Source organism: Pseudophryne corroboree, chromosome 8 (assembly GCF_028390025.1).
Source record: "Pseudophryne corroboree isolate aPseCor3 chromosome 8, aPseCor3.hap2, whole genome shotgun sequence".
Lineage (NCBI taxonomy): Eukaryota > Metazoa > Chordata > Amphibia > Anura > Myobatrachidae > Pseudophryne > Pseudophryne corroboree.
The window spans coordinates 6,564,735-6,636,823 of NC_086451.1; the positions used below are offsets into that span (position 1 = coordinate 6,564,735).

At 48.0% G+C, this 72,089-nt stretch overlaps 2 protein-coding genes across 2 annotated transcripts in view; one reads left to right on the forward strand and one right to left on the reverse strand.

The window, feature by feature from the left end:
• Positions 1–5,819: 5,819 nt before the first annotated feature.
• On the forward strand, positions 5,820–37,690 carry SLC2A6 (solute carrier family 2 member 6). Its single transcript, XM_063935847.1, has 10 exons — positions 5,820–5,963; positions 8,762–8,924; positions 10,265–10,471; positions 22,466–22,565; positions 23,156–23,367; positions 23,995–24,147; positions 26,643–26,751; positions 26,835–27,005; positions 29,385–29,530; positions 36,204–37,690. Exons 1-10 carry the CDS (start codon positions 5,875–5,877, stop codon positions 36,357–36,359), a joined length of 1,506 nt encoding a protein of 501 aa, XP_063791917.1. The 5' UTR covers positions 5,820–5,874; the 3' UTR covers positions 36,360–37,690.
• Positions 37,691–55,073: 17,383 nt separating this feature from the next.
• The window catches only part of CACFD1 (calcium channel flower domain containing 1), a 52,321-nt gene continuing 35,305 nt past the window's right edge, over positions 55,074–72,089 (reverse strand). The window contains exons 5-6 of the mRNA XM_063935801.1: positions 56,163–56,270; positions 55,074–55,258 (exon numbers count right to left, since the gene is read on the reverse strand). Of these exons, the coding sequence (XP_063791871.1) occupies positions 55,180–55,258; positions 56,163–56,270 (187 nt within the window). The 3' untranslated portion in view covers positions 55,074–55,179. The remainder of the gene's footprint in view (positions 55,259–56,162; positions 56,271–72,089) is intronic.

The window sequence follows — 72,089 nt, forward strand, 5'->3', positions numbered from 1 at the left end:
ATTATGCACTCGGGGGGCCCAGGGCACCAAGGAAAGGGGGGTCCTCCTCCTTCCGCCAGCAATCACCGCCTTGCCTCCCCCCCAACCCTCCTGACCACCGGCAACATGAGCCATTGGGGGGAGGGCCCCTACGTTGCAGTGGGGAGAGAACACTCCAAGCTGCCGGGGAGAAAGGGTTCCACACTGCCGGGGGAGGACGAGGAGTGCAGTATGTACCTTACCAGCGGCTCCCTCCCCCTTCGTCTCAAGCAGCAAGGGGACTGAACTAGGCAATCTCCAGTCTCTGCTGCTGCCGGTGGAGGCTGGAGAGTGAAGACAGGAGCAGCAGAGTGGTGCAGAGCAGCTCTGGGGGCCCCCTTAAGACAGGGAGGCCCGGGAAACTGACCCCCTGCCCCCCCCCCCCCTTAATCCGGCTCTGTACGGGTGTGGCCATACAGATGAGTACGGGCACCAGATAGCATACACACTGGCGCCGGATAGTATACACACTGTATCACATTGTAGCATCCTCTCTTTCACCTTTCTGAGAAATGGAATTGCGCTCTTGGTAACCGGCCACACGCTCCCACTTCCCCTTCTTAGTATCTAGTTCCCTCGCCATCAGCTGTGTGATTGTACGAGATACCTGGAAGAAGTTATACCAGTAACACGTACATAAATGGCCTAAGTCAGACCTGATCGCAGCAGCAAATTTTTTAGCAGTTGGGCAAAACCATGTGCACTGCAGGTGGGGCAGATATAACATGTGCAGAGAGAGTCCAGGGACAAGTGACAGGGCATTTCATACTCAGTATATACATATATACTAGGTGATTCATCGGGCGCTCCTCACACTGTTGTAAGGGGCTACGCCCCCTTTACCCTTGCACACCCTTGTGGCGTGCAATATTTGTATTATGTGGAGTATTACCTGCAATCATAATTGTGTGAGTGGTTAAATATTCCACGTACAAAGGGCGTGCAATGGTTAAGGGGTCGTAGCCCCTAGTAACGGTGTGAACGTCGCACACAGGGCCTGATGAATCACCTAGTAGGTGCTGTGATTGGGGGAGTGGCGGGTGCGGGGGAGACGCGGATGGGGAAGGGGACCAGGGGTGCCACAAGTGGGGGAGGGGCGGTTGCAGGGGGTGCCGCGGGTGGGGGAGGGGCTGGTGCAGTGGTGTCGCGGGTGAAGGAGAGGTGGGTGCTGCAGGGTGGGGTCTGGAGCCACCGCTGGTAGGGGAGGAGCGGTTGCGGGGGTGCCGCATATGGGGGAGGGGTGGGGGTGTTGGGGGTCCGAAGCTACCGTGGGTGGGGGAGGGGCAGGTGCAGTGGTACCGCGGATGGGGGAGGAGGTCCGGAGCCACAGTGGGTGGTGGAGGAGGGGGGGTGTGCGGGTGCCGTGGATGGGGCCCGCAGGTACTGCGAGTGGGGGAGGTACAGGTGTGGGGTCGCTGCGGGTGGGGGAGGTGGTCCGGAGCTACCGCGTGTGGTGGAGGGGGAGTGTGGGGGTGCTGCGGATGGGGCCCGGAGGTACTGTGAGTCAGGGAGGGGCGGGTAATTCTTATCCTCCTGTCAGCAGCTAAGCTGCTGTCCTCCCTTTGGCAGTGGCTCTCCCGGAGACTCGCACAGCAGGCAGTCACTATTGTTGGCGCTGGTGTCCCAACACGCCGCATTACAGGGAAGAAGATGTACGCAATAAACTACAGCTCCCAGCAGCCCTAAGGGTCGGAATGCTTCGGCGCTAAGGGCTGCTGGGAGCTGTGGTTTATTTAGTGCATCTGCTTCCCTGTAATGCGGTGCGTTGGGACACCGGCAGGGCCGGTGCAAGGTTTCTCGGCACCCTAGGCAAAACTTCTGCCTATTGCCCCTTCCCCCTACCTTCAGGTGAAAGACATGCTGCTGCTCTCCCCCACCCCCAGTCTGTTGCATGGCTGCTCTCTTCTCCCCATCTCCCCATCTCCCGAGTCTCTGCGTGTGCCTGCTGCTCTCACCCCCCCCCCCCACTCTGTTAAATGTCTGCTGTTCTATCTCCTCCACATCTGTGTGCGTGCTGCTACTCATCCCCCCCCCCCCAGACTGTGTGCATGCCTGCTGCCCCCCCTCCCCAGACTGCTGCTCTGCTGCTCTCCCCCTCTTTCCTTATCAAATGCAGAGAGTGCACTGTGCAGCCACCTTACCTGCGGGATGCGATGCAGAGTTGGGACTGAGTAGTCTGTGAAAGAGCCTGCAATGAAGAGCAGGCTCTTCATTGCAATGTGCCAGTTGCGACTACTGTAAGATACGAGTGCCGGAGGGATTGCGGCGACTGTGAGGTAGGACCATGCTACCTTTTTCAGGCAGCTGTAGCAGGCCGCCCCCTCAGGATTCGGCGCCCCTAGGCAGCTGCCTAAAGCTGCCTAGTGGAAGCTCCGGCCCTGGACACCGGCGGTAACAATAGTGACTGGCTGGCAGAACTGAGTGACTCGCTGAATCAGTGTAAAAGGTGACAGTGCTGTGCAGTGTCAGTGACACTGCACACCCACTGCACTGCACAGCACTGTCACCTTTTACATTGATTCAGCGTCCAGACATTACCCTCCGTGATATCACCCTCTCTATCCGTTACATTAGCCATCTCGGGGCTTCCAGGCCGGCAGGCCAGGTGCTGTGTTGCGGAGTCAGGGCCTCTGGGGATCTGGGCGCGGCTGTGGCGGGGAGGCACTTCTGTGACATCACGCGCAGAGCAGGCTCCAGGGCTCAGAGAGTATGCGGCGCAGGGAGGGCTATGAAAGCCCTCCGCTGCACCGCTTTCATACACATCTATGCTGGTGGCCGCAGCAGCTTGTGTTCCACCTGCGCCGCGGCTAGGGAGTGGGGATTGTTGATGCCGAGGAAGGGGGGGGGGGGGCAGACGGACTGACAGCAGGATATAGGACGCTGCAGTAAAAGTGTTTTGTATTCCCCTATCTACAGCGCAGAGACTTGCTGCAGATGCAGTGGCATACCCTCCAGCTGCACCTTTTTGGCAGGTACAGGACCTTCTTTGTACCGATTTTTGGCTCTCCAAACTTCTATTGAAAGTATAGGAAAAGGGGCGTGGCCACACCACTTTACTTGTGGCCACGCCCACTTTTCAAGTTTGTAGCGATGTTTATGTGTAAAGTGTTGGAGGGTGTGGTGCGGCAGATGCAGTGGGACTATTTTGGAGTGTGGAGCTGCAGCTCCATCCAGGGCTGCTATCAGAAATTGTGGGGCCCGGAACTGTCAAAATAAGCAGTTTAATTAAAATAAATATATATTTAAAAACATCAAAAATAAAATTTTTCTGCAGACATGAAGCCCCCCCATCAAGTCTCAACCTGTGTATTACCGGTAGAAATATTTATTTTTCATTTTTTTTAGTTGAACTTTTTAAGATAAAGATAAAGGGGCTAAATACCCCGAAACGTTGAAGCTACTTGCTGCTTTTGGAGTTATGTGTCCCCGTGTGCTGGATACCATTGGGAGATGTGTAGATATATATATATATATACATATATATATATATATATATATATATATATACATGCATACATGTGCCGCTGTTAGGAGCGCCGGGATGCTGATGCTGCTGCCTGCCCACCTCCATCCCCGCTGTTCTGCTGCTCTCCTCCAGCTCTGTATTGAAAATGTCCCTCCCACAATGGCCGCTGCCTCAGAGGAGACAGTTATACAAGCTACTAGAGGGCTCCTCTAGTATCTTGTATAACTGTCTCCTCTGTGGCAGCGGACATTTTGGGAGGGACATTTTAAATACAGAGCTGCTGGAGGGTCGAACGACAGCGGCAGAACAGCAAGGACGACCACGGAACGGTGGGGCCTGCGGAGGGTGGGCAGGCGGCTGCATGACCATCCCAGACCCTCCTCTCTCTGTCAGAGAGGCCGAGCCCGGGACAGCTGTGCCCCCAGCACCCCCCTGATGGTGGCCCTGGCTCCATCAGCCCCATTGTTAATCCTGCTCTGGGAACACACAGCAGCCAAAGGGCAGAGCCTCCCATTGGATGTAACCTGTGAGGGAGGGCGCTTCTCGCCCAATCAGCTGTGGACTGGGTGTGATAGACCTGCTGCTAACCCAATGAGAGCTCCTAGCCACGCCCAGCATTATACACACAGGCACAGAGTCACAGATCTAGGCTATTATATAGGATATATATATATATATATATATATATCCATGCAGAGGATCCGGCACTCCAACCATAAATATTGTAGATGCTCTGGTGCCTTCTTTGAGGGGTCTGCGCCCCAGCACATGCAGCAAATAAACAGGAAGCGGCACTCAGAGACGTGGTAAGTAGTGCAAAAATAAAGCAACCAAGCTTTAATATATCATCACATCATCAACGTTTCGGGGTTGTCCCCCTTCATCAGGATGAAGGGGGACAACCCCGAAACGTTGATGATGTGATGATATATTAAAGCTTGGTTGCTTTATTTTTGCACTACTTACCACGTCTCTGAGTGCCGCTTCCTGTTTATTTGCTGTATATATATATATATATATATATATATACATACTCGCAGCAGCTTTGCAAATGCAATCCATAACATCTCCTTGCTGCATTTGCGATTGCGCCACTGCGTCCGGAGTTGCATTCTGTAATCAAATGGTCAATGCAATAGGCAAAACCAGCGCTGATGGCTGTCAGTCATACAATATGTGGACAAACGGAAGCAAATCTGGTCGCTCACAACACAATTAAACCTAAGGATGACATATAAACACAATTTACTTCATTTAATATTTCTTTATAAATTTCTCAATAAGAAACTTTTGGCCTCGGGGCGCCATGATTTTATTTTTTATACTCTAGGGCGCCGTGATTCAAAAAAGTTTGAGAACCGCTGGCGTAACCACAAGTGCGACCAAATCTGCATGTAGGTTATGATGATGTATTAGTGCAAACGTGCAGCAGAGAAAGCGCAATTATGGCCACAAACATTTACTTTCATCCAATTGTACATCGGCGCCTGTGTGTGTGTAAGCGCACGGGGAATATCCGCCGGCCTGTGCTGGTAACCTGTTGTCTGCGTCGCTGTAGGTGCCTCGCAGATACTCCTGTGTCTGTCACACTGTACACACGGGTAAGGGAACCTGGCGATCTCTAGATGTAGTGAGAGTAGAAGACATGCTTGGATTTGTAGTTCCTCAGCGGCTATGTGTGTATAAGAATGATGTGGTGAGGGGCCGGGTGGGAGTTTCCTGATGGGGCTGTGACACGGGATCCGGTCTGAAGATCGACAGTGTCTAGGTCGACAATGTTTAGGTCGACCACTATAGGTCGACAGTCACTAGGTCGACATGGATGGAAGGTCGACAGGGTTTCTAGGTCGACATGTGCTAGGTCGACAGGTCTAAAGGTCGACCTGAGTTTTTCACATTTTTTATTTTTTTTTGGATTTTTTCATACTTAACGATCCACGTGGACTACGATTGGAACGGTAATCTGTGCCGAGCGAAGCGGTAGCGGAGCGAAGGCACCATGCGAGAGGACGCGGTGCACTAATTTGGGATCCCGGTCACTCTACGAAGAAAACGACACCAAAAAAAAAAATTCCTCATGTCGACCTTTAGACCTGTCGACCTAGCACATGTCGACCTAGAAACCCTGTCGACCTTCCATCCATGTCGACCTAGTGACTGTCGACCTATAGTGGTCGACCTAAACATTGTCGACCTAGACACTGTCGATAAAACGAACCACACCCCTGTGACACGGCTGGGCTGTATGTAAGTGTGTAAGAGATTTCCCTCATTGCACAATACCGCACTCTGACCCCTCCCCGGCTCTGGGAAACCACCTCTGACTCTCTCAGCCTGCAGGCTACACTCTGTCCTCCCTGCAGCATGAAGTAGCTCCACACATCCTTACCATGGAGAAGCCTCTGCTGAGCGATGCTGAGAAACCACAGTACCAGTCTGTGGGGAAGACCCTGCGCGAGGCGGACAAGAGATACGTCCGGTGAGTGGGGAACTACCCCAATATATATATATATATATACTGTATATACTGACTTCTCACTGTGTGCTTCCAAAACTAGGGGAGATGTACTGAGCCTGGGAGAAAGAGAAAGTAACAGACAATCAGCTCCTAACTGCCATGTTACAGGCTGTGTTTGAAAATGACAGTTAGGAGCTGATTGGCTGGTACTTTATCTCTCTCCCAGGCTCAGTACATAGACCCCTTAATGAATTCATGTTGGAGATTTAATACTTTCACATGGTGCAGATGACTGTAATATCATCATGGGGACAGAAGCGTGCATACAAGTGTAGTGGGCGCCCCTCTGTGTGTGACCACTGTATTATTACTGCTTGTAGTTGCCGTTAGTAACCTCTGACACGAGGAAATGTTCTGCCGGTGTAAGATGCTGATACTTTTCCATAGTGTGGGAACAATGGGTTTATGGGTCGATTCAGACCTGACCGCTATTGTGCGAATTTTCAAGTCAGCAGATTATCTACGTACGGATTATAATGCGCAGGCGCGAGGCCAGACTGCGAAAGAATCCAGCAAATTTTTTGATTGCTTTGTGAACGCAAGCGGATTGACAGGAAGAGGGCGTTTGTGGGTGGTAACTGGCCATTTTCTGGGAGTGTCAGGAAAAACGCAGGCGTTCACAAGCGTTGTCAGGGAGGGTGTGTGACGTCAGCTCCGCCCCGATCAGCCTGATTGTGTCGCACTGGAGGAGTGAGTCCTGGGCTGCGCACTCTGCACAGACTGGAAAAACCATTCCATGGTGAGTGAGTTGGGAACGGATTTGCAGCTGACCGGTGTTTGCAGAGCTTTTCGCACGGTGTACGCAGACTTACACGGGGCGGGTTTTCACTCTGTCTGGCGACTATCTGATGGCAAACCTCCGCAAATTCACAGAGGAGCGGTCAGGGCTGAATTAGGCCCTTAGTCAGAGTTTTGGTTGTGAGATGTAAAAATGACATGACTGGAGATATCTTAGGTAATTGCGCCCAATGCTACATGCTAAGAGAAGTCTTTCAGGCAGTGCTTGGCCTTGTAGTGCACCAAATGCTGGCAAACCACAAGGTAGCCTTCTTACAGTATATACTAGAATTTTGTTAAACAGATTTTTTTTACAGGGGTAGGTATTATAGGGCAGCATCATTAAGAGTGTATGGGTATAAATTGGGGTTCTTGTATTCCTGTTCTCGCCTGCAGGGGTCACTGTTTGAGCTGCTGTCTATGGTAAGATCCTGGTTATCAGCCAAATACTTTACACAGGCAGCACTTGTAACAGTGACACATGGGGGGTAATTCAGACCTGATCGTACGCTAGATTTTTTCGCTGCGCTGTGATCAGATCAGAACTGCGCATGCATATGCACCGCAATGCGCAGGTGCATCGTACGGGTACAAAGCGGTTCGTTGCTGAGCGATGGATTTAACGAAGAATCCATTCGCAATCGCAAGGAGAGTGACAAGAAGAAGGCGTTTGTGGGTGGTAACTGACCGTTTTCTGGGAGTGTTTGGAAAAACGCAGACGTGTCCAAACGTTTGCAGGGCGGGTGTCTGACGTCAATTCCGGTCCCGGACAGGCTGAAGTGATCCTGAGACTGCACAAGATCTTTTCGTACAGCTCGGCTGCACACGCGTTCGCACACTTGCACAGCTAAAATACACTTCCCTATAGGCGGCGACTATTTGATCGCAGCGCTGCAAAAAAAAAATAGTGATCGATCGGGTCTGAATTGGGTCATAGAGGCCAGTCACAGTTACTGTGGGCTGTGGAATGACACAATGAATGCAGTATAATCTGAGTAGAAGTTCTTATTTCTAATGAAAGTTCAGTTGTTTCCCAGATTACACAGTCGTCTTAAAGGAGGAAAAACAAAATCACACATACAATAGCTGATGCCACCTCCGTCAATCACTACAGAAGGAAGCGGTTGCTTCATTTTCCAGCAGCAGACACCAGAGCACAGTAACCACTTCTCCATATCACCGGACATGACAACATCTCAGAATGTCACTAATAAGGGTAGACTAGGGGGATGTGGGTCACCAGGGTGAGAAGATCTCTGTGCCCAAATCTATAGAATTGTTGGGGTTATGCGATACATAAGCCAGTTTTACGTGCGGGTCATTCCATCTTCTGCTCTGGCCCCCATAGGCTCATAGACCCCCCCACCCCAATGTTCCTGAAACGTATTCATGAACGCAGTTACTTAGTTGCCTACTGTATATGAAGGGGAAATCACTGCTGTCATTTCTGGGCCTCCATTAGTGCAGGTGAATGTATGTATTAGTTATAGGAACAGTAAACCAATGTACTATTACTAGATGTTGAAGAGAGGGCCGCTCATCAGCCTTTGCATGATGTAAGTGCACCAACACAATAATATACAGTATGTAGGTGCACCAACACAATAATATACAGCATATATGTGCACCAACACAATAATATACAGTATGTAGGTGTACCAACACAATAATATACAGTATGTAGGTGCACCAACACAATAATATACAGCATATATGTGCACCAACACAATAATATACAGTATGTAGGTGTACCAACACAATAATATACAGTATGTAGGTGCACCAACACAATAATATACAGCATATATGTGCACCAACACAATAATATACAGTATGTAGGTGTACCAACACAATAATATACAGTATTTAGGTGCACCAACACAATAATATACAGCATGTAGGTGCACCAACACAATAATAAACAGTAGGTATCGAGTCCTACTAATGCACCATCATGACCAGGTCCTGCTTCTCATTTACAGAACACTAGACAACAAGAAGATGTTCCTGGCCGCATTCTCCGCAGTCCTGGGGAACTTCACGTTTGGCTATGCCCTGGTGTACCCCTCCCCGGTGATCCCAGTCCTGGAAAGAGATTCTGATCCCAGTATGCACATTACATACGCAGAGCAGTCCTGGTTTGGGGTATAAATCTTCCCTTTCTCTTTATACTTTTCCCATTTGCTCCTCTTTACTACAAATCAGAGTCAGGCCCTCCGTGAGAGCTGCCGTCACTGACGGGAGCAAAGCAGACACACCTGAAGCTGTCCCTGATTTGCTGTGACCGCACCCTGTAGTCTTCTTCTATAGGTGTTCATTGTTCTCCTAAAATGTGACCAGTACTGTAGGAGATTGATGCATTTGTCAGTTATGCAGCTTGTTCTCTATTGTGGTTCAAGTCAAACAAAAGAAAACTGCAGAGAAAAAAAAAACTTTAAATAACAAAAACCTTTTCAATGAGAAAAAAAACTTATATGGGGAAAAAAACGTAGTGGAAAGGGAGTCTTCCCGGTCCGGCTGTTTTCAGCTTTACTGCTGTTTGATGATGTCAGATGCCGGGAAACGCTCCGCTCTGCCACATATGATGTCCGTCTGTCGCTGTGCCGCTGCCCACTGGTAACCAACGCGTTTCATAGCTCTGCGGCTACTTTGTCAACGCTAGTAATGTTTTCTCAAGTGACATTATTTATAGGTAAAACTTAATTTTTCCATAAAAACAGGAAGTGACCTGTCAAAAATTAAGAAGTGGCCTTATAAAAAAAAATTCCTATATTTTTAACAGGTCATTTCCTGACTTTTTACTTCCTGTTTTTATGGAACAATAAAGTTTTACCTATAAATAAGGTCACTTGACAGAACATTACTATCCTTGACAAAGTAGCCGCAGAGCTGTGAAACGCGTTGGTGAGGAGTGGAGCGGTTCCAGCGTCTGACATCATCAAACGGCAGTAAGGCTGCAAAGAGACGGACCGTGAAGACTCCCTCGCCCCAATCCACGCCAAGATATCAGGAGGTTTAGGGTAAGGCTAGGGTTAGTCACTGCAAGTCTGCACCTGCGCTATCTGTGGCCGCTACAACCACAACACGATCAAGTCGCAGTAAGCCCCATTTTTCAAAAAAGTCTATAAACGTTGTGTGTTATGTTACTGGATGCTGGATGTTATTTCTTTTATGTATTTATTTTCCCTTCCCACTCCTTTTTTTGTTATTTAATATTGTTTTCCTCTCTCTGCAGTTTTATTTTGTTTATTTGCCTTGAGCCACAATGACACCCGCTCATCACAGTAGTTACAGAGGCGCTCATTCTATTGGTGAAACGCCGCTTAGTATACTGCACACAGCGCAGAATGCTTGTTTTCTCCTTTTTCTTATATCCAGAAACATATATAAAGTCTGCCGCCCGTTTGGTTTTACGGTCTATGAAAGAAACGTGAGTGAACGTATAACGGAATGCGCTGCATTTCTTCTCTGCTTTCCTTTGCCAGTCCGTCTTTGCTCTGGGCACCTGCGCAGGAGGTTTAAGCTCGATGTTCCTGAACGACCGGCTTGGACGCAAACTGAGCATCATGTTCTCCGCGCTACCTGCGGCCGTGGGCTTCCTCCTCATGGGAAGCGCTCAACATATCTCCATGTTACTCCTGGGCAGGATCCTAACAGGCTTGGCAGGCGGCATAACGTCATCATCCATACCGGTAAGTGGATTGCGGGTGGTACCTCTGACGGCCAGCGGAGGATTAGACATATGTCCTTTCTCTATAGAACATGGGTTATTGTATCGTTCTGCCCAGCAGAAGTCTATGAGGCCAATCTGGGGACTGAACCAATGTTTATAAAAAATACTGTCTATCGATTGGAATGGAACCAGTGACACAGCTGAGGCATGAGGCACATGTTGTATTAGAGGCTAATTCCCGGAGTACCTCATGGCTCAGTGATGTGACTGTCTCCTGCAGAATTTATAGAGCGTACTGATAGGATTATTGCTTTGGCCTGTACTAGGGATGGTCACAGATGGTTTTATGACATCGATGTTATCCATCAATTGATGGATGGTACCATTGATGGAAAAACATAGATGTCATAAAACCATCTGTAGGGATCCATCGATGGTTTCACTCACCGATGGTCATTCCTGCTTTACTATGGAATGAGCTGCATGCCAATCAGCAACTGGGGGCGAGGCTTCGCAGGTGTCAGGGGCAGAGCTATTCTCTGTGTCCCAACACATTGTAGGAAAAAAACATACAAACATCTGGTTCTCTGCCATCGATGGCAAAAGTATGCAACATTGGCCATAGACCATCGATGATTTAGAATCATGGCCATCCCTAGGCTTATTTCATTGTGTGTAGCGGTCAGGTCAGCTTTGTGTGAGCCTGGAATTTTGGGCAGGAAACATATAACTGCGGCCACTCCATCCATCCATCCACGTCAACCGCCAGTGCAGCCATTCCCGCTACGTGCAATATGTTATACACCACAGACAGGGCACTTCCAATTATTATGTCTCAGTCCACACACAGTGCACATTGGGCCTAATTCAAGGTTGATTGCAAAACAACATTTTCGTCTAATGGGCAAAACCATGTGCACTGCAGGTGGGGCAGATGTAACATGTGCAGAGAGAGTTAGATTTGGGTGGGGTGTGTTCAAACTGATATCTAAATTGCAGTATAAAAATAAAGCAGCCAGTATTTACCCTGCACAGAAACAATATAACCCACCAAAATCTAACTCTCTCTGCACATGTTACATCTGCCCCCCCCCGCAGTGCACATGGTTTTGCCCATTAGAGGAAAATTTTGTTTTGCAATCAACCTTGAATTAAGCCTTTGTGCCTGGGTAAGTAACACTTTATTCTCTTTATACTCCTAATGACATGACATGAGACTTTCCTACAGTCACTCTCGGGTTGAGTTTCTTGCTGGAATAATGCCTGCAGCTGCTGCAGAACCTCTCACCGCACGTCCCTGCCTCACTGTCATTTATTGCCCTGCATCCAGTATGTATAGCGGGACTCTCCTTTAATGTATAATAGAAGACCACAACTGCTATTCTCGCTTATTTTGTAATTGCAATGACCTGTATGAGTAACTAGTGGCAGCTACGTCTATAGCTGAAGCAATTTCCCATAGCCTGGTTTATTGCTGTTAGAATATAACTGGAGAAAGCAGGATATCAGGGTATAACTGGTGTATATATATATATATATATATATATATATATATAATACTGCTCAGCCAATGGCCTAAACTAAATACTGCAATTATCTACAGTGCATGTACCAATGAAATACTTCTATATAACTGCACAAGTGCCTCCGAGCGCCAGCATAGAGAGGTACAACACTGGCTGAGGAAGACACCAATATATTATACAGGTGATAAAAAAAAGTTGAGACTACAAAGTAAAACTCTGGAGACAATGGGGGTCATTCCAAGTTGATCGCTCGCTAGCAGTTTTTAGCAGCTGTGCAAACGCTATGCTGCCGTCCACTGGGAGTGTATTTTAGCCTAGCAGAAATGCGAACGGTTGTATCGCAGAGCGCCTGCAAAACATTTTTGTGCAGTTTCAGAGTAGCTCAAAACCTACTCAGCGCTTGCGGTCACGTCAGACTATTCAGTTCCGGATTTGACGTCACACACCCGCCCAACGTTTGCCCAGCCACGCCTGCGTTTTCCTGGCACGCCTGCGTCTTTCCGAACACTCCCTGAAAACGGTCAGTTGCCACCCAGAAACGCCCACTTCATGTCAATCACTCTGCGGCAACCAATGCGACTGAAATGCATCGCTAGACCCTGTGCAAAACTGCATTGTTCGTTGTGCCCGTACGTCGGGCGTGCGCATTGCACCGCATACGCAAGCGCAGAACTGCTGTTTTTTAGCCTGATCGCTGCTCTGCGAACAAATGCAGCTAGCGATCAAATCGGAATGACCACCAATAACAAACTCGGCAGTGAGACCTCTATATACTGCAGCCAATGTGTCAGTATATTACTACGCCCAGACACATCCAGCACCTCCACCTACTGTAATACAAGTGACAGCTGCTGAGTAAGACGGGAACAGCTTTGTATCAGTATAATCCAATGTTGGGATTTTATAGGAGAGAAGCACTATGTAAATGAGGAATACATATCACATACAGTATATATCATGCAGCAGTTCTGAGTGGGGGCAGATACAGCCAGAGGGGACATCTCCGCTTTGTCATACCCCTATGTAAATGTTACGGTGCGTTTCGCTGAATGGAACCATGACACTACCCCCTACAAGGGCTCCTCTGTCCCCAGCACACGGCCAGGACATTACTCACATACCGCAGCTATTTCTGTAGGGATCGGAGCTGCAGGTCGTTATCCACAAATTAAACACTGCATGTCTAAGTTGTAGGATCGATAATTAACCGCCCCATGAATATGCCACAAATGTGAAATAATGGGGGTGATTCCGAGTTGTTCACTCGTAGATTTTATCGCTACGGAGCAATTAGTCGCAAACTGCGCATGCGCAATGTTCGCACTGCGCCAAGTAAATTAGCACAAAAGTTTGGTATTTTACTCACGGCCTAACGAAGATTTTTCATCGTTCTGGTGATCGGAGTGTGATTGACAGGAAGTGGGTGTTTCTGGGCGGAAACTGGCCATTTTATGGGAGTGTGCAGAAAAACGCAGGCGTGCCAGGATAAAACGTGGGAGTGTCTGAAGAAACGGGGGAGTGGCTGGCTGAACGCAGGACGTGTTTGTGACGTCAAACCAGGAACAAAACTGACTGAACTGATCGCAGTGTAGGAGTAAGTCTCGAGCTACTCAGAAACTGCTAAGAAATTTCTATTCGCAATTCTGCTAATCTTTCGTTTGCAATTCTGCTAAGCGAAGATACACTCCCAGAGGGCGGCGGCCTAGCGTGTGCAATGCTGCTAAAAGCAGCTAGCGAGCGAACAACTCGGAATGAGGGCCCATGAGCGAGTTCTAAATGAAGAAATCCAGCATTGGATACATACAGTGACCATCCCTGTATAACGCAGCTGCAATGTTCCGGATACATACAGTGACCATCCCTGTATAACGCAGCTGCAATGTTCCGGATACATACAGTGACCATCCCTGTATAACGCAGCTGCAATGTTCCGGATACATACAGTGACCATCCCTGTATAACGCAGCTGCAATATTCCGGATACATACAGTGACCATCCCTGTATAACGCAGCTGCAATGTTCCGGATACATACAGTGACCATCCCTGTATAACGCAGCTGCAATGTTCCGGATACACACAGTGACCATCCCCGTATAACGCAGCTGCAATGTTCCGGATACATACAGTGACCATCCCTGTATAACGCAGCTGCAATATTCCGGATACATACAGTGACCATCCCTGTATAACGCAGCTGCAATGTTCCGGATACATACAGTGACCATCCCTGTATAACGCAGCTGCAATGTTCCGGATACATACAGTGACCATCTATGTATAACGCAGCTGCAATGTTCCGGATACATACAGTGACCATCCCTGTATAACGCAGCTGCAATGTTCCGGATACATACAGTGACCATCCCTGTATAACGCAGCTGCAATGTTCCGGATACATACAGTGACCATCTATGTATAACGCAGCTGCAATATTCCGGATACATACAGTGACCATCCCCGTATAATGCAGCTGCAATATTCCGGATACATACAGTGACCATCCCTGTATAACGCAGCTGCAATGTTCCGGATACATACAGTGACCATCTATGTATAACGCAGCTGCAATGTTCCGGATACATACAGTGACCATCCCTGTATAACGCAGCTGCAATATTCCGGATACATACAGTGACCATCCCTGTATAACGCAGCTGCAATATTCCGGATACATACAGTGACCATCCCTGTATAACGCAGCTGCAATGTTCTGGATACATACAGTGACCATCCCTGTATAACGCAGCTGCAATATTCCGGATACATACAGTGACCATCCCTGTATAACGCAGCTGCAATATTCCGGATACATACAGTGACCATCTATGTATAACGCAGCTGCAATGTTCCGGATACATACAGTGACCATCTATGTATAACGCAGCTGCAATGTTCCGGATACATACAGTGACCATCCCTGTATAACGCAGCTGCAATATTCCGGATACATACAGTGACCATCCCTGTATAACGCAGCTGCAATATTCCGGATACATACAGTGACCATCCCTGTATAACGCAGCTGCAATGTTCCGGATACATACAGTGACCATCCCTGTATAACGCAGCTGCAATATTCCGGATACATACAGTGACCATCCCTGTATAACGCAGCTGCAATGTTCCGGATACATACAGTGACCATCCCTGTATAACGCAGCTGCAATGTTCCGGATACATACAGTGACCATCCCTGTATAACGCAGCTGCAATGTTCCGGATACATACAGTGACCATCCCTGTATAACGCAGCTGCAATGTTCCGGATACATACAGTGACCATCCCTGTATAGCGCAGCTGCAATATTCCAGATACATACAGTGACCATCCCCGTATAATGCAGCTGCAATATTCCGGATACATACAGTGACCATCCCTGTATAACGCAGCTGCAATGTTCCGGATACATACAGTGACCATCCCTGTATAACGCAGCTGCAATATTCCGGATACATACAGTGACCATCCCTGTATAACGCAGCTGCAATGTTCCGGATACATACAGTGACCATCCCTGTATAGCGCAGCTGCAATATTCCGGATACATACAGTGACCATCCCTGTATAACGCAGCTGCAATATTCCGGATACATACAGTGACCATCCCTGTATAACGCAGCTGCAATATTCCGGATACATACAGTGACCATCCCTGTATAGCGCAGCTGCAATGTTCCGGATACATACAGTGACCATCCCCGTATAACGCAGCTGCAATGTTCCGGATACATACAGTGACCATCCCTGTATAACGCAGCTGCAATATTCCGGATACATACAGTGACCATCCCTGTATAACGCAGCTGCAATATTCCGGATACATACAGTGACCATCCCTGTATAACGCAGCTGCAATGTTCCGGATACATACAGTGACCATCCCTATATAACGCAGCTGCAATGTTCCGGATACATACAGTGACCATCCCCGTATAACGCAGCTGCAATGTTCCGGATACATACAGTGACCATCCCTGTATAACGCAGCTGCAATGTTCCGGATACATACAGTGACCATCCCTGTATAACGCAGCTGCAATATTCCGGATACATACAGTGACCATCCCTGTATAACGCAGCTGCAATGTTCCGGATACATACAGTGACCATCCCTATATAACGCAGCTGCAATGTTCCGGATACATACAGTGACCATCCCCGTATAACGCAGCTGCAATGTTCCGGATACATACAGTGACCATCCCTGTATAACGCAGCTGCAATGTTCCGGATACATACAGTGACCATCCCTGTATAACGCAGCTGCAATGTTCCGGATACATACAGTGACCATCCCTGTATAACGCAGCTGCAATATTCCGGATACATACAGTGACCATCCCTGTATAACGCAGCTGCAATGTTCCGGATACATACAGTGACCATCCCTGTATAACGCAGCTGCAATATTCCGGATACATACAGTGACCATCCCTGTATAACGCAGCTGCAATGTTCCGGATACATACAGTGACCATCCCTGTATAGCGCAGCTGCAATGTTCCGGATACATACAGTGACCATCCCTGTATAACGCAGCTGCAATATTCCGGATACATACAGTGACCATCCCTGTATAACGCAGCTGCAATGTTCCGGATACATACAGTGACCATCCCCGTATAACGCAGCTGCAATGTTCCGGATACATACAGTGACCATCCCTGTATAACGCAGCTGCAATGTTCCGGATACATACAGTGACCATCTATGTATAACGCAGCTGCAATATTCCGGATACATACAGTGACCATCCCTGTATAACGCAGCTGCAATGTTCCGGATACATACAGTGACCATCCCTGTATAACGCAGCTGCAATGTTCCGGATACATACAGTGACCATCCCTGTATAACGCAGCTGCAATATTCCGGATACATACTGTGACCATCCCTGTATAACGCAGCTGCAATATTCCGGATACATACAGTGACCATCCCTGTATAACGCAGCTGCAATGTTCCGGATACATACAGTGACCATCCCTGTATAGCGCAGCTGCAATATTCCGGATACATACAGTGACCATCCCTGTATAACGCAGCTGCAATATTCCGGATACATACAGTGACCATCCCTGTATAACGCAGCTGCAATATTCCGGATACATACAGTGACCATCCCTGTATAGCGCAGCTGCAATGTTCCGGATACATACAGTGACCATCCCCGTATAACGCAGCTGCAATGTTCCGGATACATACAGTGACCATCCCTGTATAACGCAGCTGCAATATTCCGGATACATACAGTGACCATCCCTGTATAACGCAGCTGCAATATTCCGGATACATACAGTGACCATCCCTGTATAACGCAGCTGCAATGTTCCGGATACATACAGTGACCATCCCTATATAACGCAGCTGCAATGTTCCGGATACATACAGTGACCATCCCCGTATAACGCAGCTGCAATGTTCCGGATACATACAGTGACCATCCCTGTATAACGCAGCTGCAATGTTCCGGATACATACAGTGACCATCCCTGTATAACGCAGCTGCAATATTCCGGATACATACAGTGACCATCCCTGTATAACGCAGCTGCAATGTTCCGGATACATACAGTGACCATCCCTATATAACGCAGCTGCAATGTTCCGGATACATACAGTGACCATCCCCGTATAACGCAGCTGCAATGTTCCGGATACATACAGTGACCATCCCTGTATAACGCAGCTGCAATGTTCCGGATACATACAGTGACCATCCCTGTATAACGCAGCTGCAATGTTCCGGATACATACAGTGACCATCCCTGTATAACGCAGCTGCAATATTCCGGATACATACAGTGACCATCCCTGTATAACGCAGCTGCAATGTTCCGGATACATACAGTGACCATCCCTGTATAACGCAGCTGCAATATTCCGGATACATACAGTGACCATCCCTGTATAACGCAGCTGCAATGTTCCGGATACATACAGTGACCATCCCTGTATAGCGCAGCTGCAATGTTCCGGATACATACAGTGACCATCCCTGTATAACGCAGCTGCAATATTCCGGATACATACAGTGACCATCCCTGTATAACGCAGCTGCAATATTCCGGATACACACAGTGACCATCCCCGTATAACGCAGCTGCAATGTTCCGGATACATACAGTGACCATCCCTGTATAACGCAGCTGCAATGTTCCGGATACATACAGTGACCATCTATGTATAACGCAGCTGCAATATTCCGGATACATACAGTGACCATCCCTGTATAACGCAGCTGCAATGTTCCGGATACATACAGTGACCATCCCTGTATAACGCAGCTGCAATGTTCCGGATACATACAGTGACCATCCCTGTATAACGCAGCTGCAATATTCCGGATACATACTGTGACCATCCCTGTATAACGCAGCTGCAATATTCCGGATACATACAGTGACCATCCCTGTATAACGCAGCTGCAATGTTCCGGATACATACAGTGACCATCCCTGTATAGCGCAGCTGCAATGTTCCGGATACATACAGTGACCATCCCTGTATACCGCAGCTGCAATGTTCCGGATACATACAGTGACCATCCCCGTATAACGCAGCTGCAATATTCCGGATACATACAGTGACCATCCCTGTATAACGCAGCTGCAATGTTCCGGATACATACAGTGACCATCTATGTATAACGCAGCTGCAATATTCCGGATACATACAGTGACCATCCCTGTATAACGCAGCTGCAATGTTCCGGATACATACAGTGACCATCCCTGTATAACGCAGCTGCAATGTTCCGGATACATACAGTGACCATCCCTGTATAACGCAGCTGCAATATTCCGGATACATACAGTGACCATCCCTGTATAACGCAGCTGCAATGTTCCGGATACATACAGTGACCATCCCTGTATAGCGCAGCTGCAATGTTCCGGATACATACAGTGACCATCCCTGTATACCGCAGCTGCAATGTTCCGGATACATACAGTGACCATCCCTGTATAACGCAGCCGCAATGTTCCGGATACATACAGTGACTATCCCTGTATAACGCAGCTGCAATGTTCCGGATACATACAGTGACCATCCCTGTATAACGCAGCTGCAATATTCCGGATACATACAGTGACCATCCCTGTATAACGCAGCTGCAATGTTCCGGATACATACAGTGAGCATCCCCGTATAACGCAGCTGCAATATTCCGGATACATACAGTGACCATCCCTGTATAACGCAGCTGCAATATTCCGGATACACACAGTGACCATCCCCGTATAACGCAGCTGCAATGTTCCGGATACATACAGTGACCATCCCTGTATAACGCAGCTGCAATATTCCGGATACATACAGTGACCATCCCTGTATAACGCAGCTGCAATGTTCCGGATACATACAGTGACCATCCCTGTATAACGCAGCTGCAATATTCCGGATACATACAGTGACCATCGCCGTATAACACAGCTGCAATATTCCGGATACATACAGTGACCATCCCTGTATAACGCAGCTGCAATGTTCCGGATACATACAGTGACCATCCCTATATAACGCAGCTGCAATGTTCCGGATACATACAGTGACCATCCCCGTATAACGCAGCTGCAATATTCTGGATACATACAGTGACCATCCCTGTATAACGCAGCTGCAATGTTCCGGATACATACAGTGACCATCCCTGTATAACGCAGCTGCAATATTCCGGATACATACAGTGACCATCCCTGTATGACGCAGCTGCAATGTTCCGGATACATACAGTGACCATCCCTGTATAGCGCAGCTGCAATGTTCCGGATACATACAGTGACCATCCCTGTATACCGCAGCTGCAATGTTCCGGATACATACAGTGACCATCCCTGTATAACGCAGCTGCAATATTCCGGATACACACAGTGACCATCCCCGTATAATGCAGCTGCAATATTCCGGATACATACAGTGACCATCCCCGTATAACGCAGCTGCAATATTCCGGATACACACAGTGACCATCCCTGTATAACGCAGCTGCAATATTCTGGATACATACAGTGACCATCCCTGTATAACGCAGCTGCAATGTTCCGGATACATACAGTGACCATCCCTGTATAACGCAGCCGCAATGTTCCGGATACATACAGTGACTATCCCTGTATAACGCAGCTGCAATGTTCCGGATACATACAGTGACCATCCCTGTATGACGCAGCTGCAATGTTCCGGATACATACAGTGACCATCCCTGTATAACGCAGCTGCAATGTTCCGGATACATACAGTGACCATCCCTGTATAACGCAGCTGCAATGTTCCGGATACATACAGTGACCATCCCTGTATAACGCAGCTGCAATATTCCGGATACATACAGTGACCATCCCTGTATAACGCAGCTGCAATGTTCCGGATACATACAGTGACCATCCCTGTATAACGCAGCTGCAATATTCCGGATACATACAGTGACCATCCCTGTATAACGCAGCTGCAATGTTCCGGATACATACAGTGACCATCCCTGTATAACGCAGCTGCAATGTTCCGGATACATACAGTGACCATCTCTGTATAACGCAGCTGCAATGTTCCGGATACATACAGTGACCATCCCTGTATAACGCAGCTGCAATGTTCCGGATACATACAGTGACCATCCCTGTATAACGCAGCTGCAATGTTCCGGATACATACAGTGAGCATCCCTGTATAACGCAGCCGCAATGTTCCGGATACATACAGTGACCATCCCTGTATAACGCAGCCGCAATGTTCCGGATACATACAGTGACCATCCCTGTATAACGCAGCTGCAATGTTCCGGATACATACAGTGACCATCCCTGTATAACGCAGCTGCAATGTTCCGGATACATACAGTGACCATCCCTGTATAACGCAGCTGCAATGTTCCGGATACATACAGTGACCATCCCTGTATAACACAGCTGCAATATTCCGGATACATACAGTGACCATCCCTGTATAACGCAGCTGCAATATTCCGGATACATACAGTGACCATCCCTGTATAACGCAGCTGCAATATTCCGGATACATACAGTGACCATCCCTGTATAACGCAGCTGCAATGTTCCGGATACATACAGTGACCATCCCTGTATAACGCAGCTGCAATGTTCCGGATAGATACAGTGACCATCCCTGTATAACGCAGCTGCAATGTTCCGGATACATACAGTGACCATCCCTGTATAACGCAGCTGCAATGTTCCGGATACATACAGTGACCATCCCTGTATAACGCAGCTGCAATGTTCCGGATACATACAGTGACCATCCCTGTATGACGCAGCTGCAATATTCCGGATACATACAGTGACCATCCCTGTATGACGCAGCTGCAATGTTCCGGATACATACAGTGACCATCCCTGTATAACGCAGCTGCAATGTTCCGGATACATACAGTGACCATCCCTGTATAACGCAGCCGCAATGTTCCGGATACATACAGTGACCATCCCTGTATAACGCAGCCGCAATGTTCCGGATACATACAGTGACCATCCCTGTATAACGCAGCTGCAATGTTCCGGATACACACAGTGACCATCCCTGTATAACGCAGCTGCAATATTCCGGATACATACAGTGACCATCCCTGTATAACGCAGCTGCAATGTTCCGGATACATACAGTGACCATCCCTGTATAACGCAGCTGCAATGTTCCGGATACATACAGTGACCATCCCTGTATAACGCAGCTGCAATGTTCCGGATACACACAGTGACCATCCCTGTATAACGCAGCCGCAATGTTCCGGATACATACAGTGACCATCCCTGTATAACGCAGCTGCAATGTTCCACCAGTGGGCAGTCAGGGTCTCTTCTGTCCCTGCTGCCAGCAGAGATGTCCTCTAATGCAGGGCTATCCATGAAACCTGGACTGTCAGTGCCTCCTGAGTCTGAGAGGCCCTGGAATGAATTGTGCACACTGTGGAATAGGCCCGTGGAAAGTTACGCTTCATTCTATATGAAATCTGTAATCGCTGCTCCTGATTTAATAATTTCAGGAATAAACACGCTGGATAACGAGTCATTTATACACAGCAGAGGTTACTTTCTCCTATATTCATATGTTAATGAATAGCTCCAACACATCCTGTGGTGCAGTACAGAAATAGCTGGGGGATGTGACTGAGGACGCCCCCGTGTGTTTGGGGACAGAGGAGCCCTTGTATGCTATAGTGGCATGGTTACATGCAGCGTACCAGATCATTTATTGGCAGCGTGACGCAGGAAATCCATTTTCCTCCTGTATTCGTTACAATGTAGAGTGAAAGGATTTGTACCAAAACCCCACAGAGACGAATGAGGTTATTCCACCCCCCAGTAAGAACATAAAATACAATAAATGTGTATCATTAAAAACCCGAATTACAGTTCACACAAACAATAAATAAATTGTCTCACACAAAACATTGTGTATTGTCAGTTCTATCATGTGTGTTAGACTCTGGCATGTGTAAAGTGTCTCGTTATATTGTGTTCTAGGTGTATATTTCAGAGATTTCCCACTCAGGAGTAAGAGGTGCGCTGGGCGCTTGCCCCCAGTTATTGGCTGTCTGCGGCGCGCTGGTCCTGTACGCACTCGGTGAGTATAATCCTGATCAAACGTTCTCTGCGTTCCTAGCTGAACTTAAAGGGGACCTCCACCTTTATTTGTGTTACCCTAACATACAATGACAGATGTGTAAATTCAGTCGTATACAATTCGCCACAACACGCCATGAGACACCTTTTTTTTTTACCCAAAATTGCATCTTTGCCGCACTATGATGCGGCTAGGACGCACCAGGAGACTGTGCTGATTAATTAGATATGTGACACTTGTATATCTGTGTGTGACTGAGTGTGTATATGAAGCACAACAGAACTTGGCGTGGAAATAAGTCGCGGCCGCTGCACCGTAGCACTGCGTACACAGATTCAGAGACTCGGTTGCATCACATTGGGACTAGGATGCATTTTGGGGTAGAAAGACGCAAAAGGGACGCCTGGCGCTAGCAGAGTCGCACAGTGTCTGGCGCATTGAATAATCCATGCTCTGCTCTCTGTTCCTAATGGAGCATTGCTGCTATTAGCGTCTACAAAGCCATGGACTAGATCCCCATGTGACACACACGTCATTGGTTCCAATGGCCTTTCACGTGTAGATAAATATCTTCATTGTTGTCTCCGCAGGCCTCGTGCTGCCATGGCGCTGGCTGGCGATAGCTGGGGAGGTGCCCGTCGTTGTAATGCTTCTTCTCCTGTGCTTCATGCCCGACTCCCCGCGCTTCCTAATATCAAAAGGCAAAGACGAAAAGGCCCTGGAGGCCCTGCTCTGGCTCCGAGGGGCCAACACTGCCTACAAAGGAGAGTTCCAAAGGATTAAGGATAGCATCCTGAAGACGGTATTACCACGCGTTTCGCCATGTCATGTACCTGCAATATGGTCATTTCCAGTGCTCAGGCTCCCAGAGAGGGTCTGTCCCTGAAAGATCACATAGTTATTAGGATCATTGTGCCCTGTAGGACCTATAACATCTGTTCCTCAACCACCGCTCTACCAGAAACCTCTGCGACTGCCGCGCTACATTCTGTGTAATAGTGAGCGGTTTCTCACTGATGAACGGTTGGGAGTATTTTCTGCATAGAACTGAGACAGGGACTCAGTATATAGATGGGGGCCTCTCCGGGTATTGGTTGGTGGTTATAGGACTCTTCAAGACTGGACAATTGTCAATGCCCAGCCATTAGGGAATTGTTGGTAATGTCAGCCGTCCAATCAGATTCCTCAGTCTAGTGACGTTAGGATATGCCGCTCTAAATGTCAGAGGTGCCTGGTAAAAGGTGGGAGCGAAATACCATAAAATAAAGTTGTGAGTTTTTGCTTTCCATATATGGTTTTTGTTCAATAACTTTTTGGGCACTGACAGGACTCGGCCCGGGCGGGTAACGCGTGGTGTCACCTGGCCTAAGGTGCTCATTGCACGGTGAGGAGGAGCTGATATTACTGACACCATCTCTCTCTATTCCAGAACAGTTCTCTGACCTGCAGCGAGCTCTCGGATCCGCATTACTACAAACCCATCCTCATCGCCACACTGATGAGGTTCCTGCAGCAGCTGTCCGGCATCAACCCCATACTCACCTACCTGGAGCCCATCTTTAACAGGACCAATGCCATTCTGGTGAGCACTGGTGCTGGATTTCCTGTACATGAACGTTACTGTGCGTCACTACGCTGTGCATCACTACACCGTGCGGCTGTTACTGTGCGTCACTGCGCTGTGCGGCTGTTACTGTGTGTCACTGCGCTGTGAGGCTGTTACTGTGCGTCACTACACCGTGCGGCTGTTACTGTGCATCACTACACCGTGCGGCTGTTACTGTGCGTCACTGCGCTGTGAGGCTGTTACTGTGCGTCACTGCACTGTGAGGCTGTTACTGTGCGTCACTACGCTGTGCGTCTGTTACTGTGCGTCACTGCACTGTGCGGCTGTTACTGTGCGCCATTGCACTGTGCGGATGTTACTGTGCGTCACTGCACTGTGCGGATGTTACTGTGCGCCATTGCACTGTGCGGCTGTTACTGTGCGCCATTGCACTGTGTGGCTGTTACTGTGCGTCACTACACTGTGCGGCTGTTACTGTGTGTCACTGCACTGTGCAGCGGCTGTTACTGTGCGTCACTGCGCTGTGCGGCTGTTACTGTGCGTCACTGCAATGTGCGGCTGTTACTGTGCGTCATTGCACTGTGCGGCTGTTACTGTGCGTCACTACACTGTGCGGCTGTTACTGTGCGTCACTGCACTGTGCTGCTGTTACTGTGCGCCATTGCACTGTGCGGATGTTACTGTGCGTCACTGCACTGTGCGGCTGTTACTGTGCGCCATTGCACTGTGTGGCTGTTACTGTGCGTCACTACACTGTGCGGCTGTTACTGTGCGTCACTGCACTGTGCGGCTGTTACTGTGCGGCACTACACTGTGAGGCTGTTACTGTGCGGCTGTTACTGTGCGTCACTGCACTGTGCGGCTGTTACTGTGCGTCACTACACTGTGAGGCTGTTACTGTGCGTCACTGCACTGTGCGGCTGTTACTGTGCGTCACTACACTGTGCGTCACTACACTGTGCGGCTGTTACTGTGCGTCACTGCACTGTGCGGCTGTTACTGTGCGTCACTACACTGTGCGGCTGTTACTGTGCGTCACTACACTGTGCGGCTGTTACTGTGCGTCACTGCACTGTGCGGCTGTTACTGTGCGTCACTACACTGTGAGGCTGTTACTGTGCGTCACTGCACTGTGCGGCTGTTACTGTGCGTCACTACACTGTGCGTCACTACACTGTGCGGCTGTTACTGTGCGTCACTGCACTGTGCGGCTGTTACTGTGCGTCACTACACTGTGCGGCTGTTACTGTGCGTCACTACACTGTGCGGCTGTTACTGTGCGTCACTGCACTGTGCGGCTGTTACTGTGCGTCACTACACTGTGCGGCTGTTACTGTGCGTCACTACACTGTGAGGCTGTTACTGTGCGTCACTACACTGTGCGGCGGCTGTAGCGCTGGGTGTAAGAGGTATTCTGTTCCCATGCATCACATGTGCAGGACAGAGTCTCCCTATGTAGTGTGTGGTGTCTGGGTTAGGCCGGTGTAGTGGCAGTACAGTCAGTGAGGGTGTATTTCTGTATATACGTCTGTACCGGCAGCAGCGGCCTCCCCCCTGGCGGGGGATCCTAGTTGATGATTATAGTCACCATGGAACTTGGTTGCCCTGGGGCTAATGTCACAAAAACTGGGGGGAAGGAAAGCACGAGGTTACCCGGAAAATGCCGACACAAGAACTATACGGAGTTTGGTGGCAGAACAGCAGCCTAGGGCCCCGTGCCATAACAGGCCAGCCACAGCCCACTCAGCACGGGGCCCCCTAGTGGGACTGAGGCAGAAAAAAAAAGTGCCCCCTCCAGTCTTAGAAAAAGCCAAGGCACACATTAACGGGTGTGGGTATTGCATAATAAAGCATTTTCACATGGTGGACTACAGGTCTCAGCAAGCACTGGCCACTTTAAGTGGTTGGGCATGCCACTGTTCATAGCATGGCAAGTGTCAATATCCACCGCTAGGACTTGTAGTGCACTATGGGAAAGTGCTGAAAAACATGCAACACCTGAGGTACCATGCAGCTGTAATACACCACCGGCACCTAGGTTCCCCGAGGCTGCTAATATTCTTATATTTCCAATGTATAAAGTTATGCTGCCAGTTCTACCCATGCTTTTCACCCAACACGTCATGTTTTCTGGATTTCTCTCTGAGCCATCAAAATAAATGAACTCACATGCTCATGACTAAAAGAATCCAGAAAACATGACCTGCTTGGGGTACCCTCAGGACTGGCGAGGACTGTAGATTGGGTAATATATTGCAGCCAGGCAGCCCTGGGAATTATAATGTAATTAGTGATAACGAAGGCACAATGCCAAGGTATATCTAGAGAGAGCTGCAGCGCCACGGTGTAGGGGGCAGATATCCCGCTATGGAACCAGTGGGATGATTGTGTGAGTCTGTATCTGTCCCGCAGCGCTGGGAGAACCTGTTCCCTTTGTGTCGGGAGGGGGGGGGGGGGGTTCTACAGGTGGACGATCTCTGAATTGTCACATGTCCTCTCCCGCACATCAGAAAGGGGGATACGACGCTGCGCTCGTCGGGCTGGTCAGGCTGATCTCGGTGCTGGTGGCCGCCACGGTGATGGATAAAGCTGGGAGGAAGATCCTGCTCTTCACGTCCAGTAAGTGTCTGACCTCGGCAAGCGTACGTACAGACCAGCGCGCAGATCCTCGCTGACCGCCGCTGTCCCCTCTCCGTCCGCAGGTTCTCTCATGCTGGTCTCCTCGCTCTCCATGGGCTTGTACATTCATTTTACCATAGACCAAAAGCAGAATTCCACCAACCTGACGACGACGGACCCCTCCGAGCATGTGACGGACCCTACAAACTATCTCGGGGTGATCCCCATCATATGCATCATGCTGTATGTGTTAGGTAGGTGGGAACGGCCCCTTTCTCCTGGCTTCTGATGTGTGATCACGCTTCCCTGCGTTACCCCAACCGCCCGCAGTCTCCAGCCACAGGATTGGTTCTCTGCTGCCGGCTGGAAAGCGTTAGTGTCTGCACAACCACAGTGCATAGTACCAGCATGTGTGCTATAGGGGACTATACATTACTGTGTGTGCTATAGGGGACTATACATTACTGTGTGTGCTATAGGGGACTATACATTACTGTGTGCTATAGGGGACTATACATTACTGTGTGTGTTATAGGGGACTATACATTACTGTGTGTGTTATAGGGGACTATACATTACTGTGTGTGTTATAGGGGACTATACATTACTGGGTGTGCTATAGGGGACTATACATTACTGGGTGTGCTATAGGGGACTATACATTACTGTGTGTGTGCTGTAGGGGACTATACATTACTGTGTGTGCTATAGGGGACTATACATTACTGTGTGTGCTACAGGGGACTATACATTACTGTGTGTGCTACAGGGGACTATACATTACTGTGTGTGCTACAGGGGACTATACATTACTGTGTGTGCTATAGGGGACTATACATTACTGTGTGTGCTATAGGGGACTATACATTACTGTGTGTGCTACAGGGGACTATACATTACTGTGTGTGCTATAGGGGACTATACATTACTGTGTGTACTATAGGGGACTATACATTACTGTGTGTGCTATAGGGGACTATACATTACTGTGTGTGCTATAGGGGACTATACATTACTGTGTGTGCTATAGGGGACTATACATTACTGTGTGTACTATAGGGGACTATACATTACTGTGTGTGCTATAGGGGACTATACATTACTGTGTGTGCTATAGGGGACTATACATTACTGTGTGTGCTATAGGGGACTATACATTACTGTGTGTACTATAGGGGACTATACATTACTGTGTGTGCTATAGGGGACTATACATTACTGTGTGTGTGCTGTAGGGGACTATACATTACTGTGTGTGCTATAGGGGACTATACATTACTGTGTGTGTGCTATAGGGGACTATACATTACTGTGTGTGCTATAGGGGAATACACATTACTGTGTGTGCTATAGGGGACTATACATTACCGTGTGTGCTGTAGGGGACTATACATTACTGGGTGTGCTATAGGGGACTATACATTACTGGGTGTGCTAAAGGGGACTATACATTACTGGGTGTGCTACAGGGGACTATACATTACTGTGTGTGCTATAGAGGACTATACATTACTGTGTGTGCTATAGGGGACTATACATTACTGTGTGTGGTATAGGGGACTATACATTACTATGTGTGCTATAGGGGACTATACATTACTATGTATGCAATATCTTACATTAATATGAATTCTGTACATAACTATATATACAATATACATTACATTAATCTATACATTACTACGTATACTACCTAGTATATACTATACATTACATTAATCTATACATTACTACATAGTATATACTATACATTACATTAATATGAATTCTAAACATTGCTATGTATGAGATATGGATAGATAGATTAGATAGATAGATTATATCCCCCCACACGTTCCACAACTCCATACACATTGGGGGTCATTCCGAGTTGTTCGTTAACTGCATTCGTTTGCAGCGCCGCGTTTAGGTGAAAAAGCGGCACTTCTGCGCATGCGTATGGGGCGCAGTGCGCACGTGCGACGTACTTTCACAAAATCTGATGCGGTTTCACACAAGGTCTAGCAACGCTTTTCAGTCGCACTGCTGGCTGCTGAGTGATTGACAGGAAGTGGGTGTTTCTGGGTGGTAACTGACCATTTTCGGGGAGTGTGTGTAAAAACACAGGCATGCCGGATAAAAACGCAGGAGTGGCTGGGGAAACGTAGGCGTGGCTGGCCGAACGCAGGGCGTGTTTGTGACGTCAAAACAGGAACGAAACAGTCTGAAGGGATCGCAAGTGCTGAGTAGGTCTGGACCTACTCTGAAACTGCACTATTTTTTTTTGTAGCCGCACTGCCTTCCTTTCGTTAGCAATTCTGCTAAGCTAAAATACACTCCCAGAGGGTGGCGGCATAGCATTTGCACGGCTGCTAAACGCAGCTAGCGAGCGATCAACTCAGAATGACCCCCATTCTCTATACTCTATAACAGGCCTGGCCAACCTGTGGCTCTCCAGCTGTTGTGAAACTACACGTTCCAGCATGCCCTGCCACAGTTTTATCATTCCCTAATAACAAAACTATGACACGGCATGCTGGGATTTGTAGTTTCACAACAGTTTGGAGAGCAACAGGTTGGCCAGGCCTGCGCTATAAGGCTGTGAGTAGAGACCCCCTGACATTTGTTTTCCACTTGCACCGTCTCCTGTTCAGGCTACGCTTTTGGCTGGGGGCCAATCACCTGGCTCCTGATGTCGGAGATCCTGCCGCTGAAAGCCCGAGGAGTGGCTTCTGGCCTGTGTGTGGTGGTCAGCTGGATCACTGGATTCATTCTCACGGAGGCTTTTCTCCCTGCGGTGGTGAGTACGTGGGAAGGGACATGGGGTGCTGGGACAAGGGGTCTCCTCCACCCAGGAACCTCTACAAAGGAATGAAATGCAACCTCATCTTATAGTACTATTATGCTGGGCATGCACAACCACAGACCCCCACCCACAGCGTCTCAGCAACGTCCCTTCTTCTGCTCATGAGCAACTGAGGAGGAGATGGGGTTCCGGGTATAAATGCACGTCACTGATAAGAGTGGTCGCAGCTGGGGTCCCGGGTATATATACACGTCACTGGTAAGAGTGGTGGGAGCTGGGGTTCCAGGTATAAATACATGTCACTGATAAGAGTGGTCGCAGCTGGGGTCCCGGGTATATATACACGTCACTGGTAAGAGTGGTGGGAGCTGGGGTTCCAGGTATAAATACACGTCACTGATAAGAGTGGTCGCAGCTGGGGTCCCGGGTATATATACACGTCACTGATAAGAGTGGTGGGAGCTGGGGTTCCGGGTATAAATACACGTCACTGATAAGAGTGGAGGGAGCTGGGGTTCCAAATATAAATATACGTCACTGATAAGAGTGGTGGGAGCTGGGGTTCCAGATATAAATACACGTAACTGGTAAGAGTGGTGGGAGCTGGGGTTCCAGATATAAATACACGTCACTGATAAGAGTGGAGGGAGCTGGGGTCCCGGGTATATATACACATCACTGGTAAGAGTGGTGGGAGCTGGGGTCCCAGGTATAAATACACATCTCTGGTAAGAGTGGTGGGAGCTGGGGTTCCAGGTATAAATACACGTCACTGGTAAGAGTGGTGGGAGCTGGGGTTCCAAATATAAATATACGTCACTGATAAGAGTGGTGGGAGCTGGGGTTCCAGATATAAATACACGTAACTGGTAAGAGTGGTGGGAGCTGGGGTTCCAGATATAAATACACGTCACTGATAAGAGTGGCGAGAGCTGGGGTTCCAGGTATATATACACGTCATTGATAAGAGTGGTCGCAGCTGGGGTCCCAGGTATAAATACACATCTCTGATAAGAGTGGTGGGAGCTGGGGTTCCGGGTATAAATACACGTCACTGATAATAGTGGTGGGAGCTGGGGTTCCAGATATACATACATGTCTCTGATAAGAGTGGTGGGAGCTGGAGTTCCGGATATACATACATGTCTCTGATAAGAGTGGTGGGAGCTGGGGTTCCGGATATACATACACGTTACTGATAAGAGTGGTGGGAGCTGGGGTTCCGGGTATAAATACACGTCACTGATAATAGTGGTGGGAGCTGGGGTTCCGGGTATAAATACATGTCACTGATAATAGTGGTGGGAGCTGGGGTTCCAGATATACATACATGTCTCTGATAAGAGTGGTGGGAGCTGGAGTTCCGGGTATAAATACACGTCACTGATAATAGTGGTGGGAGCTGGGGTTCCGGGTATAAATACATGTCTCTGATAAGAGTGGTGGGAGCTGGAGTTCCGGATATACATACATGTCTCTGATAAGAGTGGTGGGAGCTGGGGTTCCGGATATACATACACGTTACTGATAAGAGTGGTGGGAGCTGGGGTTCCGGGTATAAATACACGTCACTGATAAGAGTGGTGGGAGCTGGGGTTCTGGGTATAAATACACGTCACTGATAAGAGTGGTGGGAGCTGGGGTTCTGGGTATAAATACACGTCACTGATAAGAGTGGTGGGAGCTGGGGTTCCGGATATACATACATGTTACTGATAAGAGTGGTCGCAGCTGGGGTCCCGGGTATAAATACACGTCATTGATAAGAGTGGTCACAGCTGGGGTCCCGGGTATAAATACACGTTACTGATAAGAGTGGTGGGAGCTGGGGTTCCAGGTATAAATACACGTCACTGATAAGAGTGGCGGGACCTGGGGTTCCGGATATACATACATGTTACTGGTAAGAGTGGTGGGAGCTGGGGTTCCAGGTATAAATACATGTCACTGATAGAAGTGGTGGGAGCTGGGGTTCCGGGTGTATATATATATATATATATATATATATATATATATACACGCGTCACTGATAATAGTGGTAGGAGCTGGGGTTCCAGATATAAATACACGTCACTGATAAGAGTGGTGGGGTCTCGGGTATAAATACACGTCACTGGTAAGAGTGGTGGGAGCTGGGGTTCCAGATATAAATACACGTCACTGAGAAGAGTGGTGGCAGCTGGGGTTCCGGGTATATATACATGTTACTGGTAAGAGTGGTGGGAGCTGGGGTTTCAGATATAAATACACATCACTGATAAGAGTGGTGGCAGCTGGGGTTCCAGGTATATATACACATGTCACTGATAATAGTGGTAGGAGCTGGGGTTCCAGATATAAATACACGTAACTGGTAAGAGTGGTGGGAGCTGGGGTTCCGGGTATAAATACACGTCACTGATAATAGTGGTGGGAGCTGGGGTTCCAGATATACATACATGTCTCTGATAAGAGTGGTGGGAGCTGGAGTTCCGGATATACATACATGTCTCTGATAAGAGTGGTGGGAGCTGGGGTTCCGGATATACATACATGTCTCTGATAAGAGTGGTGGGAGCTGGGGTTCCGGATATACATACACGTTACTGATAAGAGTGGTGGGAGCTGGAGTTCTGGGTATAAATACACGTCATTGATAAGAGTGGTGGGAGCTGGGGTTCCGGGTATAAATACACGTCACTGATAATAGTGGTGGGAGCTGGGGTTCCGGGTATAAATACACGTCACTGATAATAGTGGTGGGAGCTGGGGTTCCAGATATACATACATGTCTCTGATAAGAGTGGTGGGAGCTGGAGTTCCGGGTATAAATACACGTCACTGATAATAGTGGTGGGAGCTGGGGTTCCGGGTATAAATACATGTCTCTGATAAGAGTGGTGGGAGCTGGAGTTCCGGATATACATACATGTCTCTGATAAGAGTGGTGGGAGCTGGGGTTCCGGATATACATACACGTTACTGATAAGAGTGGTGGGAGCTGGGGTTCTGGGTATAAATACACGTCATTGATAAGAGTGGTGGGAGCTGGGGTTCCGGGTATAAATACACGTCACTGATAATAGTGGTGGGAGCTGGGGTTCCGGGTATAAATACACGTCACTGATAATAGTGGTGGGAGCTGGGGTTCCAGATATACATACATGTCTCTGATAAGAGTGGTGGGAGCTGGAGTTCCGGATATACATACATGTCTCTGATAAGAGTGGTGGGAGCTGGGGTTCCGGATATACATACACGTTACTGATAAGAGTGGTGGGAGCTGGGGTTCCGGGTATAAATACACGTCACTGATAAGAGTGGTGGGAGCTGGGGTTCTGGGTATAAATACACGTCACTGATAAGAGTGGTGGGAGCTGGGGTTCTGGGTATAAATACACGTCACTGATAAGAGTGGTGGGAGCTGGGGTTCTGGGTATAAATACACGTCACTGATAAGAGTGGTGGGAGCTGGGGTTCTGGGTATAAATACACGTCACTGATAAGAGTGGTGGGAGCTGGGGTTCCGGATATACATACATGTTACTGATAAGAGTGGTCGCAGCTGGGGTCCCGGGTATAAATACACGTTACTGATAAGAGTGGTGGGAGCTGGGGTTCCAGGTATAAATACACGTCACTGATAAGAGTGGCGGGACCTGGGGTTCCGGATATACATACATGTTACTGGTAAGAGTGGTGGGAGCTGGGGTTCCAGGTATATATACACGTCACTGATAAGAGTGGTGGGAGCTGGGGTTCCAGGTATAAATACATGTCACTGATAGAAGTGGTGGGAGCTGGGGTTCCGGGTGTATATATATATATATATATATATATATATATATATATATACATACACGCGTCACTGATAATAGTGGTAGGAGCTGGGGTTCCAGATATAAATACACGTCACTGATAAGAGTGGTGGGGTCTCGGGTATAAATACATGTCACTGGTAAGAGTGGTGGGAGCTGGGGTTCCAGATATAAATACACGTCACTGAGAAGAGTGGTGGCAGCTGGGGTTCTGGGTATATATACATTTTACTGATAACAGTGGTGGGAGCTGGGGTTCCAAATATATATACACGTCACTCATAAGAGTGGTGGCAGCTGGGGTTCCGGGTATATATACATGTTACTGGTAAGAGTGGTGGGAGCTGGGGTTCCAGATATAAATACACATCACTGATAAGAGTGGTGGCAGCTGGGGTTCCAGGTATATATACACATGTCACTGATAAGAGTGGTGGGAGCTGGGGTTCCGGATATACATACATGTTACTGGGAAGAGCAGTGACAGCTGGGGTTCCGGATATACATACATGTTACTGATAAGAGTGGTGGGAGCTGGGGTTCCAGGTATAAATACACGTCACTGATAAGAGTGGCGGGAGCTGGGGTTCCGGGTATAAATACACGTCACTGATAAGAGTGGTGGGATTTGGGATTCCAGGTATAAATACACGTCACTGATAAGAATGGTGGGAGCTGGGGTTCCGGATATATATACATGTTACTGGTAAGAGCGGTGACAGCTGGGGTTCTGGATATACATACATGTTACTGATAAGAGTGTGGGAGCTGGGGTTCCGGATATACATACATGTCACTGATAAGAGTGGCGGGAGCTGGGGTTCCAGGTATATATACACACGTCATTGGTAAGACTGGTGGCAGCTGGGGTTCCACATATAAATATACGTCACTGATAAGAGTGGTGGGAGCTGGGGTTCCAGGTATAAATACACGTCATTGATAACAGTGGTGGGAGCTGGGGTTCCAGGTATAAATACACGTCTCTGATAAGAGTGGTGGGAGCTGGGGTTCCAGGTATATATACACGTCACTGATAAGAGTGGTGGGAGCTGGGGCTCTGGCTATAAATATACGTCACTGATATGAGTGGTGGGAGCTGGGGTTCCGGGTATAAATATACGTCCCTGGTAAGAGTGGTGGGAGCTGGGGTTCCAGGTATAAATACACGTCACTGATATGAGTGGTGGCAGCTGGGGTTCCGGGTATAAATATACGTCCATGGTAAGAGTGGTGGGAGCTGGGGTTCCAGGTATAAATACACGTCACTGATAAGAGTGGTGGCAGCTGGGGTCCCGGGTATTTATACACGTCACTAATAAGAGTGGTGGCAGCTGGGGTCCCGGGTATTTATACACGTCACTGAGAAGAGTGGTGGAAGCTGGGGTTCCAGGTATAAATACACATCTCTGATAAGAGTGGTGGGAGCTGGGGTTCCAGGTATAAATACACATCTCTGATAAGAGTGGTGGGAGCTGGGGTTCCAGGTATAAATACACGTCACTGATAAGAGTGGTCGAAGCTGGGGTTCCGGATATACATACACGTCACTGAGAAGAGTGGTGGAAGCTGGGGTTCCGGATATATATACACATCACTGATAACAGTGGCGGGAGCTGGGGTTCCGGATATACATACACGTCACTGATAAGAGTGGTGGAAGCTGGGGTTCCGGATATATATACACATCACTGATAACAGTGGCGGGAGCTGGGGTTCCGGATATACATACACGTCACTGATAACAGTGGTGGGAGCTGGGGTTCCGGATATACATACATGTTACTGATAAGAGTGGTGGGAGCTGGGGTTCGGATATACATAAATGTTACTGATAAGAGTGGCGGGAGCTGGGGTTCCGGGTATAAATACACGTCACTGATAAGAGTGGTGGGATTTGGGATTCCAGGTATAAATACACGTCACTGATAAGAGTGGTGGGAGCTGGGGTTCCGGATATATATACATGTTACTGGTAAGAGCGGTGACAGCTGGGGTTCTGGATATACATACATGTTACTGATAAGAGTGTGGGAGCTGGGGTTCCGGATATACATACATGTCACTGATAAGAGTGGTGGGAGCTGGGGTTCCAGGTATATATACACGTCACTGGTAAGAGTGGTGGCAGCTGGGGTTCCGGATATACATACACATTACTGATAAGAGTGGTGGGAGCTGGGGTTCCAGGTATAAATACACGTCTCTGATAAGAGTGGTGGGAGCTGGGGTTCCAGGTATAAATATACGTCACTGGTAAGAGTGGTGGGAGCTGGGGTTCCAGGTATAAATACACATCACTGGTAAGAGTGGTGGCAGCTGGGGTTCCGGATATACATACACATCACTGATAACAGTGGCGGGAGCTGGGGTTCCGGATATACATACACGTCACTGATAAGAGTGGTGGAAGCAGGGGTTCGGATATACATAAATGTTACTGATACGAGTGGTGGGAGCTGGGGTTCCGGATATACATACACGTCACTGATAAGAGTGGTGGGAGCAGGGGTTCGGATATACATAAATGTTACTGATAAGAGTGGTGGGAGCTGGGGTTCCGGATATACATACAGGTTACTTGTAAGAGTGGTGGGAGCAGGGGTTCTGGGTATAAATACACGTCACTGATAAGAATGGTGGAAGCTGGGGTTCCGGATATACACACACGTCACTGATAAGAATGGTGGAAGCTGGGGTTCCGGATATACACACACGTCACTGATAAGAATGATGGCAGCTGTGCAGTTCTGCTAGGTGGGGAAAGGAGAAATAATGTGAGAAACCCTGTTCTGGCTGCTGTGATTGGTTGATCAGTGTTAGTCGCTGTTGGCGGTAGATATATTGATCACATTCATCTATATTTGCAGAATGCGTTTAAGCTGGAGACTCCGTTCTTCTTCTTCACCATTATCTGTCTGTGCGGAATCCTCTTCACCCACTTCTGTGTCCCAGAGACAAAGGGACGAACTCTGGAGCAAATAGAATCCTACTTCCGGACAGGTCGGCGGTCCTTCATTAAATAGCTAGGAGATCACCCGCTAGTGCTAAGGGGCAACCACGGCGGGAGACCCAGACTACACCGGCATTATGTGACACCAGAGCCGGGGGTATCACAGAGGTGGACATTTAGACTGCTCCGACGCTTCCCACTGCATCACCCTAAACTTTATGTGATCCTCTATAAACTTGGAGACTTCCAGGACATAACGTTTGTTCAGTCCCCACTGGCTTCACACTACATCTCTGCGGCCAAATCCCCCTATGTGATAATCCCGCTGCAGAGAATAATAAATAATCCAAGTGACAAATGTAACGGACCATAGAACCAGCCTCAATCATATATCCAGTTACATCAGTACTCCCATACTGTTTAACCCTTCAGTCACTGCCAGAAGCCGCCATACACCGTGTAACGAAACCAGGACTAAACCAGAGGTAGGTAACCTGGGGCTCTGGAAGTGTGGAACTACAAGTCTCAGCACATCCTGCCGGTGTCTGAGAGGCCAGAGAACGACCTTACGTAAGCCTGATCTGATGACTGGCGTCATTACTCACACAGGAAATGCAGCAACCTAATAGCAGAACTGCGTCACGCTGCTAGCAATCATTTCCTCAATATTCCTCTGCAGGGTGATGACTCCAGCACCTTACACCCACTGTCCTGGTGTGCCACAAATCCACGGACGGAGCACATATGTCACCCAATACAACTAATCACAGCTCTCGTAACATGGTACTTTAGAGTTACGGATACACAATTTTGATTGCTTCTATAGGTCCTTAGTTCCAAACTCCAATCCTCAGCTGCCCCCCAACAGGACATGTTTGCAGGATTTCTTTAACGTATGGGTGAATTAATATTCTGTATTTTATTTGGTTACTAAGTATCTCACTGTTTGCACAAACAGAAATCCTGAAGCTATGGCCTGTTGGGGGTACAGGAGAATATCCTACCAATAAATAATAATAGGTAGAAATACTATGGGGTAAAGTGACTACGTGGCAGATTGCTTCGTGGCGGGTATGACAATGAAATTTAACACAGCGATGATATTTAAGGGAAATCACAGTGGGATTTTCTTTTAATATCATTGCTGTTTTAAATGTTGGGGTTGCTACTTAATAAATGTACCCCCGTCTCACATTACTGTAGTACGTGACTGGCTACACGCTGTATATACCACAATCTTTTCCAGTATCAGCCACGTCAGAATATGTACCGTAACTTACACTGCCCTATTAATAATAATCCCGTTCCATCGTTCAGCGAGCCGCATTCAGTTACTGACAATGTAGATTACATTCACACACTAAGCCTGTCAATAATTAAAAGTGATTTCCAGCTTTAAATGAATCAGTGACCTCCTGCGGCTTTTACTAAATACGTTGTTTTATACATCTGCAGTTATGTGACCACTAACGTTATGTAACTATTGCTCTGGCCAGTTTGCAGCCGACTAAGATAAGGAAGAGGCTCTAGTCGCCCTGCAGAGAGCGCATGTGATGGACGACTCTCTCTTCACTTGCGGGATGAGATAGGAAACATACATACAGATATAATTCAGAGGTTCCCAAACGCGGTCCTCAAGGCACCCCAACGGTCCAGGTTTTAAATGTATCCATGCTTGGCCACAGGTGACTTAATTAGCACCTAAGTCAATTTGATTTAACCTTCTGTGCGGAGTCATGGATATACCTAAAACCTGGACTGTTGGGGTGCCTCGAGGACCGCGATTGGGAAACTCTGCGATATAGGACACGAGGACATGCACTGAGACTGGAGGGGGGGAGGTTCAGGGGAAATTTGCGGAAAAATTATTTCACAGAAAGGGTAGTGGACAAGTGGAATAGCCTCCCATCAGAGGTGGTAGAGGCTAAGACAGTAGAGCAATTTAAACATGCATGGGATAGACCTAAGGATATCCTTACACAGAAATAAGGATCAAATAAGGTTAGAGATAAAAAATAATGTAAAAAAAAAAATAAGGGGCAGACTAGATGGGCCAAGTGGTTCTTGTCTGCCGACAAATTCTATGTTTCTATATCATACAGTCGAGCCAAACATCTCCTCTTGGCGTGCCAGGTCGTGTGAAAATCTTCTAGCATCAGACAACTTCTTTTTGGCAAAAAGTTGCAACACGATGCGACAAGGACGCACGAGGAGACCATGCTGATTGAAATAGGACACGCGTATGTCTGTGTGTGCGACGGAGTCTCTGAGTCTGTACATGAAGTGCTATAACGCAGCAGCCGCAGCTTTTCCCCAATACAAATTCTGTTCTGTATACAGCCTCAGTCACACACAGTATACAGGAGTCATATCACATTAATCAGCGCAGTCTCCTGGTACGTCCTAGTCACATTGTGTCACACCTAGTCTCCTGGTGCGTCCTAGCCACACTGTCACACCTAGTCTCCTGGTGCGTCCTAGTCACACTGTGTCACACCTAGTCTCCTGGTGCGTCCTAGTCACACCTAGTCTCCTGGCGCGTCCTAGTCACACTGTGTCACACCTAGTCTCCTGGTGCATCCTAGTCACATTGTGTCACACCTAGTCTCCTGGTGCATCCTAGTCACATTGTGTCACACCTAGTCTCCTGGTGCGTCCTAGTCACACTGTGTCACACCTAGTCTCCTGGTGCGTCCTAATCACAGTGTGTCACACCTAGTCTCCTGGTGCGTCTTTTTTCACATTGTGTCACACCTAGTCTCCTGGTGCGTCCTAGTTACATTGTGTCACACCTAGTCTCCTGGTGCGTCCTAGTCACATTGTGTCACACCTAATCTCCTGGTGCGTCCTAGTTACATTGTGTCACACCTAGTCTCCTGGTGCGTCCTAGTCACATTGTGTCACACCTAGTCTCCTGGTGCGTCCTAGTTACATTGTGTCACACCTAGTCTCCTGGTGCGTCCTAGTCACATTGTGTCACACCTAGTCTCCTGGTGCGTCCTAGTTACATTGTGTCACACCTAGTCTCCTGGTGCGTCCTAGTTACATTGTGTCACACCTAGTCTCCTGGTGCGTCCTAGTTACATTGTGTCACACCTAATCTCCTGGTGCGTCCTAGTTACATTGTGTCACACCTAGTCTCCTGGTGCGTCCTAGTCACATTGTGTCACACCTAGTCTCCTGGTGCGTCCTAGTTACATTGTGTCACACCTAGTCTCCTGGTGCATCCTAGTCACATTGTGTCACACCTAGTCTCCTGGTGCGTCCTAGTCACATTGTGTCACACCTAGTCTCCTGGTGCGTCCTAGTCACATTGTGTCACACCTAGTCTCCTGGTGCGTCCTAGTCACATTGTGTCACACCTAGTCTCCTGGTGCGTCCTAGTCACATTGTGTCACACCTAGTCTCCTGGTGCGTCCTAGTCACATTGTGTCACACCTAGTCTCCTGGTGCGTCCTAGTTACATTGTGTCACAATGGGGCAAATTCAGTAAGAAATGCAAGTAGTGATTCGTACGAAATTTTTACTGCGCGTGCGCCAGCATTTTCTGCGTGGTGCGCAGAAAGTGCGATCACCTCTGTCTGTCAATCATGCAGAGGCGATCATGGGGCGGCAACGCTCCATTTTCTGTGAGGAAACAGAGCGTTGCGGGGGCATGCCAGCCCAAATGGTGGGCTGGTACGCGCGAACAGGGGCGTGCAGCAGCTGCATGACGACACACGCAGCCGCTGCGACAACAAAAATGGCGCCGGGACTTCTGCAGCTAAGCTGCGCCGGCAGGAGTCATCCTTAATTTCTGCTAACAAGCAGAATTTGCGTGCTGTTCGCAATTTCTGCTTGAAGCAGGGGGGGGGGGGGGGCGCCGGTCAGCATGCTGAGCGGCCTTGCCCAGCGCTGGGTGGCCCCCAGCATGCGTGCTAAAGGTTAGCAAATATGACGCATGTTCAGCAAAAAAAAAAAAAAAAAGCAGCACGACGTTAGCAGAGTTGCACAGGACCTTGCGGCTCACTCCCGCCAGGTATATCGTGCTGCATGGTGTATTGTGGCTGGATGTATGAGGCATCTCGCACTGCATGGTGTATTGTGGCTGGATGTATGAGGCATCTCGCACTGCATGGTGTATTGAGGCTGGATGTATGACGCATCTCGCACTGCATGGTGTATTGTGGCTGGATGTATGACGCATCTCGCACTGCATGGTGTATTGTGGCTGGATGTATGACGCATCTCGCACTGCATGGTGTATTGAGGCTGGATGTATGAGGCATCTCGCACTGCATGGTGTATTGAGGCTGGATGTATGAGGCATCTCGCACTGCATGGTGTATTGTGGCTAGATGTATGACGCATCTCGCACTGCATGGTGTATTGTGGCTGGATGTATGAGGAATCTCGCACTGCATGGCGTATTGAGGCTGGATGTATGAGGCATCTCGCACTGCATGGCGTATTATTGCTGGTTGTATGACGCATCTCGCACTGCATGGTGTATTGTGGCTGGATGTATGAGGAATCTCGCACTGCATGGTGTATTGAGGCTGGATGTATGAGGCATCTCGCACTGCATGGCGTATTATTGCTGGTTGTATGACGCATCTCGCACTGCATGGCGTATTGTGGCTGGATGTATGACGCATCTCGCACTGCATGGCGTATTGTGGCTGGATGTATGACGCATCTCGCACTGCATGGTGTATTGTGGCTGGATGTATGACGCATCTCGCACTGCATGGTGTATTGTGGCTGGATGTATGAGGCATCTCGCACTGCATGGTGTATTGTGGCTGGATGTATGACGCATCTCGCACTGCATGGTGTATTGTGGCTGGATGTATGACGCATCTCGCACTGCATGGTGTATTGTGGCTGGATGTATGACGCATCTCGCACTGCATGGTGTATTGTGGCTGGATGTATGAGGCATCTCGCACTGCATGGTGTATTGTGGCTGTATGTATGAGGCATCTCGCACTGCATGGTGTATTGTGGCTGGATGTATGACGCATCTCGCACTGCATGGTGTATTGTGGCTGGATGTATGACGCATCTCGCACTGCATGGTGTATTGAGGCTGGATGTATGAGGCATCTCGCACTGCATGGTGTATTGAGGCTGGATGTATGAGGCATCTCGCACTGCATGGTGTATTGTGGATGGATGTATGAGGCATCTCGCACTGCATGGTGTATTGAGGTTGGATGTATGAGGCATCTCGCACTGCATGGTGTATTGAGGCTGGATGTATGAGGCATCTCGCACTGCATGGTGTATTGTGGCTGGATGTATGAGGCATCTCACACTGCATGGTGTATTGTGGCTGGATGTATGACGCATCTCGCACTGCATGGTGGATTATGGCTGGATGTATGACGCATCTCGCACTGCATGGTGTATTGTGGCTGGATGTATGACGCATCTCGCACTGCATGGTGTATTGTGGCTGGATGTATGACGCATCTCGCACTGCATGGTGTATTGTGGCTGGATGTATGAGGAATCTCGCACTGCATGGTGTATTGAGGCTGGATGTATGAGGCATCTCGCACTGCATGGCGTATTATTGCTGGTTGTATGACGCATCTCGCACTGCATGGTGTATTGTGGCTGGATGTATGAGGCATCTCGCACTGCATGGTGTATTGTGGCTGGATGTATGAGGCATCTCGCACTGCATGGTGTATTGTGGCTGGATGTATGAGGCATCTCGCACTGCATGGTGTATTGTGGCTGGATGTATGAGGCATCTCGCACTGCATGGTGTATTGAGGCTGGATGTATGACGCATCTCGCACTGCATGGTGTATTGTGGCTGGATGTATGAGGCATCTCGCACTGCATGGTGTATTGTGGCTGGATGTATGACGCATCTCGCACTGCATGGTGTATTGTGGCTGGATGTATGACGCATCTCGCACTGCATGGTGTATTGTGGCTGGATGTATGACGCATCTCGCACTGCATGGTGTATTGTGGCTGGATTTATGAGGCATCTCGCACTGCATGGTGTATTGTGGCTGGATGTATGAGGCATCTCGCACTGCATGGTGTATTGTGGCTGGATGTATGACGCATCTCGCACTGCATGGTGGATTATGGCTGGATGTATGACGCATCTCGCACTGCATGGTGTATTGTGGCTGGATGTATGAGGCATCTCGCACTGCATGGTGTATTGAGGCTGGATGTATGAGGCATCTCGCACTGCATGGTGTATTGAGGCTGGATGTATGAGGCATCTCGCACTGCATGGTGTATTGTGGCTGGATGTATGAGGCATCTCGCACTGCATGGTGTATTGAGGCTGGATGTATGAGGCATCTCGCACTGCATGGTGTATTGAGGCTGGATGTATGAGGCATCTCGCACTGCATGGTGTATTGTGGCTGGATGTATGAGGCATCTCGCACTGCATGGTGTATTGTGGCTGGATGTATGAGGCATCTCGCACTGCATGGTGTATTGTGGCTGGATGTATGACGCATCTCGCACTGCATGGTGTATTGTGGCTGGATGTATGAGGAATCTCGCACTGCATGGTGTATTGAGGCTGGATGTATGAGGCATCTCGCACTGCATGGTGTATTGTGGCTGGATGTATGAGGCATCTCGCACTGCATGGTGTATTGTGGCTGGATGTATGACGCATCTCACACTGCATGGTGTATTGTGGCTGGATGTATGAGGCATCTCGCACTGCATGGTGTATTGTGGCTGGATGTATGAGGCATCTCGCACTGCATGGTGTATTGTGGCTGGATGTATGAGGCATCTCGCACTGCATGGTGTATTGTGGCTGGATGTATGAGGCATCTCGCACTGCATGGTGTATTGTGGCTGGATGTATGAGGCATCTCGCACTGCATGGTGTATTGTGGCTGGATGTATGAGGCATCTCGCACTGCATGGTGTATTGTGGCTGGATGTATGAGGCATCTCGCACTGCATGGTGTATTGTGGCTGGATGTATGAGGCATCTCGCACTGCATGGTGTATTGTGGCTGGATGTATGAGGCATCTCGCACTGCATGGTGTATTGAGGCTGGATGTATGACGCATCTCGCACTGCATGGTGTATTGTGGCTGGATGTATGACGCATCTCGCACTGCATGGTGTATTGTGGCTGGATGTATGACGCATCTCGCACTGCATGGTGTATTGAGGCTGGATGTATGAGGCATCTCGCACTGCATGGTGTATTGAGGCTGGATGTATGAGGCATCTCGCACTGCATGGTGTATTGTGGCTAGATGTATGACGCATCTCGCACTGCATGGTGTATTGTGGCTGGATGTATGAGGAATCTCGCACTGCATGGCGTATTGAGGCTGGATGTATGAGGCATCTCGCACTGCATGGCGTATTATTGCTGGTTGTATGACGCATCTCGCACTGCATGGTGTATTGTGGCTGGATGTATGAGGAATCTCGCACTGCATGGTGTATTGAGGCTGGATGTATGAGGCATCTCGCACTGCATGGCGTATTATTGCTGGTTGTATGACGCATCTCGCACTGCATGGCGTATTGTGGCTGGATGTATGACGCATCTCGCACTGCATGGCGTATTGTGGCTGGATGTATGACGCATCTCGCACTGCATGGTGTATTGTGGCTGGATGTATGACGCATCTCGCACTGCATGGTGTATTGTGGCTGGATGTATGAGGCATCTCGCACTGCATGGTGTATTGTGGCTGGATGTATGACGCATCTCGCACTGCATGGTGTATTGTGGCTGGATGTATGACGCATCTCGCACTGCATGGTGTATTGTGGCTGGATGTATGACGCATCTCGCACTGCATGGTGTATTGTGGCTGGATGTATGAGGCATCTCGCACTGCATGGTGTATTGTGGCTGTATGTATGAGGCATCTCGCACTGCATGGTGTATTGTGGCTGGATGTATGACGCATCTCGCACTGCATGGTGTATTGTGGCTGGATGTATGACGCATCTCGCACTGCATGGTGTATTGAGGCTGGATGTATGAGGCATCTCGCACTGCATGGTGTATTGAGGCTGGATGTATGAGGCATCTCGCACTGCATGGTGTATTGTGGATGGATGTATGAGGCATCTCGCACTGCATGGTGTATTGAGGTTGGATGTATGAGGCATCTCGCACTGCATGGTGTATTGAGGCTGGATGTATGAGGCATCTCGCACTGCATGGTGTATTGTGGCTGGATGTATGAGGCATCTCACACTGCATGGTGTATTGTGGCTGGATGTATGACGCATCTCGCACTGCATGGTGGATTATGGCTGGATGTATGACGCATCTCGCACTGCATGGTGTATTGTGGCTGGATGTATGACGCATCTCGCACTGCATGGTGTATTGTGGCTGGATGTATGACGCATCTCGCACTGCATGGTGTATTGTGGCTGGATGTATGAGGAATCTCGCACTGCATGGTGTATTGAGGCTGGATGTATGAGGCATCTCGCACTGCATGGCGTATTATTGCTGGTTGTATGACGCATCTCGCACTGCATGGTGTATTGTGGCTGGATGTATGAGGCATCTCGCACTGCATGGTGTATTGTGGCTGGATGTATGAGGCATCTCGCACTGCATGGTGTATTGTGGCTGGATGTATGAGGCATCTCGCACTGCATGGTGTATTGTGGCTGGATGTATGAGGCATCTCGCACTGCATGGTGTATTGAGGCTGGATGTATGACGCATCTCGCACTGCATGGTGTATTGTGGCTGGATGTATGAGGCATCTCGCACTGCATGGTGTATTGTGGCTGGATGTATGACGCATCTCGCACTGCATGGTGTATTGTGGCTGGATGTATGACGCATCTCGCACTGCATGGTGTATTGTGGCTGGATGTATGACGCATCTCGCACTGCATGGTGTATTGTGGCTGGATTTATGAGGCATCTCGCACTGCATGGTGTATTGTGGCTGGATGTATGAGGCATCTCGCACTGCATGGTGTATTGTGGCTGGATGTATGACGCATCTCGCACTGCATGGTGGATTATGGCTGGATGTATGACGCATCTCGCACTGCATGGTGTATTGTGGCTGGATGTATGAGGCATCTCGCACTGCATGGTGTATTGAGGCTGGATGTATGAGGCATCTCGCACTGCATGGTGTATTGAGGCTGGATGTATGAGGCATCTCGCACTGCATGGTGTATTGTGGCTGGATGTATGAGGCATCTCGCACTGCATGGTGTATTGAGGCTGGATGTATGAGGCATCTCGCACTGCATGGTGTATTGAGGCTGGATGTATGAGGCATCTCGCACTGCATGGTGTATTGTGGCTGGATGTATGAGGCATCTCGCACTGCATGGTGTATTGTGGCTGGATGTATGAGGCATCTCGCACTGCATGGTGTATTGTGGCTGGATGTATGACGCATCTCGCACTGCATGGTGTATTGTGGCTGGATGTATGAGGAATCTCGCACTGCATGGTGTATTGAGGCTGGATGTATGAGGCATCTCGCACTGCATGGTGTATTGTGGCTGGATGTATGAGGCATCTCGCACTGCATGGTGTATTGTGGCTGGATGTATGACGCATCTCACACTGCATGGTGTATTGTGGCTGGATGTATGAGGCATCTCGCACTGCATGGTGTATTGTGGCTGGATGTATGAGGCATCTCGCACTGCATGGTGTATTGTGGCTGGATGTATGAGGCATCTCGCACTGCATGGTGTATTGTGGCTGGATGTATGAGGCATCTCGCACTGCATGGTGTATTGTGGCTGGATGTATGAGGCATCTCGCACTGCATGGTGTATTGTGGCTGGATGTATGAGGCATCTCGCACTGCATGGTGTATTGTGGCTGGATGTATGAGGCATCTCGCACTGCATGGTGTATTGTGGCTGGATGTATGAGGCATCTCGCACTGCATGGTGTATTGTGGCTGGATGTATGAGGCATCTCGCACTGCATGGTGTATTGTGGCTGGATGTATGAGGCATCTCGCACTGCATGGTGTATTGTGGCTGGATGTATGACGCATCTCGCACTGCATGGTGTATTGTGGCTGGATGTATGACGCATCTCGCACTGCATGGTGTATTGTGGCTGGATGTATGACGCATCTCGCACTGCATGGCGTATTGACGTTGGATGTACAAGGACACATCTGTATCTTACAATGTATACAATAAGCAAATAATTAAAGGTTGAGCGAAGTGTGATGAGATTGGTTTCTATACAAATATCTTGGCAGTTCTGGATGAAAAGTTTAATTTAAATTAGCCGTGGATCCAGCAGACGCCAAATTCCAACATGTGGCTCGCAGAAATCTATACAGTAACTGCTAGACACGGTTCCAGAACAGTTCCTATACAGGGACTACGCCTAAAATGCATTTAATTGGTTTGAATAGGGGAAAAGCAACAAATTACTTGACATGCGTTTCACAGCGCACCTGCCCGCCTCATCAGAAGCGCAATTGTTGAATATTCAGAATGGGACAATCCTTTTGTGTTCGTTCTGACTCAAAGCACAAGACAAACATGCGACAAAGTCTTGTGGTAGTGATTGTGCATTATGATGGGGAGGTAAGCCGGTATGGCGCTTGGTGCATGCTCAGTAGTATGTGCTGCGTGTCATTAGAGCGCCGGTAACAGCGCTGACTGTGGAATTGTGGGTAGAAATGTTAATGATAACAGTAGCTGTATGCAGACTGGTAATGCCAGGTATGAACTGTAGCAATCCCATCAGCATCAACTAGAGAGGAGACTCGATGGAATGACCGCTGTTCCCCTACAGCAGCTGCGGAACGTCGGCTCAGCGACTGACGGTCGGTTCGGTCTTCTCTCTATATAGCGCAAGCACCCAGCATGCACCCTTCCCGGGATCAAATGCCTATCCAGAGGAAATATATGTTGTAGTTTATCGCCTGTTCTTTTCAATTAATGTTGTTTCAAGGAAATAGATTATGCTTCTTTTTTGCTATTGGATGTCAAAGATGGCGGAAAATGTAACGCGTGATTTGTGAAAGCAATTTTAGATGACATTATCACAGGAACTAACTTTAAAGTCTTATTTTCTGATTGTGACGGCGTCCACTGGGATAGTTAGCTATACTAAAATAATGTTTTCCTTTGGAGAGACGGGCGGCTGACTCCATGTTTTGCTCTACTTTGGCCTCATACTGTATATTTTTCTGTAAGCCTTGGGCATCAGAAGTTGTATAAGCCGGTGCACTGTCACAGCTTCTTCTCCATAGATCTTCCACAGCGATTACTGATTGTGCACCGTGGAGTCTATGCCAGCGTCACCTACCTGCACTATTACTGCATACCGCGGCCTGAAACTTTACGTAAGTTACGTCTACATACTGTACATACCAACCTTCATGCAAAACTTCATCAAAGCAGAGATGGTCAGGTGGGGGCGAATTTCAAAATTGGTCCATCTGACACGGAATGACCCACCTGCATGTGTGTACCCAGGCTTAGCCACGTGTGACAACCCACGCACTGCAAAATAGATTCTGGGAGTAGCTTGGTGGAAGGGGCAGATTCCGTGTCACTGAGCAGCCCGTACAGACACACGGAACAAGACACTTGGCTGCGATGATACAACCTATGAACACAACAATGACACGACCTATGTACACAATACACACAGAACTATAATGCAATCACACACGACAGTCGGGGAGTTGGAGGTAGAAAGGCATTTCCTTTATTCACTGCATAGACAGGAAGCAAAACATCTCCAAGATAGGACTAAGGATCTAACGTTATCTTATTAGAATCACAGCAATGTAACAATGTAACGGAATATCTTGTATTAATGCGCTTAGCGCCGGTATAGAAAGAGTTCCTGTAACGTCTCCTGCTCACCGCCTGACACCGGTGTATATAACGTACAGAAAGGGTGACCTGCAGCCGCCATTGCTATTATCATTATATTTATAGCATGAAATAATCACCCAATCCGCTTAGTGTTAATTCAGGGTCAGGCATAATGGAGGGTGATCACATGATTTCCCCCAGCCAATAAGAGCCCAGCCAGAGGCAGACAGAAAAGGTTGGTACTCCCTAGAGAGCAGCTTGTTCTGCTTGAAGCATACTGTACCCGACTTATTAATTGTATTATAATTCCCACAGTGATAAACGTACTGTAACAAAGTATCATCTACAATAAAAGGGAGATTATTGCAATAAAGATGAAGACAGTTATGTAGAGAAAAGTGCAAAATGTCTTCATATAAATTCCAGGTGTTTACATGCGACGCGCGTCAATGGGTCCCCATGTGTCTTTATCAGTAACACCCGCCTCCCGCCTAATCTGTATCTGCGCTCATTGAGACAGATGTCAATATAACTGCAGGGACGGTCAGAGAAACAGATATGGAACAACACGCGAGTTCCGTGCGGATTTGTGCCATACATATACTGTAGTTAGTGACGCACCTTACACAGAGGTTACAGGCCAGTGCATACGTAGCTTCAAGACAAAACCTTATTGTTTGATACCTCGGTTATGATTTGACAAAAATTAAGTGTAAGGGCTTAAAAAATTCCTATAAATCCTTCCTAATGTTCCCTGATTTCTGCGTCATTTGCAATCTCCCATTGGGAATATGACTACGTATCAGTAGATCAACTAACAGGTTCAGTTGTCGTGGAACTAAAAGCCTCAGCATGCTTTAGGCTGGCAGAACATGCTGGAACTTATAGTCCCACAAACCACATTACTTTCATTTTCCACAATAATCTCCCTTCCGGCACAGTGCAGTCTGTAGCATTTTACTATTTGAGCCATGTTCTGCCAGGTTAATAAATAATAGGATACTAGCAGAGCGTATGACCCGCGGTACCCGCCACGTCACAATTCCATCATATAGTGTATCCGGCGTTCAGCAAATGTCACAGAAATCTCTAAGTGCGAGTCATACAATCATAGGTCAGCAGGAAATGAAATGATCCAAGACACAAGGTTATTTTTTACACCAACCTAATCAATGCGTTTCCCCAAATTCTGTTCCACCCAAATGTGGGGCAGGAACGAGGTACAAAAACGTTAGAAAAAATAAGAATTTACTTACCGATAATTCTATTTCTCGGAGTCCGTAGTGGATGCTGGGGTTCCTGAAAGGACCATGGGGAATAGCGGCTCCGCAGGAGACAGGGCACAAAAGTAAAGCTTTTACAGGTCAGGTGGTGTGTACTGGCTCCTCCCCCTATGACCCTCCTCCAGACTCCAGTTAGGTACTGTGCCCGGACGAGCGTACACAATAAGGGAGGATTTTGAATCCCGGGTAAGACTCATACCAGCCACACCAATCACACCGTACAACTTGTGATCTAAACCCAGTTAACAGTATGATAACAGAGGAGCCTCTGAAAGATGGCTTCCTAAACAATAACCCGAATTAGTTACCAATAACTATGTACAAGTATTGCAGATAATCCGCACTTGGGATGGGCGCCCAGCATCCACTACGGACTCCGAGAAATAGAATTATCGGTAAGTAAATTCTTATTTTCTCTATCGTCCTAAGTGGATGCTGGGGTTCCTGAAAGGACCATGGGGATTATACCAAAGCTCCCAAACGGGCGGGAGAGTGCGGATGACTCTGCAGCACCGAATGAGAGAACTCCAGGTCCTCCTTTGCCAGGGTATCAAATTTGTAAAAATTTACAAACGTGTTCTCCCCTGACCACGTAGCTGCTCGGCAGAGTTGTAATGCCGAGACCCCTCGGGCAGCCGCCCAAGATGAGCCCACCTTCCTTGCGGAATGGGCCTTAACAGATTTAGGCTGTGGCAGGCCTGCCACAGAATGTACAAGTTGAATTTTGTTACAAATCCAACGAGCAATCGACTGCTTAGAAGCAGGTGCACCCAACTTGTTGGGTGCATACAGTATAAACAGCGAGTCAGATTTTCTGACTCCAGCCGTCCTTTAAATGTATATTTTTAAGGCTCTGACAACGTCCAACAACTTGGAGTCCTTCAAGTCGTCTGTAGCCGCAGGCACTACAATAGGCTGGTTCAGGTGAAACGCTGATACCACCTTAGGGAGAAAATGCGGACGCGTCCGCAGCTCTGCCCTATGTCGAATGGAAAATTAAATAAGGGCTTTTATAAAACAAAGCCGCCAGTTCAGATACTCTCCCGGCCGAAGCCAGGGCCAGTAACATAGTCACTTTCCATGTGAGATATTTCAAATCCACATTCTTTAGTGGTTCAAACCAATTGGATTTGAGGAAATCTAAAACTACATTTAGATCCCACGGTGCCACCTTAGGCACCACAGGAGGCTGTATATGCAGTACTCCTTTGATAAAAATCTGGACCTCAGGGACTGAGGCCAATTCTTTTTGGAAGAATATTGATAGGGCCGAAATTTGAACCTTAATAGATCCCAATTTGAGACCCATAGACAATCCTGATTGCAGGAAATGTAGGAAAACGACCCAGTTGAAATTCCTCCATCGGAGCACTCCGCTGCTCGCACCACGCAACATATTTTCGCCAAATACGGCGATAATGCTTCGCGGTGACTTCCTTCCTTGCCTTTATCAAGGTAGGAATGACTTCTTCTGGAATGCCTTTTCCTTTTAGGATCTGGCATTCAAACGCCATGCCGTCAAACGCAGCCGCGGTAAGTCTTGAAAAAGACAAGGACCCTGCTGAAGCAGGTCCCTTCTCAGAAGTAGAGGCCACGGATCGTCCGTGACCATCTCTTGAAGTTCCGGGTACCAAGTCCTTCTTGGCCAATCCGGAGCCACTAGTCTTACTCCTCTTTGCCGTATAATCCTCAATACCTTTGGTATGAGAGGCAGAGGAGGAAACACATATACGGACTGGTACACCCAAGGTGTTACCAACGCGTCCACAGCTATTGCCTGCGGATCTCTTGACCTGGCGCAATAACTGTCCAGTGTCTTGTTGAGGCGAGACGCCATCATGTCCACCATTGGTTTTACCCAACGGTTTAATAGCATGTGGAAAACTTCTGGATGAAGTACCCACTCTCCCGGGTGAAGGTCGTGTCTGCTGAGGAAGTCTGCTTCCCAGTTGTCCACGCCCGGGATGAATACTGCTGACAATGCTATCACGTGATTCTCCGCCCAGCGAAGGATCCTGGCAGCTTCTGCCATTCTGTTTCTTGTGCCGCCCTGTCTGTTTACATGGGCGACTGCCGTGATGTTGTCCGACTGGATCAACACCGGTCTTCCTTGAAGCAGAGGTTCCGCCTGGCTTAGAGCATTGTAGATTGCTCTTAGTTCCAGAATGCTTATGTGAAGAGACTTTTTCAGGCTCGACCACACTCCCTGGAAATTTCTTCCCTGTGTGACTGCTCCCCAGCCTCTCAGGCTGGCATCCGTGGTCACCAGGATCCAATCCTGCATGCCGAATCTGCGGCCCTCCAATAGATGAGCCTCCTGCAACCACCACAGAAGGGATACCCTTGTCCTCGGCGACAGGGTTATCCGCAGGTGCATCTGAAGATGCGACCCTGACCATTTGTCCAACAGATCCCTTTGCATGGAATCTGCCGAAAGGGATTGCTTCGTAAGAAGCTACCATTTTTTCCCAGGACTCTTGTGCATTGATGTACAGACACCTTTCCTGGTTTTAGGAGGTTCCTGACCAGGTCAGATAACTCCTTGGCTTTTTCTTCGGGAAGAAAAACCTTTTTCTGAACTGTGTCCAGAATCATCCCCAGGAACAGCAGACGAGTTGTCGGCATTAATTGGGATTTTGGAATATTCAGAATCCATCCGTGCTGCTTTAGCACCTCTTGAGATAGTGCTAAACCCATCTCTAGCTGTTCTCTGGACCTTGTCCTTATTAGGAGATCGTCCAAGTATGGGATAATTTATACGCCTTTTCTTCGAAGAAGAAATATTATCTCGGCCATTACCTTTGTAAAGACCCGAGGTGCCGTGGACAAACCAAACGGCAGCGTCTGAAACTGATAGTGACAGTTTTGTACAACGAACCTGAGGTACCCCTGGTGTGAGGGGTAATTGGAACGTGGAGATACGCATCCTTGATGTCCAAGGATACCATAAAGTCCCCTTCTTCCAGGTTCGCTATCACTGCTCTGAGTGACTCCATCTTGAACTTGAACTTCTTTATGTACAGGTTCAAGGACTTCAGATTTAGAATAGGCCTTACCGAGCCATCCGGCTGCGGTACCACAAAAAGAGTGGAATAATACCCCTTCCCTTGTTGTAGAAGAGGTACCTTGACTATCACCTGCTGAGAATACAGCTTGTGAATGGCTTCCAAAACCGTCTCCCTTTCTGAGGGGGACGTTGGTAAAGCCGACTTCAGGAAACGGCGAGATGGCTCTGTCTCTAATTTCAACCTGTACCCCTGAGATATTATCTGCAGGATCCAGGGATTTACCTGCGAGTGAGCCCACTGCGCGCTGTAATTTTTGAGACGACCGCCTACCGCCCCCAAGTCCGCTTGCGAAGCCCCAGCGTCATGCTGAGGCTTTTGTAGAAGCCGGGGAGGGCTTCTGTTCCTGGGAAGGAGCTGCCTGTTGCTGTCTCTTCCCTCGTCCTCTGCCTCGTGGCAGATATGAATAGCCCTTTGCTCTCTTATTTTTAAAGGAACGAAAAGGCTGCGGTTGAAAAGTCGGTGCCTTTTTTCCAGTAGGGCCACACGTTATATGATTTTGGCAATAAAGGAGATGTTAGATTAAAGTCACCTTCACCACCGGAATCAGTGCCTGTGTCTGGGTCTGTGTCGACCGACTGAGGCAAGGGGCGTTTTACAGCCCCTGACGGTGTTTGAGGCGCCTGGACAGGCACTAATTGAGTGTCCGGCCGCCTCATGTCGGCAAACGACTGCTTAAGCGAGTTGACGCTATCCCGTAATTCCACAAATAAAGGCATCCATTCTGGTGTCGACCCCCTAGGAGGTGACATCCTCATATTTGGCAATTGCTCCGCCTCCACACCAATAACGTCCTCATACACGTCGACACACACGTACCGACACACAGCAGACACACAGGGAATGCTCTATACGAAGACAGGACCCACTAGCCCTTTGGGGAGACAGAGGGAGAGTCTGCCAGCACACACCAAAAAGCGCTATATATGACAGGGATAGCCTTATGATTAAGTGCTCCCTGATAGCTGCTTTTATATTGATATATTGCCATTTATTTTGCCCCCCCTCTCTGTTATACCCTGTTTCTGTAGTGCAGTGCAGGGGAGAGACCTGGGAGCCTTCCTGACCAGCGGAGCTGTGACAGAAAATGGCGCCGTGTGCTGAGGAGATAGGCCCCGCCCCTTTTCCGGCGGGCTCGTCTCCCGCTATTTAGTACATTTAGGCAGGGGTAAATATCTCCATATAGCCTCTGGGGCTATATGTGAGGTATTTTTAGCCTTTTTAAAGGTTTTCATTTGCCTCCCAGGGCGCCCCCCTCCCAGCGCCCTGCACCCTCAGTGACTGCCGTGTGAAGTGTGCTGAGAGGAAAATGGCGCACAGCTGCAGTGCTGTGCGCTACCTTAAGAAGACTGCAGGAGTCTTCAGCCGCCGATTCTGGACCTCTTCTTGCTTCAGCATCTGTGAGGGGGCCGGCGGCGTGGCTCCGGTGACCATCCAGGCTGTACCTGTGATCGTCCCTCTGGAGCTTCATGTCCAGTAGCCAAGAAGCCAATCCATCCTGCACGCAGGTGAGTTCACTTCTTCTCCCCTCTGTCCCTCGTTGCAGTGATCCAGTTGCCAGCAGGAATCACTGTAAAATAAAAAACCTAAGCTAAACTCTCTAAGCAGCTCTTTATGAGAGCCACCTAGAATTGCACCCTTCTCGGCCGGGCACAAAAATCTAACTGGAGTCTGGAGGAGGGTCATAGGGGGAGGAGCCAGTACACACCACCTGACCTGTAAAAGCTTTACTTTTGTGCCCTGTCTCCTGCGGAGCCGCTATTCCCCATGGTCCTTTCAGGAACCCCAGCATCCACTTAGGACGATAGAGAAACAAGAATTTTACAAATTGCAAGATAAGAGAGAGAGAGCACCTTGAAATCTCTGCATTTGTCAAGTGTTAGATTCTGTAGTAAAACTAAATCTACAATACACACAATTCCTTCAGCATGAAGATCACAGTGAATCCACTGTAAGTACATTGTAGCCAACGCTTGTGCCGCTTTTAGTCAATGTGAAGCGGCTTCTTGTGCTTTAACAGAAAGTACCGTTCATCGAGTCACAGGACGGCGAGACAGCGAGTATCTGAATATTCCCCCATCGGTCCCGCAAGTCACAGCCAAGGGTCCCGACAGCGAATGCCAGGTCCCCTATAAAACGGGTGATGGGCTGTGTTTTGCCTCCTCTGCGAATCACAAGTGATGCTACAAAGTGAGAGGGGCCTGTTTCTTGAGGTCATAGAGATGAAGACTTTCCTCACACGTACATATTTCTTCTTAAAATTTAAATATTAAATAGAGTTATAGATTAAAAGAGACCTAGAACCCCCTCAGACTAAGCAGCACGGTGTCGCTGTACACAGAGGATAATGCCCTGTATATCTTATACTGCTAATCCCCACATCAGCTGCTTACTAACTACCGGCCTGGTGATACGTCTGTGACGTATTCTGCATCATTACACAGGATATTGTATGTACACGGACACATACAGCGTATATGTATCTTGGCTAATTCCCTACACAGCGGAATTCCCCAGGAAAATCAGTGTAGCAGTGGACGTTCGGACAGAACACAAAGACTCCCCCTCATTGTGCTACAGACACCTGGCTCCATGGGAAGAGACTCTTCCGGCTCCAGCTCCGGGTACAGAAACTCACGCAGGATTCAAAAGTCTTTAAAACACGTCAAAAAAAATCAGTTTTAGAATAAAAAAAATTGTTAAAACCGAAAGGTAGATTAGGTACCAGGATCCGGAATGAATGTGTTACTGGTCCCCAGCCGGCCGCTCTTCATCCGGCTGCTTCTTCTGTTCCTGGAGCTTTGCGTAAGAAATGGCGTCGCCCCTGTAATAAAGTGCGGGGAAAGTTATTATCCAGTACTGTGCTGCTAATTCATTGCATAGGTTTCATCCAAATTCCAATGCCTTTTATGCACATTTATCAAAGGGTGAAAGTGCTACTGCCAACTAATGCCGATAACAGCGGTTTTATATAGCTTGCGATAGTTCTACAGGTTACCGGTGACCCAGTAACACCAGCGGTAAGGGGACCTCTATTTAGCAAGCACTGCAGCGTTAAAAAATGCTATAAATACAAAAAAAAAATCCATGTTTCATTTTTGTCCCAAAATTTTTATATTTATATTTTTTTATATGTAATATTAGTTTTTTTTTCTTTTACCAAGCTGGGTCATAGATATACATAACCTAAGGGACTGGCGCAGGGAAGTAGCTGGTTACCCCCTTACCGCGTTATGCCAATGTCACAGAGACAGCGGAAGATCATTCATCTACCTTGTCGAGACAGATTTTCCATTGCCGAGGTAAGGGACAAATAAAAGAATAAATAAGAAACGAAACAATAATTCTTCCAGCTGATTTATCAGGAACACAGGCCTATATTCTTTCTTTGGATAAACGGAGACTTCTTTCTCCTTTATTAAAATAATTTGCCATTATTTTGTTCCTAAACAACTCAGATTCTCTCAGGTCACATTTCCCTGTAATTCTCATTATAATAATAATAAAAACCGGAAATGGGTGTAATTATACTCGCAGTGCGACAAGTCAGGGACAGTCTTCCCTTTATACTGTGCCCATGACAATGGTATGTCAGATATAATAAGACGTACAGACAGGTGGGTTACTGACAGCTCACTGCGCCCGCCTCTCATGCAGCGAGGAAGCAGCCCGCTCTCTCACCAGGAGGCTCCTCTGTTCCTAGTACAACGCTTAATGTGGTGACTTACTTTTTCCCCAAGGCGGACAGTCCGTACAACACTCCAGTTGCGAAGGCGATAGCATTGCCGAAGAGGGTGGTTATTGTGAAGCTGAGAAAGATGGGGAACATGGCCATCCTGCGGCAGAGAGACACAGTTATTGAACGTACCAAGACACAACGCTTACACACTACAGGCAGATAAGGACTGGCAGCGCCATTATACCGCTCCCCCCTCCTGTCCCTAAGCTGTAAGGCTACGTTGGGGAACAGTGTGCGGTATGTTCCATTTATCCCAGCTCCTCGCCTGCATCCTGGCATAGGGAGATACAGAGTTGTAGCCATCAAACCCTGATAGTGCTGCACCAGCTTCTAAGTCATCAGATGCGACTGCAGACTGTAATGTTACAGGGAGACCACCGTTACTGACTCCTGATAGCCGCAGCGCCTGTTCCCAGACCCACCCAGGCACTTTACCCGCTGTGCGAGATACAACACAGAATGATATAAAACGTTCAGCTATTTCCCTGCTGCCTCTAGATCCGTAGAAACCTCTTAGAGCAGGAAACCTTCTTGCCGGGGGTGGTAGTCATGTGACCGCCGGTCGGCTGACCGACAGTCACATGACCTCCTCCGTGAGCCCGACGGCTCACTATCCCGATGGTCGGCATGCCGACCAATAGGGACTATTTCCACTCGTGGGTGTCCACGACACCCATAGAGTGGGAATAGAACCCGTGGCGACCGCAGGTCGCCACCGAGCCCGCAGCGTGGCGAGCGCAGCGAGCCCGCAAGGGGCTTGCTGCACTCGCCCCTCCCCGCCGGGATCCCAGCGTCGGTATGCTGCCGGGATCCCGGCGTCGGTAAGGTGACCGGCGGTCAGGAGACCGCCGGTCACCCGTACTACACCCCTTGCCTGATATAACCCATCCAGTTCATTCGCTTCCTCTTATGTGGAGAGAGCACAAAAGTACAACCTGACAGATGTGGCTCCCCTGTAGCGTGACCACAGACAGAGCCTACCCGTACATGGACAGGGGAGCAGCTGCAGTAGACAGGCGGAGTAATAATAAGATTTTACTCACCGGTAAATCTATTTCTCGTAGTCCGTAGTGGATGCTGGGACTCCGTAAGGACCATGGGGATAGCGGCTCCGCAGGAGACTGGGCACAACTAAAGAAAGCTTTAGGACTACCTGGTGTGCACTGGCTCCTCCCACTATGCCCCTCCTCCAGACCTCAGTTAGGATACTGTGCCCGGAAGAGCTGACATTACTAGGAAAGGATTTTGAATCCCGGGTAAGACTCATACCAGCCACACCAATCACACCGTATAACTCGTGATACTATACCCAGTTAACAGTATGAAATATAACTGAGCCTCTCAACAGATGGCTCAACAATAACCCTTTAGTTAGGCAATAACTATATACAAGTATTGCAGACAATCCGCACTTGGGACGGGCGCCCAGCATCCACTACGGACTACGAGAAATAGATTTACCGGTGAGTAAAATCTTATTTTCTCTGACGTCCTAGTGGATGCTGGGAACTCCGTAAGGACCATGGGGATTATACCAAAGCTCCCAAACGGGCGGGAGAGTGCGGATGACTCTGCAGCACCGAATGAGCAAACTCTAGGTCCCCCTCAGCCAGGGTGTCAAACTTGTAGACTCTTGCAAAAATGTTTGAACCCGACCAAGTAACAGCTCGGCCAAGTTGTAAAGCCGAGACCCCTCGGGCAGCCGCCCAAGAAGAGCCCACTTTCCTCGTGGAATGGGCTTTTACAGATTTAGGGTGCGGCAGTCCAGCCGCAGAATGTGCAAGTTGAATCGTACTACAGATCCAGCGAGCAATAGTCTGCTTAGAAGCAGGAGCACCCAGTTTGTTGGGCGCATACAGGATAAATAGCGAGTCAGTTTTCCTGACTCCAGTGTCAAAGTCAGAAAAATGTCTCAATGCACGTTGCCATATTTGCACCGCACACTGGTCCGCGCTGCGCGTGCGTGCGCTCTCCCGTGGATGCGCATACCCGCAATAACGTGCACTCGCAGGCGCGGTATGCGTATTTACGGTAGAGTTTATGTAGTCGTAGCGTGCGACTCATTCGTTACAAATGTTCACAATTAATGTAGTTTATAGATCATGGTCCCTTTGATAGATTCTGAAAGTTTGGTTAAAATACAATGTCCCAGAGCTGAGGAATCCCTCTTTATATCGTACGAAGGGTCTAACAGGAATCATACAGCAGTGTTTGGTACCCATCGGAAGAGTATTTAATTAGCAATATTCCGGTGTTGGTTTGGAGCGTATTAATCGCTCGTGCGAATAGTTATGGACATAAGAAGTTTATGTCCATTTCTATTAATTACACATACTCAGGTATGCGGCGGGAAACCCAGTTTCCCACCCACCTGAGCTGTTGGAAATCGTCACAGCCCACCTGTATGAATCACCCTATGACCTTTTGTTATGATACAGGGCCGAATTCCTTCGGCCAATGGACAATGGGATTGTAGGACCAGGAGATTGCATTGTGTGTGGGGCATAAATAGGCAGGCCGACCACATCCAGCTCTCACTCTCTCATCAACGGTTATCTGCTGATAGCCGGGAGCTGGATATCGAGGCGCAGGCGATCATACCCTTTGTGCGTAAGTTTCTCTCCGTAATCATTGTCTTTCTGTGAGCCAATTTCTCTCATCTCATCTCATCTCTCTCTCTCTCTCTCTGTTCTGTTCTCTCATATCTCCCCTAGACTAGGCTAGTATTGTATTGTATTAGATAGTATTGTATTGTATTGCATTTAGGTCAGTGTAGTATTGTCTTTTTGTATTTATTGTTTAGTTCTGTGGTTAGGAAGTCTCTGTTATATTGTAGTGTATCATATGTACTGTTATCCCCTTTTACAAGTATATTAGACATAATACAGTTAATAGGCCTTGGAACCTAAACCAGTATCTGTGTATTTTCTATAGTGATAAGTGTTCACTTGAGCGTCGGTGACGCTCAAGCAGCTTTGTAGATAGTCGGGTTACACAAGGTTGCACTTACACCCTGTACTCACATTAAGGTATTCAGTGTATTTCATTGGTATAAGGTTTTATCATAAAGGTATAGTGTTGTGAGCGTCTGCATCGCTGGCGACCTCCTCGTGGTCTCGAGCGTATGCTACGCTACAGCGAATCATTCCCCTAGACATAACCAATAACGTGTCCTGTGATCACTGGGCCGTGAGCGAACGTGACGCTTGAGCGTCTCGCCTACGGCTGAGCGATCGCTACGCAGATAGCGTACCATTACGGTACTTCTTAAGTAAACAGCGTACAGTGTTCTTAGCTTCATAAAGGGTTGTTTATACGACAAAGGAATTTAGCATTGTCAATTGCGGGCTCGTCCTATACTTCTCACATCTGCACTAGGTAGATCAGCAGACATTATCCCCCAGCAAAGGGTGGGAGAGATTGTCTCATAGTGCTGGCGGGATAAGCGTCTGCTTCGCTTAGATAAAGAGTGCTGAAGGAATCCGGAGACCAGGAGGTAAGAACAAAACGCTTGTGTCTTTTAAAACTGTATTTTTCTTCTGTCTTGCGTATATACGCACGTATACATATATATCTGCATTTCTTTTCCATCCGTGTATTTCATTTTTTTCGTATATCACTATCCTGTTTGCCAGTTTTATAGTTGATAAATGTGCTGAGAGAGATTTGTCGCTATTTCAATAATTTAAGTAGAAGCAACATAGTTAAAATATAGACAAACACACAGCTTTGCCAAGAGACAAGGTCAGTGTGGTGCGCGGTAAATGATCAAGGATCATCTACATTGATAAACGTATAAATCGTGTTACGGTGGATCTTTGCTGTGCGTACACGTGTCTCTAACAAAAGACTGAGACTTGCGTACGCAACCCAAAGGCCGACGCACGCAGCGCAACGGAGCGTCCGTGTACGCTCATGTAACAAATCACAAATGTTATAATTAAAAAGCAATAAGTAGCGCAACGCGGTAAATAACGCAAAGCGATAAATAGCACAAATTGATTTCAGCTTTCCAAAACTTAGTTTAAATACCTTACTTTACTGTAATACCTCTGGGGAGAGCTATCAGACTACGGGAAATGATTTTTCTGATCAGAAAACTATAAGAATGATATTGGGTTGAAAACGGTATGAGTGTATTGAATCCCGCTTTGTGGACTTTGTGATCTATGTGATAATCCCGCTTTGTGAACTTTGTGATCTATGTGGAACGTGATGAGCACGATCTGAGTGAAAACGTGCAACAGAGTGTGATAAAGTTTTCGTTGTATTACGCTCTGGCTGTTTTGGAGCACAGTAGGGAGACTCCAATGATCCTACCATTTATGGGCAACAAGTGTCTATAAGTGGTACGATTGGACCGCACGGTTGTATGTGTGACCAATAACGCAACGTGATATGAGGTCGTATATCCATGCGTAAATCTTGCCCTCATACGTGTTGTAGGGAGCACATGCAAGCGTGATTTGTGTAAAGAAAAAGGAAGGGAATTTTCTCAGGAAAATCTCTAAAAATAGGGCCTGCAACGGCTACACGTGTCTGCTAGAAGGCGGAACGGAGATACCCGGAGCAGAAGAAGTTCAGTGGAAGAGCTTTAAGGATTTCTGTGTTTGGTGCATTTTAGGAAGTTTTTTCTGTGTTAAAAAGGTCCACAATGGCAGCCAAGTGCACAATACAGAGACGGTCGGAGGTCAGGATTCAGACTCCAGAGGCTTGCAGACCCCGAGGGTCTGCTCGGTTAGTAATGTGGGGGAAATATGGTCCCCACTCTGAGACCTTTTGTGATGAATGGACACGAATGACTGCGGGGGATAAGGTACCATTTCCCGGGATAGGTAGTTTTGACTTAGAGGTGTTGCATAATTTAAGGCGGAGGATCTGTCTCATAAAATACTTGAAACTACGGGTTAAACATGATGATTGTTTGCAGTTATGGCTACAGGAAAGTGAAATACAGAGAAATGTAACTTACATACCTAACTTTCATCTTGAGAGGAGAGATATGGCAGCAGGAGAGGAGTTGATTGCGGAGAGAAAAGCACAAAGGTGGAACAATAAAAACGCTCTTAGCAACTGTAATATAGATTATAAGAATAAGTGTAATAAATGTAACAATGATTATTGTAATACTGTTGAATGTACAACTATTAACCTGTGCAAGCTGCACCCCATGTCAAACCTCCCTCAGGAATACAAACAAGAAAGTGAGCCCAGAACGATGTCGGCGCCTCTTCCAGAAGCCATCCTACAAGACATCCAGGTGGACACGACCAAATTGGTAAAGGCAATAATCAAACCCCCTAACGGAGGGTCAGGTGAGGTCGTGTCCACAGGTACGTACAATGTTTTATATCACGCACAAACAAATGTACCCCATATTGTAAGACCAAAACAAGGTGATGTGATTGAGTTTAGTCCTGTCAGGGTGATCACAGTCCCCAATGGGAAGACTGATGATCAGGGAACCATTCCCGTCAAGGACAGTGCAATGCGCCATCCCTGGTCCCGGACAGAATTGAGATCAATCATGTCTGATTACCCAGATCCTAGGAAAGATCTAACTGTATGATCAAAGATTCACAGAAGGTATATCAACTCCCTAGACAACGACATAATCATGGTATCCAAGGAATCAGGTAGGTACAGGGAAAGCGGTTGATGGTGATGAGCATCCAAGCGTTTGAGGAGGCATCAAATCAACCAAAACCCCAGGCCATTGGCACATGGAGGAACTTCAAAAGTTATGACACACCATTATAATCAAGGATCACATAGGCAGGAAAGGTGATTATTAGGAATGGAGGCAAGCCTGAGGTAACGGTTAATAAATTGGGAGGTCATTCACTGAAGACACAGGAATGACCAGGTTAAACGTTGTAAATGTATTTGTGAAAAATGTTTTTTCTTTCTCTCTCTATCCCCATCTCTGACGATTATTGGTAAGAATTCAAACATTGCATATTCGCTTGGTCCTTGCAGAAGTCTACCAAACCCCAGCATGACCTATCCACCACAATGTATTCTGGCCAGATACAGACAGTGGAATAATGCAAGTGCTGGTGGGGAGGGACTGCTCAAGGAAACCATTAGACACGTAGATACGACAGCCAAATAGTCTGACAATGTTTTCTTAATGTTGACAATGTTTAAAAATGCTTTGTTTCTCTTCTCTTATTGATGGTTATTGTCGAGTTATGTAATGTATATATGCACATGAATTGTTCTCTATCTCTTTTGTTTTTATTTTCTCTCTCTTCTCACTCATGTTTCCATGATTTAAAGATGGTATGTCACCCCTCAGTTGGACCAATGGTAATGCCAGATTTTTGCTCCTTACAGAAAGATCGTCGGTTAGGAAGGAATATTGCATCACCAGAATGATCGTTTTTGAAGACTGAGAGACAACACCTTTGAGAGGACAGCAGAACAAGAAGAACAACAAGACGAGAGAACTTATTATCGTAACGAGTTCTCTCCCCCTCAAACTGATTTTCTTATACCCCATTTACAAATTTCTTCTTTTCTCCTCCTGTAAGATGGACTTGCCCCAAGAGACTGTGATATGGATTTTTCCCGTTAACCATGATGTTGACCAGAGCAGTCTGTTTCGGTGAGAGTACCAGTGAGGTCGAGAAAGGATCCAGAAAGGTCCTGATGACTGAGACGGAGGTGTAAATTTCCAATAGCAACCCAATCACCAAGCAAAGGCGAGTACCGGGCACGATCTAACAACCATGTTATTTGTAAACAACTGTGAAGGAATGTTAGTTCAAAAAGAAAGTTGTATCTGTAGGCTCTGTAACAAAGTAATGCCAATCCAGTTTTAATATCCATATGGACCGGCATCCATTGAGTGACTATCACTCCTTAGTGGGTAATGTGTTAAATAAGACCGATTGTTGGGTATGCTCTCAAGTACCTCAGGGACACAGCAAATCAGGGCTAGTACCATTTCCTTTAACGTTAGGGGAGGTACTTGAGCTAAGTGGTGGGAGACCGGTGGACCGGAGGTTTAACATCTCCAGCCCTCCTAGTTTGAAGCTCCACCAATACCATGTGGATAGGTCCCTCTTATGTTTTAACATCTCCAATCCCAGAAAACCGGGAAATTGGGAAGTGTCATGGAGCAACCTTACCATGACCTTTTCACACAGAGCAGATAGAATGCCTACAGATACAGAGCTCGTACGCCACATAGCCAGTAGAGGAAAATCTTTCCGGTATCGATATACCTTAGGGAATAGGATTACTAGAGTTGGAGAGGTATCACCAGGATACTGTGCTCATATCGTACAAACCGATACGTGCATTAAGCAGTTGGAAGAATTAGGGTCAGGAGATTTCACCTGGAAGGTTTGTAACATGGTCATGTCCTTCTCCGTCCCTTATGTTCTCCCCGATGATGCATATTTCATATGCGGGAGAAAGGCGTACAAATGGCTTGCCCCAAACTCTGAAGGATTGTGTTATATTGGAAAAGTATTGCCTGAAGTGATGACTGTTACACATGACAAAATGAAGGACATACACCGTGGTGCCCAAGCTCCTTATACTCACACTCATTACGAGCACCGAGTTAAAAGACAACTGTCAGAAAGGTTAGAGCATCCGGCCTCTGATCTTATCCATGAATCCACCGGGATTCAGGTTCTGGTAGCGTTAGATTTCACTCGTACCGCTCGGGGAGTGATGAATTATAGATACATTTCCGCACTCGCCAATTTGTTAGATAATATCACTGAAATGTATGATGACACGTTTAGATACACTGGAAGAGAACTTCAAGCTTATAAAACAGAACTAGTTCAGCATAGGATGGTTCTTAATTATCTTACAGCAGTAACAGGCGGATATTGTGTTACATTGGCAACACAGTACGGCATAAAGTGTTGCACGTATATCACAAATAGCACCGAGGATCCGGTAGAGGTCATAGACCAAAAGATGGACGATATTCTCCAATTGAAGTGGGAATTTCGTCGAAAACACAATCTCACCCTTGCTGCTGTAGGTAATGAGCTGACTGGTTGGGTGTCATGGTTGAACCCGCGAAATTGGTTCTCCGGTTTGGGAGACTGGGCTCAAGGAGTCATAATGGATGTTGGAAAGTTTCTACTATGTATCTTGGGTGTCGTTATATCGATTGGATTGATATTTAGATGCGGGCAGGCTTTAATGAGGTGCAAACAAAGTACAAAAGTGATGAGCTTGAGGAGTGAGGAAACTGTAATTAACCTGGATTTGATTTATGACCCAATGATAGAAACCAGAATGTGATGAAAATGCGATTATACGGTCCGTTTCTTTCACCTGTTTTTCTGCTTTTCTCCCAGATACAAAGACCCCCTTGGACGAGGAAGCTGACGAGACGAGATGTATACAGACAACGGATTGACCAAAGAAGAAGATTTGACAACTTTAAATATGGACACTTGATGAACTTTGCCATGGATCCCCAGTTTCCCTAGTATCTTTAAACTCACGCTAGCCCAACATTTTTGTAAATCTGATGGCTCAGACAAAGCTATTTGCTCATGCCTAAGGAGCAATACAGCGCAAAGAAGACGACTCTCAACAGATACCGAAAACAACTTCAACGACAGATGTACATTTCCCTGACATAGAATATCATTGCATTTTTCGTAAGTGTTCTTTATCTTCATCTCTGCAACCCCCAGGTAACGACACACATAGACGATAGGGAATACAGGCACAGATAGCAGCAACCACATACCTCCCCCATTCATGTATCATCAACTAAAATGTGCATCCCCATTTTGTTACAACCACAGCCGAAATGAGCTCGGTAGAGTTTGACAGCCCATCCACAGACCTGTACCACAGGATAAGAAGGAATTCAAATGTATACTTCGCAATACCTCGAAGCTTGATTTACAACACGTACGGCACGATGATACATGACCCCCCAAACATGGATTCATACACACATGCTTCTGCTATCTCACTAGGTCATACCCTCTTCACACCTTCTCCTCTCTCCTCCCCTACCCAACCATGGAAATCAATTAACCCCTGACTTACATTTTTCTCCTTAAATGTTTTGTGGCAGTTATTATTGACTGCCAAAGGGTGGACTGTCAAAGTCAGAAAAATGTCTCAATGCACGTTGCCATATTTGCACCGCACACTGGTCCGCGCTGCGCGTGCGTGCGCTCTCCCGTGGATGCGCATACCCGCAATAACGTGCACTCGCAGGCGCGGTATGCGTATTTACGGTAGAGTTTATGTAGTCGTAGCGTGCGACTCATTCGTTACAAATGTTCACAATTAATGTAGTTTATAGATCATGGTCCCTTTGATAGATTCTGAAAGTTTGGTTAAAATACAATGTCCCAGAGCTGAGGAATCCCTCTTTATATCGTACGAAGGGTCTAACAGGAATCATACAGCAGTGTTTGGTACCCATCGGAAGAGTATTTAATTAGCAATATTCCGGTGTTGGTTTGGAGCGTATTAATCGCTCGTGCGAATAGTTATGGACATAAGAAGTTTATGTCCATTTCTATTAATTACACATACTCAGGTATGCGGCGGGAAACCCAGTTTCCCACCCACCTGAGCTGTTGGAAATCGTCACAGCCCACCTGTATGAATCACCCTATGACCTTTTGTTATGATACAGGGCCGAATTCCTTCGGCCAATGGACAATGGGATTGTAGGACCAGGAGATTGCATTGTGTGTGGGGCATAAATAGGCAGGCCGACCACATCCAGCTCTCACTCTCTCATCAACGGTTATCTGCTGATAGCCGGGAGCTGGATATCGAGGCGCAGGCGATCATACCCTTTGTGCGTAAGTTTCTCTCCGTAATCATTGTCTTTCTGTGAGCCAATTTCTCTCATCTCATCTCATCTCTCTCTCTCTCTCTCTGTTCTGTTCTCTCATATCTCCCCTAGACTAGGCTAGTATTGTATTGTATTAGATAGTATTGTATTGTATTGCATTTAGGTCAGTGTAGTATTGTCTTTTTGTATTTATTGTTTAGTTCTGTGGTTAGGAAGTCTCTGTTATATTGTAGTGTATCATATGTACTGTTATCCCCTTTTACAAGTATATTAGACATAATACAGTTAATAGGCCTTGGAACCTAAACCAGTATCTGTGTATTTTCTATAGTGATAAGTGTTCACTTGAGCGTCGGTGACGCTCAAGCAGCTTTGTAGATAGTCAGGTTACACAAGGTTGCACTTACACCCTGTACTCACATTAAGGTATTCAGTGTATTTCATTGGTATAAGGTTTTATCATAAAGGTATAGTGTTGTGAGCGTCTGCATCGCTGGCGACCTCCTCGTGGTCTCGAGCGTATGCTACGCTACAGCGAATCATTCCCCTAGACATAACGAATAACGTGTCCTGTGATCACTGGGCCGTGAGCGAACGTGACGCTTGAGCGTCTCGCCTACGGCTGAGCGATCGCTACGCAGATAGCGTACCATTACGGTACTTCTTAAGTAAACAGCGTACAGTGTTCTTAGCTTCATAAAGGGTTGTTTATACGACAAAGGAATTTAGCATTGTCACCAGCCGTCCTGGAAACATATACTTTTCAGGGCCCTGACTACGTCCAGTAACTTGGAATCCTCCAAGTCCCAAGTAGCCGCAGGCACCACAATAGGTTGGTTCACATGAAAAACTGATACCACCTTAGGAAGGAATTGGGAACGAGTCCTCAATTCCGCCTTATCCATATAAAATACAGATAAGGGCTTTTGTATGACAAAGCCGCCAATTCTGATACACGCCTGGCCGACGCCACGGCCCACAGCATGACCACTTTCCACGTGAGGTATTGTAGCTCCACGGATTTAAGTGGCTCAACCCAATGCGACTTCAGGAAATCCAACACCACGTTGAGATCCCACGGTGCCACTTAAGGCACAAACGGGGGCTGACTATGCAGCACTCCCTTAACAAAAGTCCGATTTCAGGCAGTGAAGCCAGTTCTATTTTGGAAGAAAATCGATAGAGCCGAAATCTGGACCTTCATGGAACCCAATTTTAGGCCCATAGTCACCTCTGACTGTAGGAAGTGCAGAAATCGACCTAGCTGAAATTCCTCCTTTGGGGCCTTCCTGGCCTCACAGCACGCAACATATTTCCACCATATGCGGTGATAATGGTTTGCGTTCACTTCTTTCCTAGCTTTAAAAAGCGTAGGGATAACTTCCTCCGGAATGCCCTTTTCCTTCAGGATCCGGCGTTCAACCGCCATGCCGTCAAACGCAGCCGCGGTACGTCTTGGAACAGATAGGCCCCCTGCTGCAGCAGGTCCTGTCTGAGCGGCAGAGGCCATGGGTCCTCTGAGATCATTTCTTGGAGTTCTGGTTACCAAGCTCTTCTTGGCCAACCCGGAACAATGAGTATAGTTCTTACTCCTCTCCTTCTTATTATTCTCATTACCCTGGGTAAGAGAGGCAGAGAAGGGAACACATACACCGACTGGTACACCCACGGTGTTACCAGAGCGTCCACAGCTATCGCCTGAGGGTCCCTTGACCTGGCGCAATATCTTTGTAGCTTTTTGTTGAGGCGGGACGCCATCATGTCCACCTGTGGCCTTTCCTAACGGTGTACAATCATTTGGAAAACTTCTGGATGAAGTCCCCACTCTCCCGGGTGGAGGTCGTGTCTTCTGAGAAAGTCTGCTTCTCAGTTGTCCACTCCGGGAATGAACACTGCTGACAGTGCTAACACATGATGTTCCGCCCATCGGAGAATCCTTGTGGCTTCTGCCATCGCCATCCTGCTTCTTGTGCCGCCCTGTCGGTTTACATGAGCGACCGCCGTGATGTTGCCTGACTGGATCAGCACCGGCCGGTGTTGAAGCAGGGGTCTAGCCTGACGTAGGGCATTGTAAATGGCCCTTAGTTCCAGAATATTTATGTGTAGGGAAGTCTCCTGACTTTTCCATAGCCTTGGAAGTTTCTTCCCTGTGTGACTGCCCCCCAGCCTCGAAGGCTGGCATCCGTGGTCACCAGGACCCAGTCCTGTATGCCGAATCTGCGGCCCCCTAGAAGATGAGCACTCTGCAGCCACCACAACAGCGACACCCTGGCCCTTGGAGACAGGGTTATCCGCCGATGCATCTGAAGATGCGACCCGGACCACTTGTCCAACAGATCCCACTGGAAAATCCTAGCATGGGACCTGGCGAATGGAATTTCTTCGTAAGAAGCTACCATCCTTCCCAGGGCTCGCGTGCATTGATGCACCGACACCTGTATACGTATTAGGAGGTCTCTGTCTAGAGACGACAACTCCTTGGACTTCTCCTCCGGGAGAAACCCTTTTTATCCTGTTCTGTGTCCAGAACCATACCCAGGAACAGTAGACGCGTCGTAGGAACCAGCTGCGACTTTGGAATATTCAGAATCCAGCCGTGCTGTTGTAGCACTTCCAGAGATAGTGCTACTCCGACGAACAACTGCTCCCTGGACCTCGCCTTTATAAGGAGATCGTCCAAGTACGGGATAATTATTTCGGCCATTACCTTGGTAAATACCTCGGTGCCGGGGACAGACCAACGGCAACGTCTGGAATTGGTAATGACAATCCTGTACCACAATTTTGAGGTGCTCCTGGTGAAGAGGGTAAATAGGGACATGCAGGTAAGCATCCTTGATGTCCAGTGATACCATGAAATTCTCCAGGCTTGCAATAATCGCCCTGAGCGATTCCATTTTGAACTTGAACCTTCGTATATAAGTGTTCAAGGCTTTCAATTTTAGAATGGGTCTCGCCGAACAGTCTGGTTTCGGTACCACAACATTTTGGAATAGTAACCCCGGCCTTGTTGAAGGAGGGGTACCTTGATTTCACCTGCTGGAAGTACAGCTTGTGAATTGCCGCCAGTACTACCTTTCTCCGAGGGCAGCAGGCAAGGCTGATGTGAGGTAACGGCGAGGGGGAGTCGCCTCGAACTCCAGCCTGTATCCCTGTGATACTACTTGCAGAACCTAGGGATCCACCTGTGGGCAAGCCCACTGGTCCCTGAAGTTCCCGAGACGCGCCCTTACCGCACCTGTCTCCACCTGTGGAGCCCCAACGTCATGCGGTGGACTCAGAGGAAGCGAGGGAAGATTTTTGATCCTCGGAACTGGCTGCTGGTGCAGCTTTTTTCCTTCTTCCCTTGTCTCTGTGCAGAAAGGAAGCGCCTTTGACCCGCTTGCTTTTCTGAAGCCGAAAGGACTGTACCTGAAAATACAGTGCTTTCTTAGGCTGTGAGGAAACCTGAGGTAAAAAATTTTCTTCCCAGCTGTTGCTGTGGATACGAGGTCCCAGAGACCATCCCCAAACAATTCCTCACCCTTATAAGGCAGAATCTCCATGTGCCTTTTACAGGCAGCATCACCTGTCCACTGCCGGGTTTCTAATACCCTCCTGGCAGAATGGACATTGCATTAATTCTGGATGCCAGCCGGCAAATATCCCTCTGTGCATCCTTTATATCTAAGACGACGTCTTTAATATGCTCTATGTTAGCAAACTATTATCCCTGTCTTAGAGTATTAATATTATCTGACTGGGTATCAGACCACGCTGCAGCAGCACTATTTATGCTGAGGCAATTGCAGGTCTCAGTATATAACCTGAGTGTGTATATACAGACTTCAGGATAGCCTCCTGCTTTTTATCAGCAGGCTCCTTCAAGGTGGCCGTATCCTAAGACGGCAGTGCCACCTTTTTTGACAAACGTGTGAGCGCCTTATCCTTATCCACCCTAAGGGATATCTCCCAACGTCAGAGAAATGGCGCCAGTGTGCTGAGGGAGATAGCTCCGCCCCTTTTTCGCTGACTTTTCTCCCGCTTTTTTATGGATTCTGGCAGGGGTATTTATCACATATATAGCCTCTGGGGCTATATATTGTGATGATTTTGCCAGGCAAGGTGTTTATACTGCTGCTCAGGGCGCCCCCCCCCCCAGCGCCCTATCCTCTGGCGGGAAAGGGTACGCCATCAGTAACTTTTTAGAAATTACCAGTTTCTTATCGGGGGAACCCACGCTACTTTACACACTTCATTCATTCATCTGATGGGGGAACAAAACACTGGCTGCTTTTTCTCCCCAAAAATAAAACCCCTTTTATGTGGTACTTGGGTTCATGTCAGAAATGCGTAACACATTTTTCATTGCCGAGATCATGTAACGGATGTTCCTAGTGGATTGTGTATATGTCTCAACCTCGTCGACACTGGAGTCAGACTCCGCGACGACATCTGTGTCTGCCATCTGAGGTAACGGGCGCTTTTTTGAGCCCCTGATGGCCTTTGAGACGCCTGGGCAGGGCACGGGCTGAGAAGCCGGCTGTCCCACAGCTGTTTTACGTCATCCAGCCTTCTATGTAAGGAGTTGACATTGTCGGTTAATACCTTCCACCTATCCATCCACTCTGGTGTCGGCCCCACAGGGGGCGACATCCCATTTTTCGGCCTCTGCTACACCTCCACGTAACCTTCCTCATCCCACATGTCGACACAGCCGTACCGACACACAGCACACACACAGGGAATGCTCTGACTGAGGACAGGACCCCACAAAGTCCTTTGGGGAGACAGAGAGAGAGTATGCCAGCACACACCAGAGCGCTATATAATGCAGGGATTAACACTATAACTGAGTGATTTTTCCCCCAATAGCTGCTTGTATAAACAATATTGCGCCTAAATTTAGAGCCCCCCCTCTCTTTTTAACCCTTTGAGCCTGAAAACTACAGGGGAGAGCCTGGGGAGCTGTCTTCCAGCTGCACTGTGAAGAGAAATGGCGCCAGTGTGCTGAGGGAGATAGCCCCGCCCCTTTTTCGCTGACTTTTCTCCCGCTTTTTTATGGATTCTGGCAGGGGTATTTATCACATATATAGCCTCTGGGGCTATATATTGTGATGATTTTGCCAGGCAAGGTGTTTATATTGCTGCTCAGGGCGCCCCCCCCCAGCGCCCTGCACCCATCAGTGACCGGAGTGTGAGGTGTGCGTGAGGAGCAATGGCGCACAGCTGCAGTGCTGTGCGCTTCCTTGGTGAAGACTGAAGTCTTCTGCCGCCGATTTTCCGGAACACTTCTTGCTTCTGGCTCTGTAAGGGGGCCGGCGGCGCGGCTCCGGGACCGAACATCAATGGCCGGTTCCATGCGGTCGATCCCTCTGGAGCTAATGGTGTCCAGTAGCCTAAGAAGCCCAAGCTACCACCTGTTAGGTAGGTTCGCTTCTTCTCCCCTTAGTCCCTCGCTGCAGTGAGTCTGTTGCCAGCAGATCTCACTGTAAAATAAAAAACCTAAAATATACTTTCTTTCTAGGAGCTTAGGAGAGCCCCTAGTGTGCATCCAGCTCAGCCGGGCACAAGAATCTAACTGAGGTCTGGAGGAGGGTCTTAGTGGGAGGAGCCAGTGCACACCAGGTAGTCCTAAAGCTTTCTTTAGTTGTGCCCAGTCTCCTGCGGAGCCGCTAATCCCCATGGTCCTTACGGAGTCCCAGCATCCACTTAGGACGTCAGAGAAAAAAGGGCACATTATAACATCTCCCATAAGCACGCCCTTCATAACCTACAATATAAATTATGCGGGAGGCGATTTTACTATGTGTGTCAGACGTCTGCCTGTAAAACTACTGTGCGCACTGCAGGACGGCTCCCAGCTAAATCCGCTGCAGCGAGGCAGGTACAGTATTACAACATGCAGATATATAATATATATACTACAGAGGGGCAAAGCTTCCAGCCTGAGCATATACACGGCCTAGAATATACACTGATTATTACGGACCCACAAGTGCCCCAGCTGTGTGATCAGGTTATGGTGTGGCTCTGCACTTGGGTCCTGCTTGTACAGAAATCATTGGTTTCCTCTACTGTGTAGATTCCTCTAAGAGGCGCAATCTACATTCCCTGCTGGTGAAGATG

Excerpts from the sequence above, each read along its gene's own strand:
- SLC2A6 (XM_063935847.1), top strand. The coding sequence starts at position 5,875 with ATGGAGAAGCCTCTGCTGAGCGATGCTGAGAAACCACAGTACCAGTCT. Across the intron at positions 8,925-10,264 it reads CAGAGCAGTCCTGGTTTGGG|TCCGTCTTTGCTCTGGGCAC; the intron begins GTATAAATCTTC and ends TTCCTTTGCCAG. Across the intron at positions 23,368-23,994 it reads AGGATAGCATCCTGAAGACG|AACAGTTCTCTGACCTGCAG; the intron begins GTATTACCACGC and ends TCTCTATTCCAG.